At 38.0% G+C, this 69,443-nt stretch overlaps 3 protein-coding genes, 2 long non-coding RNA genes and 16 other non-coding genes across 25 annotated transcripts in view; 20 read left to right on the plus strand and 1 right to left on the minus strand.

Moving 5' to 3' along the window:
- The first annotated feature begins 618 nt into the window (after positions 1–618).
- LOC131326224 (F-box protein PP2-B15) lies at positions 619–2,646 on the plus strand. The gene is made up of 3 exons (XM_058358915.1): positions 619–937; positions 1,520–1,638; positions 2,009–2,646. Exons 1-3 carry the CDS (start codon positions 680–682, stop codon positions 2,457–2,459), a joined length of 828 nt encoding a protein of 275 aa, XP_058214898.1. The 5' UTR covers positions 619–679; the 3' UTR covers positions 2,460–2,646.
- A 6,680-nt stretch (positions 2,647–9,326) lies between these two features.
- Positions 9,327–9,429, plus strand: LOC131328101 (small nucleolar RNA snoR69Y). The gene has a single exon (XR_009200383.1). It is a non-coding gene; the product is annotated as a small nucleolar RNA snoR69Y (small nucleolar RNA).
- An 84-nt stretch (positions 9,430–9,513) lies between these two features.
- Positions 9,514–9,594, plus strand: LOC131328179 (small nucleolar RNA snoR53Y). The gene has a single exon (XR_009200452.1). It is a non-coding gene; the product is annotated as a small nucleolar RNA snoR53Y (small nucleolar RNA).
- Positions 9,595–10,596: 1,002 nt separating this feature from the next.
- LOC131328106 (small nucleolar RNA snoR69Y) lies at positions 10,597–10,700 on the plus strand. The gene has a single exon (XR_009200388.1). It is a non-coding gene; the product is annotated as a small nucleolar RNA snoR69Y (small nucleolar RNA).
- An 88-nt stretch (positions 10,701–10,788) lies between these two features.
- On the plus strand, positions 10,789–10,869 carry LOC131328176 (small nucleolar RNA snoR53Y). Its single transcript, XR_009200450.1, has one exon. It is a non-coding gene; the product is annotated as a small nucleolar RNA snoR53Y (small nucleolar RNA).
- A 1,011-nt stretch (positions 10,870–11,880) lies between these two features.
- Positions 11,881–11,985, plus strand: LOC131328107 (small nucleolar RNA snoR69Y). Its single transcript, XR_009200389.1, has one exon. It is a non-coding gene; the product is annotated as a small nucleolar RNA snoR69Y (small nucleolar RNA).
- An 85-nt stretch (positions 11,986–12,070) lies between these two features.
- On the plus strand, positions 12,071–12,151 carry LOC131328181 (small nucleolar RNA snoR53Y). The gene has a single exon (XR_009200454.1). It is a non-coding gene; the product is annotated as a small nucleolar RNA snoR53Y (small nucleolar RNA).
- Positions 12,152–12,932: 781 nt separating this feature from the next.
- On the plus strand, positions 12,933–13,038 carry LOC131328102 (small nucleolar RNA snoR69Y). The gene has a single exon (XR_009200384.1). It is a non-coding gene; the product is annotated as a small nucleolar RNA snoR69Y (small nucleolar RNA).
- A 91-nt stretch (positions 13,039–13,129) lies between these two features.
- On the plus strand, positions 13,130–13,210 carry LOC131328180 (small nucleolar RNA snoR53Y). Its single transcript, XR_009200453.1, has one exon. It is a non-coding gene; the product is annotated as a small nucleolar RNA snoR53Y (small nucleolar RNA).
- Positions 13,211–17,834: 4,624 nt separating this feature from the next.
- Positions 17,835–22,675, plus strand: LOC131326749 (uncharacterized). 3 transcript variants are annotated; one of them, XR_009200109.1, is made up of 5 exons: positions 17,835–18,099; positions 18,367–18,616; positions 18,652–19,472; positions 19,583–19,643; positions 19,717–22,675. It is a non-coding gene; the product is annotated as an uncharacterized LOC131326749 (long non-coding RNA). The 3 variants fall into 3 exon arrangements; XR_009200108.1 differs by having other exon boundaries at positions 18,367–18,397; positions 19,133–19,472; XR_009200107.1 differs by having other exon boundaries at positions 18,367–19,472.
- Positions 21,337–21,442, plus strand: LOC131328103 (small nucleolar RNA snoR69Y). The gene has a single exon (XR_009200385.1). It is a non-coding gene; the product is annotated as a small nucleolar RNA snoR69Y (small nucleolar RNA).
- On the plus strand, positions 21,531–21,611 carry LOC131328173 (small nucleolar RNA snoR53Y). Its single transcript, XR_009200447.1, has one exon. It is a non-coding gene; the product is annotated as a small nucleolar RNA snoR53Y (small nucleolar RNA).
- LOC131328108 (small nucleolar RNA snoR69Y) lies at positions 22,642–22,747 on the plus strand. Its single transcript, XR_009200390.1, has one exon. It is a non-coding gene; the product is annotated as a small nucleolar RNA snoR69Y (small nucleolar RNA).
- An 86-nt stretch (positions 22,748–22,833) lies between these two features.
- On the plus strand, positions 22,834–22,914 carry LOC131328174 (small nucleolar RNA snoR53Y). Its single transcript, XR_009200448.1, has one exon. It is a non-coding gene; the product is annotated as a small nucleolar RNA snoR53Y (small nucleolar RNA).
- Positions 22,915–23,937: 1,023 nt separating this feature from the next.
- Positions 23,938–24,041, plus strand: LOC131328105 (small nucleolar RNA snoR69Y). The gene has a single exon (XR_009200387.1). It is a non-coding gene; the product is annotated as a small nucleolar RNA snoR69Y (small nucleolar RNA).
- Positions 24,042–24,410: 369 nt separating this feature from the next.
- On the plus strand, positions 24,411–24,489 carry LOC131328182 (small nucleolar RNA snoR53Y). Its single transcript, XR_009200455.1, has one exon. It is a non-coding gene; the product is annotated as a small nucleolar RNA snoR53Y (small nucleolar RNA).
- A 1,006-nt stretch (positions 24,490–25,495) lies between these two features.
- LOC131328109 (small nucleolar RNA snoR69Y) lies at positions 25,496–25,602 on the plus strand. The gene has a single exon (XR_009200391.1). It is a non-coding gene; the product is annotated as a small nucleolar RNA snoR69Y (small nucleolar RNA).
- Positions 25,603–25,687: 85 nt separating this feature from the next.
- Positions 25,688–25,768, plus strand: LOC131328177 (small nucleolar RNA snoR53Y). Its single transcript, XR_009200451.1, has one exon. It is a non-coding gene; the product is annotated as a small nucleolar RNA snoR53Y (small nucleolar RNA).
- A 17,963-nt stretch (positions 25,769–43,731) lies between these two features.
- On the minus strand, positions 43,732–45,844 carry LOC131326575 (uncharacterized). The gene is made up of 2 exons (XR_009200051.1): positions 44,989–45,844; positions 43,732–44,638 (listed from the first exon to the last, which is right to left on the minus strand). It is a non-coding gene; the product is annotated as an uncharacterized LOC131326575 (long non-coding RNA).
- A 5,149-nt stretch (positions 45,845–50,993) lies between these two features.
- Positions 50,994–65,693, plus strand: LOC131325588 (F-box/LRR-repeat protein 3). Of its 3 annotated transcripts, XM_058357914.1 has the most exons (8): positions 50,994–51,959; positions 52,993–53,118; positions 60,099–60,203; positions 60,321–60,720; positions 62,099–62,228; positions 62,335–62,629; positions 63,492–63,727; positions 65,552–65,693. In XM_058357914.1, the coding sequence occupies exons 1-8, from the start codon at positions 51,327–51,329 to the stop codon at positions 65,604–65,606; spliced, it is 1,980 nt and encodes a 659-aa protein (XP_058213897.1). In that variant the 5' UTR covers positions 50,994–51,326; the 3' UTR covers positions 65,607–65,693. The 3 variants fall into 3 exon arrangements, with proteins under 3 accessions (XP_058213897.1, XP_058213899.1, XP_058213898.1); XM_058357916.1 differs by lacking the exon at positions 60,099–60,203; XM_058357915.1 differs by lacking the exon at positions 65,552–65,693 and having other exon boundaries at positions 63,492–64,006.
- A 1,223-nt stretch (positions 65,694–66,916) lies between these two features.
- Positions 66,917–69,443, plus strand: part of LOC131325589 (probable pectinesterase/pectinesterase inhibitor 21) — a 2,787-nt gene continuing 260 nt past the window's right edge. Inside the window, exons 1-3 of the mRNA XM_058357917.1 lie at positions 66,917–67,461; positions 67,625–68,107; positions 68,321–69,443. The exon at positions 68,321–69,443 is cut by the window's right edge and continues 260 nt beyond it. Of these exons, the coding sequence (XP_058213900.1) occupies positions 66,936–67,461; positions 67,625–68,107; positions 68,321–69,360 (2,049 nt within the window). The 5' untranslated portion in view covers positions 66,917–66,935 and the 3' untranslated portion in view covers positions 69,361–69,443. The remainder of the gene's footprint in view (positions 67,462–67,624; positions 68,108–68,320) is intronic.

A 69,443-nucleotide genomic window follows, 5' to 3' on the forward strand; every position in this document is an offset into this window, starting at 1 on the left:
ATTTGCTAGTTTTGTGTTAAATTTTTATGGATTATTAGTTTGTCTCAACGAGAGGAGTCAAAAGAATATAAAATTATTACTTTTACCCAAAATATTGAATTTCTCAAAATATTTGGTAAAAGTCTAAATTTTTTACTTTTTTTCAATTTCTCTTATCGAGACGAACCAATAATTCACAAGAGTTTGACAGAAAATTAACAAATATAAATCCTTTTAAATAATGAAAAAATCTCAAAGTAAACGAGCACAAAATGTAGAGATGTTTGTATTTTATATTTTATAAATGATTGGGGTAAAAAGTTTGGTGAGGATAGTATAAGTATTATAAAAAGTATAGTATAATGACATCACCTTCTCCATCCATTTTCTAATGGGCAGGTAACGACAGGGGGGTCCCTTGGTATTGTCAGGTAAATGAGGGGAAGGCAGTGTCATTTCAGAAACCTCAAGAGAGGTTTCTGTTCGTGTCGGAAACCTCAGTGGAGGTCAGTGAAATTTGCCCTTGAATAAGGGACCACATGATGTCCTCATGTGCCTGATGTCCTCATGTGCCTAACTCATGTCGACATCCTTACCGAGTTTTCTCATGCCAATTACATGGGAAGCCAAATTTGTTCCATGGGAAGCCATGTATATAGTAGCTTTCATTTCCAGTTCTCGTGATCCCTCCTGTTAAACCATGGATGATCTTCTGCCACAAGATTGTGTTGCTCGCATTCTATCTTTTACCTCTCCTCGCGATGCGTGTCGGGTGTCCCTTGTATGCACGGTCGTAGGTGCTGCGGCAAAAACCGACGAGGTGTGGGGAAAATTCTTGCCATCCGATTATTTAGAGGTTCTCTCCAGACTGGTGGAATATTCCTCACTCGTATTCAAGTCGAAAAAAGAATTATACCTTTGGCTCTGTAATCCGAATCTTATCGATAATGGTAACAAGGTAAATTCACTATCTCCTTAATTTGGTCGTCCCAAGTGCACATAATTGATTCAAACTTACAAGATTTGTTAGAAGAAAAAAAAGTTTTGCAACGGCATCGCCATCGTCATCTATACATATAGTGAGGTTAATTCACTAGCTCATTTGGCCGCGTCAAAGTTGATACACACGAACTCCAACTTGTAGGGTGGAGTTAAGATCTTAATTTAAAGGGAGCGGCGAACTAGGACTTTATCCATTATGTTAGTTTGAGTTTCTTCTGTGCTCAGAAACTAAAAAGTTTTGATCGAAGAGATTAAGGGTCCTAACCTGGCATCTTCATAAGCTAATAATACGCAATCAAATTATGAATAAGTTAGAAGACACCTAAATGTATAGAGTATAACTGTATGTGTTTGGTATTCACCTTGAATTAATGACGATGGCTAGCTAGAAGTTAGTACGATCTATCTTTGCTGCGTATACTCATAAGGATATAAGGGGGGTTTTTTTTTTTTATCGCGGCGTATTTAAGTTATCTTACAGTTATATATACTTTGTTCTTGATAAATAGATTGACTCTCCTTGTCATGACTCGATCAGATGTTTTGGTTAGATAAATCAACAAGCAAGAGATGCTGCATGTTGAGTGCTAGAGAGCTTTCGATTACATGGGGAAACGATCATCTCTATTGGTCGTGGAAACCCTTCATTCAATCAAGGTTTGTGAATAATATTTAACCAGTTAAATTTAATTTCTGTACTTTATTTGTTTTGTTACATTCAAGGGTGTATCTAGGATTTTTATCACGTGAGAACAATACTTTATGTCCATATAAACTTTTTTCGAGAAAGAAGTATAAGAGTTTAAATTCTTGCCGGCTGCAGTGAAAACGGTGAGGTTTGCCTTCGTCTTAGAGGGCCATATAGGATGAACGTACGGTTTAGATTATTAAAATAAATGCACGATATGTAGCATGGTGGCCACAATGGAGGCAGCAGAAAACCCAGGTTTACCCCGCCAATGAAAAGACTTTAAACTCTTTTTATTTTTTGGGATTGCAATAATGTCTTTTTCATCTCCCCAAGCAGGTTTGCAGAAGTTGCAGAACTCATAACCACCTGGTGGCTAGAAATTACAGCCAGAATCTCCACTCGAATGCTATCACCCAAAACTACTTACAGTGCCCATCTCATTCTAAATTTGGCTAATCGAGCTTACGGGCTCGACGCGCTCCCATCGGAGGTCTCTATCGAAGTTGGCAACCACCAAGTGATGAGAGGGACGATTTTGCTACGTCGCCCTGAGGATGGCAGGAAACAACCGTTGGAGCGAATTTTTATGGGCGAAGAAGAACGGGTTCCGAGGGAGAGGGGGGATGGGTGGTTGGAGATTGAATTGGGCGAGTTCTTCAATGATGGAATTAATGATCGCGAAGACGTGAGAATGAGTGTGAAGGAGGTTAAGGGTGTTCAGTTGAAAGGTGGTCTTATTGTTGAGGGAATTGAGCTTAGACCTAGGAAGGAATTAAAGGAGGAGTAGTGCGGTTGGAAGGGTAAAAGGGTGAAGGACATGCTTTGGGTTTGTTTTTATGTATTGTTATACTTAATTTTGCATTAAAAGCAAGAAATGAGTATTATGAAAACAGTATAAGAACGAAGGAAGAAAATAAAAATATCGACACCCAAATTCATTTGGGGTGTTGCTAAGAACTTTTTTTTTTTTCCAATTGGCAAAAGTGACAATTTATTAAGAGGGAAAGAGAAGGAAAATTCAACCAAAAGTTCGAAAAAACAGTCAGATGAGAATCAAGCCCAAATACATCTAAAAGGGCAAAGCCCATAACAACTAAACAGCCTAACCCTGCAAAGTGGGCTAAGCCCAGCCCAAAAAAACCCAAAACATAACCCTAAAACTTTTGAAAAACTTCAATCATAACCACCCAACCTCTGTTGCTCACCATTTCAGACAGATAGCAACCATCACCACCAATCAGTGGCCTCTGAAAACCATCAAGCTGCCAATGGCCAACCCATCGGAGAGACCAAGGCCGGCCCAACCCCAAGATGCCTGGGCCTTGGGCATCTCAAAACTGGTAAATTTTAGAGGCACTCTGCTAATTTTCCTATTTGAGTTTAAGTAGAAGTTTTTTTTTAGCTTAATAGAAGGAAAAAATGGCCCATTCCAAGATAAAATAAAGGCCTACATGGATCCAATGAAAGAAAGACCCCAAAAAAACTCAGTGGGACTTTTGTAAATAGGAGATCTAGATGGTCCATTTAATTTTTGAAACAAACAAAACCATCTCTGACTCTCTCACATTTTTGCCCAAACCGAGCCTTATGTCCCAATCACTTGAGGTCAGCTACATGAATCATTTTCCTCCATTGAACTCTGTCAGGGCCACTTGTTCATACAAACCCATTATGCTCATATCTTTGCGCACCAAAGTATCTAATATCAATTGAACGAAGAAGGGTTTTCTAAGAAGGGCCCCGAAAATGGAACGAAACTTAGAAGGGTTTTCTTCTTTTTTCCTAAATCGGCTCACCATCAACGCACCCGGCACCACGGGCCACTGGCCACGCCACGAGTGCACCACCAGCCGTCCAGTCCATGTTCACCATTGGAAGAACAAGGGTTTACTTTGTTGTCTTGGTTTTTTGAGAGATGAGGTCATTGGTCCTAGGAAGAACCACCGGCCAGATTGTATAACTGACTATGTAAGTCTCTCTTCATTTTTAATTTTTTAAGCTTCTAAGGGTTTTTTTTTATTATTATTTAAGCTTCCAAATTTTTTTGTTCTAAGGGCACACTTTTTTTTATTAAACCTTGAACACCAAAACCTTTGGACCAATCTTAGAAGAGACAACACGGTGCTCAACACAAACAAACCTGCCATTACACCCCAAGGTGTCCCATCCCCAACCCATCACGAAGAGACTAGCTGCCTAGTTTAAGTGAAAAATTCCAGGCCTGGCCTCCTGAATTTCAAGAGCGGAGGTAGCGATAGCCGTGTTACAAAAACATAACCCAGGTAGATTTGGCCTTAAACGCATTATCTGAAGAGATGATTCATATTCTCGGTACCATAATTACATCTACGAAAGAGAGCCGCAGGGGTGATTCGTGGGGAGTCTATCGTGACGGGCCAGCCATAGGAAATTTTTCTCAAGCAAAAATTGAGAACTTAGCCAGCATTGTGTACCAAAATGTTCTCTCACTACCGGGTGATACTTTTATGCTCTGTGTTTGAAACCTACCAAAAGTTAAGGAAAAGAAAGAAAAAGTTACAAAGAAAATTCTTTACCTTTGTTTTTTTGATTATAAGAGAGAGAAGAGAAAACAACAAATTCTAGAATTGCGAGTAGTGAAATTTTCCACCCGTTTCCTCTAATTTCCTCCCATTTACTTTTTCTTTATTTTTCTTTTTTCCTAAGTTCCAAACAGAGCATTAAGGCACAAAATCTTGTTTATTCAAGTTAGAAAACATGTTTCCGATGTAACCAAAATAAAAGAGTATGGCTTATTCATGGAGCCGCTGTAAAAGAGGTAATTTGCGGAGTCGCTTGATCTCAGCCGTCCGTTTCGGTATTAAACGGTTCAGATTTTAATGAAACTTTTCCCTGAAAACTTTTTCATTAAAATTCGGACCATCCAATGTACTTTGGACGGACACAATTCACTTTCGTAAACCACTATTCATGAAAAGCTCTGTGAAATAGCTTTCAAAAAAAAAAAGGTTAGAAAATATGTTTCTGTAGAAAGGACGGAGCTACGAAATATGCAACCTTGGGTCAAGCCCAACCAGGCTCAGTCTAGTTCCCAGTCCACAAGGCCTCCCTTTTTGGGGCCTCCCAATACCCACATCATGGCTATATACGTAAAATCATAGAGACCACCCCTCATTAAACCCTAACCCTAGCCCATCGATCGCTTTATTTATACCCCATGCCTCTTCTTCTTCCCCTGCTTCACGAAGCCCTCTGAATCTGCTGAAATCTAACCCACGGGTCTCTCTCTCTCTTTGGATGCTCGTGTTAGTCTAGAGATGTCAAATGGGCCGGGCAGGCACGGCACGACACGTTACAAGCACGGTCTTGACCTGCCACGGCACAGTCTTAGTGGGCCCGGGGCACGACACGGGTACGGAAATGGGCGGCACGACACAGGCACAGGCACGGGCACGGCACGAAAGTTGGCTTGGCATGACACGACGCTGTCGTAGACGGGCACAACATGGGCACGGAAAGTGGACAGGAACGGCACGACACGACACGGTTCTAGCTGGGCACGGGCACGAGTACAGGCACGACACAAGCACGAAAGGGCACGACACAAGGCAAGAAAAAACAAAAAAAAAATTAAATAAGCAAAATGACTTTTTTTAATTTAAAAAAATTAACAATTTCTATTCGGTAAAAAATATTTGTTTACCTTTAAAAAATTAAAGGTAAACAACTAAGATATCTAATTTTAAAAAATTGTGTTTTTAAAAAATCATTTTTTTACCTTTACAAATTTATTAAATTTTATTTGGTAAAAAATATTTGTTTTTATTTTTGTTAGTGAATAGGCTTTGGACCTTTGGTTTGTAAATTTAACATTACAAGATAACAAGTAAAAAATTTTTAAAAAAAACTTATCAAATATTTATGGTGCAGGAGTAATTTAATGCGAAAAGAAATGTGCAATAGTCGTATATTATTTACCCCATATCTAACGAGAAACAAGAAAAAAAAAGTCTGAAACAAAAAATAAGAAAAAAAATACATAGTAGAAATAAGGAAAAAGAAAAAAGAAAAAGAGGTTGTTGGCTAGAATAAGATTTGAACCCAGGTCCCTAGATTTTTTCATACACGAACAACCCACTATACCACCAATTAACTTGTGTTACAAAGTTGAAAAATTAGTATATAATATATAGCTTTATTATATAAAAACGAGGCCATCAAGCAGTAGCCACACAATCACAACGCAATCACAACGATCGATACCATTCAATGCGTTTATTTTGTAGTGCTTAGTGTTTTAATCATGGGATCTAGTTTTTTCGTGCGTCAGATTTTGAAAGGTCTTTCATTGGCATGCTGATTCATTGTTTGATTGAATTTTTTTTACGTTTGATCAAGTATGTAGTGATAAACATTTTACTTGATTATTAACATGAATAATCTAATCCCTTCCACATAAAAGTTAGATGGTTCCGATTTTTAAAAAATAGCTTAGGCAGCCCTCAAGTAGTGCATTATAGGACTTTAATGCTTTTGGAAGCACCGAATGTGTTCCGATGATGTGGTTTCCGATATTTGATTATCACCTATTCATATGAGAATAATTAATTTGACAAGACGTTAAATTATAACGGTTTAGATCGAACGTTCAGAAAAAATAGTCTGTAGCTACCTTTCAAATATATACATTGAACTCAGTTGGTTATGAATCAAAATATTCTGCTATTGTCTAATGTATGTTAAACACATGATCACAAAAATAGTTATGATGATCCATACTGTTCACTTTGTTATTCTTTGTGTTTTAATGACTTTCACCAATTTTTGGGTCTGTCAGGTTTTAAAAGCTCCTTCATCGGGACGTAAATTAATTATTATGAAAAATATTGTTATGTACGATCAAGTACATAACGATAAGAAATTTAATTTATTATTGGCATGAATGATATAATCCCTTCAACGTAAAATCTAGACGGTTCCGATTTTTCAAAAATAGCTCAAGCGCCCCTCAAGTGATGCATCATAGGACTTTACGAGATTTTTTCATTATTGGTGCATATGGATTATTGGTGTCCCGTATGCACATGATCACACGGTTACTATAAAAAGAAATGAGATGTTGCCCTAGCAGACATCTCTCTCCGGGACTCTGTTTCTCACAGTCTTACTCTCGTTATCTCTCTCTGCGACTATGTCTCTCACAATCTCACATCTCTCGCTCTCACCGTCTAAATCTCACTCTTGTCTCTCTCACTCTCTCCACTCTCAACGTCTCTCTCTCTCTCTCTCTCTCTCTCTCTCTCTCTCTTTCACTCCCTAGTCGGTGACTGGTCTGGCAGTGAGTCAAACCCTAGATCGGATAAATTTGTTCCTATATTGCTTCTACTTATGAGGTAGTCCACACGCTAAAAACAGCTTGTAAATTTGTTCCTGCTGTGATATGCTCGGAAGGTTGGCTGTGAGATGGTTAGAATGGATCCTCTGGGAAGATGGTAGGTACATACTGAGCTGATCAGGGACCATCAGATGTGGGTAGTTGAGAATAGAGGGTATGAGATTGAGAGAGAGGGTGCCTTTTGGAGGTGATGAAGGCACAAATTCGGAGGCAAACTTTATGTGAGATTGGAGTATACTTCAGAACACCAACTTATTGTTATCTCCTTTGTCGATATGAAAGGAGACTGATCTTGTTCTTGTACCAAAACTTTTAACGTTTTCCATCTATGCCTTCAGATTCCTGTTAGTTTATTGTTGTATGGAAATACAACTTACATGTTCCATTACTGATTTTTGGTGTAATTCTAGGAAAAATCCGAAGTTGGTACTGGTTCTCAGAGTATGGAATGATGGTGTACAACATGTCAAGAAATAGATACTGTGAAGGAATTGGTAGAGAACATAAAAGCAATCACGGTAAATTTCATTCCTTGTCTTCCCTTTTAAGCTATAAGCCTTCAAACAATCTTTCAATTTTTGTTTTGAAGATTTTTTACATTGAAGCATTCATGCTTTTCAGTTCCCAGTAGAAGCTTTTTCATTCTTATTTTTGCACAATTTAGTTATGTTGTCTCTCTGCTGCGAAAGTAAGAATTTGACTTGACTTGTGTGCTTAGTAACTACTCCATCTGGTACAAGGCCTTAAGTAGTTGTTAGAACCTGGCCTCTTAGTTGGACACTGCATGAGATATTAGTATGACCATTCCACTTATGACTGTCGTAATTTGTTAAGAAAGCTCATGAATCAACTTCAGACTCTTTCAGTCAAAATCAGGGAGTAGCAATGTTTCTCGTATGTGCAGTGTGCACTCTCCCGATTATGATGATATCCTTCAACCAGTAATTTTGTTCCCAGTTAATAAGTTATGGTTTCATTTTCGTTAATCTCAGTTAATAAGCTGAGCAATCAGTCGAAATACCTAAAAATGTTTATTTTTTTTTCAGATTGTTCTGTTTAGAAGAACAGTAATATATACATTGACGTTTTCTTCCTTCCTTTCTCTTTCAGTGATCTACATTGTTGAGTCGTTGACTTAAGAAAGGCTGTTTACTATTAGAAATGCCATGATCCTGATTGCAGAGGTCTGAATGAGTCTTTTCCCCGTTTCTTTAACTACCAAAGTGAATACTTTTCGCTGAGCTGATTGATTGTAACAGGTTACCGATCCCCTTCACGTCCAATCCCCAAAGATGCAATTCCCGATGATACAATTCTATTCAACTTAGGTTCGCACAACGTAGGAGGTTCCACAGATGAGAACCTTGAACATCAACTTGTTCAAAATGGGCAGGAGCACATGAAGTTTTACAGTGACGAAAGCATCACAGACAGCTGCAGGAAGGATGGATGGTGGATTGAAGCCATAAGAGCTGCAGAAAAAATTGAGAATATGCCTAGAACACTAGATCTCACTGAAACGGTTAGTCTTACTAGTTCTTGAGTTCTATGCTTTGATTAATCATAGTACATGGTATCGTCATTGTCATATTCTAAGTTTGTACTAGTCACAGACCATGAAAATGTTTCCATCCATGTTTTCAGGATTGCATGCTCTTCAGTTAATTTTACAGAAACTTACAAACAAACAGAATAGGTGTAATAGGAGTGTACTACAAATAATATTTCAATACAAATACAACCCATGCAATAATATTCTGGATGAAAATTGGTTGGTGATGTGCCGGCACCGGCACGACACGACTTAAAACGGCACGGCCCGACCAAACTAAGTCAACGGGCCGGCACGTCTTGTACAATTGAAAACAGCACAACACAACACGATTTAAGTAAATGGGCCGGCACGACACGACACGATTTAAGTAAATGGGTCGGCACGACACGACACGATTGAAAACAGTACGACACGACACGACACGATTTAAGAAAACGGGCTGGCACGACATGACACGATTGGCAAACGGCACGACACAAAACGACACGACACGATTTAAGTAAACGGGCCGGCACAGCACCACACAATTGACAAACGGCACGGCACGATACGATTTGAGTTAATACTGTAAACGGGCCGACATGACACGGCACGAAGCACAGTTAGCACGGAGTTAAACGACCCGGTTGACACCTCTAGTAAACGGGCATGGCACGAAGCACAGTTGGCATGGAAGTTGCACGGCATGGGACGGCACGACAGACCCGTTTGACACCTCTAAGGGGGTGTATTGCGATGATGATAACCGTTAATCCCAGCTCATTATGAGACCTCTTTTGTGAGATGGTCAGGGAAAATACTCTATCCTAACATGTATCTGAGCTTCGTCCTTTTTTCTTTTTCTTTGATTTTTAGATTTAATTTCTACTTGGTTCTTTATTGAAAAAAAGGAAGAAAGAAAAGGGTTTTGATGTTCTTTGTGATGTTTATGACCATGCTAATTCAGATCATTCTGTGATCGAATACTTCTTTGTCTCATCTTCTAAGGGAACATTCTTCGCCTCTTTTGATTTTCTAATTTTATTTTACTATTCGGTATGCCATCCTATTCTTTTTGTTGGTAATTCTTTTCGCTATTACTGTGAATGTTTTTTAGATCTTTGAATGTTTAAATTTACTAGAATTAGAATCTAGGGGTGCGGTTCCGCTAAATTAAATATATAATAAGCGATTGGCAATAATCAAGTCTTTTCTGCTAAATGGTATTACCATTTTAGCAGATGTATGTGAGGAGCCTAGAAATCATTGGAATATGAAATTTGGTCCATTTAGTTTAGCGAAACACACCATACATAGATTTTAGTTTTCGGAGGTGAGTTAGTTTCTGGACCGTTTTGGCATTGGACGGTTCGGATTTTATTGAAGCTTTCTCCAAAAACTTTTTCATTAAAATCTAGACCGTCCAATGTACTTTGGACAGGCACGATTCACCTCCGTAAACCATTATTCATAAAAAGCTTTGTGAAATGGTTTTTCTTAAAAAAAGATGAAGTTAGAAAACATGTTTCCTTAGAAAGGACCGGGCCGCAAAATATGCAACCTTGGGTCAAGCCCAACCATGCCCAGTCTTGTTCCCAGTCCAAGAGGCCTCCCTTTTTCAGGCCCCCCAGTAACCACATCATGGGTATATATGTAAAATCATAGAGACCCCCTTCAATAAACCCTAACCCTAGCCCATCAATTGCTTTATTTATACCCCATGCCTCTTCTTCTTCCTCTGCTTCACAAAGTCCTCTGAATCTGCCAAAATCTAACCCACAGGTCTCTCTCTGGATGCTCGTGTTAGTATCTGTATGTACAAGTCTGAGAGACGCTTTTCGCTGTAATTTCCAAACAAAGCCTGAAAAGCCTCAATCTTGTTTGGTTGGAAAAATTATTCATTGCCCCCGAGCAAGGGGGCACTGAATGATTTCTCGTTTGGTTGTCAGTTTTGATATTTTTTGAGATAAGTATTTCGTACTTAATTCTTTATATTTTTTTGTAATAAAGGGGGTGTATTGTGATGATGATAATTGTTAATCCCAGCTCATTATGAGACCTCCTCTTTTGTGAGAAGGTCAGGGAAAATACTCTATCCTAACATGTATCTGAACATCGTCCTGTTTTTCTTTTTCTTTGATTTTTAGATTTAATTTCTACTTGGTTCTTTATTGAAAGAAAGAAAGAAAGAAAGAAAAGGGTTTTGATGTTCTCTGTGATGTTTATGACCATGCTAATTCAGATCATTCTCTGATTGAATACTTCTTCGTCTTATCTTCTGAGGGAACATTCTTCGCCTCTTTTGATTTTCTCATTTTATTTTACTATTCGGTCCTCCATCCCTGTTCTTTTTGTTGGTAATTTTTTTCGCTATTACTATGAATGTTTTTGAGACTTTTGAATGTTTAAATTTGCGAGAATTATAATCTAGGGGTGCGGTTCAGCAAAATTAAATATATAATAAGCGATTGGCAATAATCAAGTCTTTTCTCCTAAATGGTATTACTATTTTAGCAGATGTATGTGAGGAGCCTAGAAATCATTAGAATATGAAATTTGGTCCATTTAGTTTAGCGAAACACAACATACATAGATTTTAGTTTTCGGAGGTGAGTTAGTTTTTGGACTATTTCGGCATTGGATGGTCTGAATTTTAATGAAACTTTTTCCGAAAACTTTTTCATTAAAATCCGGATCATCCAATGTACTTTGGACGAGCACGATTCACCTCCGTAAACCACTATTCACGAAAAGCTCTGTGAAATATTTTTTCTTAAAAAAAGATGAAGTTAGAAAACCTGTTTCCGTAGAAAGGACTGGGCCACAAAATATGCAACCTTGGGTCGTCCCTAACCATGCCCTGTCTTGTTCCCAGTCCATAAGGCCTCCCTTTTTCAGGCCCCCCAACAACCACATCATGGGTATATACGTAAAATCATAGAGACCCCCCCCCCCCCCCCTCAATAAACCCTAACCCATGCCCATCAATTGCTTTATTTATACCCCATCTCTCTTCTTCCTCCTTTGCTTCACGAAGCCCTCTGAATCTACTGAAATCTTACACACAGGTCTCTCTCTGGATGCTCGTGTTAGTATCTGTATGTACGAGTCTGAAAGACGCTTTTCGTTGTAATTTCAAAACAAAGCTTGAAACGCCTCCATCTTGTTTGGTTGGAAAACTTATTCATTGCCCCCGAGCAAGGGGCACTGAATGATCTCTCGTTTGGTTGTCAGTTTTGAGATTTTTTGAGATAATTTTTTTGTACTCGATTCTTTGTTTTTTGTTTTGGAATAAAGGAGGTGTATTGCGATGAAGATAACTGTTAATCCCAGCTCATTATGAGACATCCTCTTTTGTGAGAAGGTCAGGGAAAATACTCTATCCTACATGTATCTGAGCTTCGTCCTTTTTTTCTCTTTCTTTCATTTTTAGATTTAATTTCTACTTGGTTCTTTATTGAAAAAAAGAAAGAAATAAAAGGGTTTTGATGTTCTTTGTGATGTTTATGACCATGCTAATTTAGATCATTTGTTGATCGAATACTTCTTCGTCTTATCTTCTGAGGGAACATTCTTCGCCTTTTTTGATTTTCTCATTTTATTTTACTATTCGGTACTCCATCCCTGTTCATTTTGTTGGTAATTCTTTTCGCTATTACTATGAATGTTTTTGAGATCATTGAATGTTTAAATTTACGAGAATTAGAATCTAGGGGTGCGATTCATCTTATCTTCCGAGGGAACATTTTTCGGACCGTCCAATGTACTTTGGACGGGCACGATTCACCTCCATAAAACATTATTCATGAAAAGCTCCATGAAATATTTAAAAAAAAAAAAAGAAGTTTGAAAACTTGTTTCCGTAGAAAGGATCGGGCCACAAAATATGCAACCTTGGGTCAAGCCCGACCATGCCCAGTCTTGTTCCCTGTCCACGAGGCCTCCCTTTTTCAGGCCCCCCAATAACCACATCATGGGTATATACGTAAAATCATAGAGACCCCCTCAATAAACCCTAACCCAAGCCCATCAATCGCTTTATTTATACCCCATGTCTCTTCTTCTTCTTCCTCTGCTTCACGAAGCCCTCTGAATCTGCCGAAATCTGACCCACAGGTCTCTCTCTCTCTGGATGCTCGTGTTAGTATATGTATGGACGAGTCTAAGAGATGGTTTTCGCTGTAAATTCCAAACAAAGCCTGAAAGGCCTCTATCTTGTTTGGTTGGAAATGTTTTTCATTGCCCCCGAGCAAGGGGGCACTGAATGATCTCTCGTTTGGTTGTCAGTTTTGATATTTTTTGAGATAAGTTTTTCGTATTCAATTCTTGATTTTTTTTTTGGAATAAAGGGGGTGTATTACGATGATGATAACTGTTAATCCCAGCTCATTATGAGACCTCCTCTTTTGTGAGAAGGTCAGGGAAAATACTCTATCCTAACATGTATCTGAGCTTCGTCCTTTTTTTTTCTTTTTCTTTGATTTTTAGATTTAATTTCTACTTGGTTTTTTATTGAAAAAAAGAAAGAAAGAAAGAAAAGGGTTTTGATGTTCTCTGTGATGTTTATGACCATGCTAATTCAGATTATTCTGTGATCGAATACTTCTTCATCTTATCTTCTGAGGCAACATTCTTCGCCTCTTTTGATTTTCTCATTTTATTTTTAGTATTCAGTACTCCATCCCTGTTCTTTTTGTTGGTATTTTTTTTGCTATTACTATGAATGTTTTTGAGATCTTTGAATGCTTAAATTTACGAGAATTGGAATCTAGGTATGCAGTTCTTCTAAATTAAATATATAATAAGCGATTGACAATAATCAAGTCTTTTTTGCTAAATGGTATTACCATTTTAGCAGATGTATGTGAGGAGCCTAGAAATCATTGGAATATGTAATTTGGTCCATTTAGTTTAGCGAAACACACCATACATAGATTTTAGTTTTCGGAGGTGAGTTAGTTTCCGAACCGTTTCGGCATTGGACGGTTCGGATTTTAATGAAACTTATCTCCGGAAAACTTTTTCATTAAAATCCAGACCGTCCAATGTGCTTTGGACGGGCACGATTCACCTCCGTAAACTATTATTCATAAAAAGCTCCGTGAAATAGTTTTTCTTAGAAAAAGAAGTTAGAAAACATATTTCGGTAGAAAGGACCGGGCCACAAAATATTCAACCTTGAGTTAAGCCCAACCATGCCTAGTCTTGTTTCCAGTCCACGAGGCCTCCCATTTTCACGTGGCCTCCCATTTTCAAGCCCTCCATTAACCACATCATGGTTATATAAGTAAAATCATAGAGACCCCCCTCAATAAACCCTAACCCTAGCCCATGAATCGCTATATTTATACCCCATGCCTGTTCTTCTTCCTCGGCTTCACAAAGCCCTTTGAATCTGTCGAAATCTAACCCACAGGTCTCTCTTCCTCTCTCTCTCTCTCTGTGGATGCTCGTGTTAGTATTTGTATGTACGAGTCTGAGAGACGGTTTTCGCTGTAATTTCTAGAGGTGTCAAACGTGCTGGGTCGGCACAGGCACGGGCACGGGCACGAGCACGTTTGAAGGTGGCACGTCACGACACAGGCACAGTTTAATCCTAGCACGGCACGCTACGGTATTAGTGGGCACGCTGCACGACATTTAACGCCCCGAAAATTCGGAGACATGAAAAAAATATTGAATTGGGATTTCTAAATAAATTTCCATTTTGAAGCATTAAAATCTCAAAAGTTCTGTCAATTTCAATCAAATCACAATGTACCAACCTTAAAGTAATTTGTCAGATTCTCTTACTGTACAATATAAAAGTAATTAATAGGAATTACAGAGCAACTAAGGGTGTAACCAGAGTTCGATAATATCTTCTTTGGTCGACGACAAATCATTCTTTGCCCACAGCCCTTCTGCTATCGGTCAACATCACTTCACTTTTTCATACGACCCTTCTGCTTTGTCTTCAGTACGTGGCATTCGAGTTACCAGGGCAACATAGAACCGTGAGCGATGACGCTCAATAGCCAAAACCCACCCGAACCCATAACTTACACACAAGAAGATAAAGAGTGCAATGCAAAATACGGCGCTTGGTTTCATTATTATCCTTCAACTTATATGAAAGTCTAGGATCTCCACCTTGAGATCCGTCCTACCCTCAACCTCCAGCGTAAGGCACCCCAGTGTGATTCAGATTGCTCCTTGCTGTGTCCCGCTGATAGCTACCAAATTATTTACTCGGATCTACAGTCGAGGCAACCACGCAAGGAAGGAACCAAACCTGTTCTCGCAGCCAATCACCACTGTACCCTACCTAGAGTTACGTTTCTCAAACAACCTGGGCCCCTGTTAGCACCCATCTTAGCACAAGACTAGCCCTTGTTAGCACCCATCTTAAATTCATAACTCAATCACTTTCCGATTTATCCTTTACTTATCAGCGTCTACGTGATCCGCTAATCGTATACCACCCCGGCTTCTAATGTCCATTCTATGTTTTCGAAATCGTGTATGTCCACAGTTAACATGAATTAAGCACGAGACAAAATAAATTATGCTTCACGTGGACTAATAACCATGTTCACCTTTCATTAACAACTATCACTTAAACAGAGTAATCGACCTAACACCAATTGTCTCGTAAACTAATACTTTCATTTAACAAATTTAGATATCCTCATCATTAAGACATTTCAACAAAACATGCTAACATTTATTCATGCCATAGAAACTAATCATGCGATTGAATATTATATTAAGAAAATGAAGTGATTCCTCTTGTTTTTTCCTTTTCTTTTTCAAAACAAAAATTTTCATTTAATCTACATCACCTCGGAGTGTTGACAATATTAGAATAGTTCGTATTTGCAACAAAATTTGGATCGAATCGAAACTAATTAACTTCGGAACTTAATATTAACTTTACTACTCAAGAGTTAGATTTATAAGCTCTTAAATCACGAGAGGCTAAACTGTAACACTCCAAACCAATTTTAAAAGAAAACAACAGTTATGGCCAACGGAAACAATGTCCGGATCAACCGGCGACGTTGGGACCGAATTTACATTCCTAAACACGAAACAATCAATACGAAACATAATATATATTTAGGGAGGTGAGTTCGGACTACCTCTCGTCTGACGAAACGGGGTTTGAAGAGATTTCGGTGGCGGGTCAAAGCGGCAGCGAAGCTCGGCTGTTCATGGCAATGGTGGTGAGGAGCTGATTGGTGGTGGCGGTTCCAGCTGTGGTGACGCGGTGGCGATGGTGACTCCAATTGTGGTGATGGCCGGCTGGGTGGGTTACTCGGTGGGGGGAGGTTTCGGTGGTGAAGGAGTTCGAAGACGGTGGCGATGGTGGCACGAGGTGTTCGGTTACCGCGGAGAGGAGGAGATGGTGGTACACGACTGTGAGGTGGAGGAGCTCGGTGGTGCTTGGAGAAGATGGAGGAGCTACGGTGGTGAGTGGAGAATGGAGGAGGTGGTGATGGCGAGAGGTGGCGGCGGCTGATCTCTCTCTCTCTATCTACCGAGTGTGTGTGTGTGTGTGTTTGTTGGGAACAAAAGAAGGAAGAGAAGGAAATAAGAAGGAAGTTTACCTGGAGGGGAATTGAAGAAGTGGAGTAACCAATGGGTAAGAGATTATGTGCCATCGAATTTTGATGGAGGAAGATGATGAAATATTTTGTTTCTATTCTTCTATTTTTTTTTCTCTTCAGCCGAAAGTACGAAATGGGAAAGGGTAAAATGATTTTGTGTACACATGTGCACACAATAAGGAATTTACTTGTTAGACACGCATGCGCGCCCAATCGATTACGAAAATAAAATTGGTGTGACGACATAAATAATTTTTCGCATTAAATAAACTAAAGAGCAAAATAATATTTTTGTTTTGGAAATTATTATTATTTATTAAAAATACCGGGTCTTTACACGACACAGGCACGGAAGTGAGTGGGAACGACACGGACATGGCATGGAAGTTGGCACGGCACAGCACGACATGACACGGTCTTAGACGGGCACATCACGGGCACGAGACGGAAGTGGGATGGGGCACGATTCACGATACGGCACGAGCACAGGCACGAACACGAGCACGGAAGTATGACGGGCATGGCACGACAGAACACGGTTCTAGTCGGGCACGGCATGACATGGCACAGGCTCAACACAACACGGTTCTTGTCGGGCACGTCAAGGCACGGCACGAGACTTGAAAAAACCAAAAAAAAATGTTATTAAATAAACAAGGGATTTCAAATTATACTTTACTTTATTTCTATGTATTTTTTGATAATTCAATAATTTATTAATCTTTTCCTTTTATTTAATTAAAATAAGCTTTTAAAATATTTTATATGATTAAGAAAATTTGAATAAAAAACATAATGATATACCAATTACCACACATATACTGATATACATTGCGTTTTATCTAATAAAGATTTAAAAAAAAAAATACATAGAAAATAAATAAGAAAAAAACTAATTTAAAAAAAAAAAACCTCCATGTGATTCAAATCCAAGTCCTAATGTCCTATGGAACTTGTCACACATCACAAACCACCAAGGCCATTAATCATGTTATGTTATTACTTGGAACAACTAATAATAAATAAGAAAAAAAAATGGTTTTAAAGAATAATTCCTATGGGAATCGAACACAAGTCCTTAAGGACTTGACACACATCTCAAACCACCAAAGCCAACAATCTTTTTGTGCTTATAATTGGAACAAGTAATATATATTATATAATTCTATTTTATAAAAATGGGCCTCTTGTATGGTAGCCACACAATTGCGACACAACTATGACGATCCATACCGTTTATTTTGTTGTTCTTGGTGTTTTAATGACTCGCGCAATTTTCAGGTATATCGGGTTTTGGAGCCCTTTCATCGGGACATAGATTCATTAATATGAAATTTTTTGTTATGTGCAATCAAGTATATAACGATAACCAATGTACTTCATTTTTTGCACGAATGATATAATCACTCCCACGTAAAAGGTAGACGGTTCTGATTTTCAAAAAACAGCTCGGGTGGCGCTCGAGTGATAGATTATAGGACTTTACGAGAATTTTCGATAAGTTGGTGCATATGGATTATGGTGTCTCGTATGCACATGATCACACAGATCATATAAAAGCAATGAGGTGCTGCCCTAGCAGTCATCTGATCTCACTCTCTCAACGTCTCTCCCTCTCCCTCTCTCTCTCTCCGACTTTGTTTACTTTTCTCAACGTCTCTCTCTCTCTCTCTCTGTCTCTCCAACTCTCCGTTCTCAACGTCTCTCTTTCTCTCTGTCTATCTGACTCTGAGACCGAGCTAGTTGAGCAGTAGGAGGAGAATCGTTCGAATCTCAGGTAAAGCACAGTCGCAGTCTCTCAACGTCTTTCTCTCTCTGTGTCTCTCCGACTCTCTCATCACCTCAGCTCACCGACTCACTCACCAGTCACCTTCGCCTGCGAAAGAGGCAGCGTTTGGGCTGGGACGTTGCGCCTCAGGTCCCTAAGGTATCGAATCTGTTCTCGAAATCTTTAATTCTTCGGTTTACATTCTTTTTTTTTTCTTTCTTTCTATGTTGCTGTTTTGCTAGATCTGGTCGAAATTAGATGCATCCTAGATCAGGTATGGTGAAAGGTTTATCTTTTCATGCTAGGTGGCTTGTCTGTGATCAGATCTTTAAAATTCATGCCTATTATAATTTGCTTATTCTATTCGTTCTTTGATGATTTTGAAATGTGCTAATGCGATTTTATCATCCTTCCGGTCTTTTGCAGGCTACCTTCACTGACATTCTGAAACAACTTGGTATGCTCTCTTACATTTTTCTTATTTGTGTTAGGGTTAAATCTCTCTCTTCTTTTTTTTTTTTGATAATGTAAAATTGTTAGGGTTAAATCTCATGCTTTCAGAACAAGAGTAACTGTTTTAATAATGTATACGAGCTTGGTTCTATACTTCTATGCTATTAGACTACGAAGTCTCTGGTTAAAACTTTTGATAGTGTTATTCAGTAGCTTGGGCACTGTGTTGCATTTTTGTAGTGGGTGTTAAAATACCAGCTGTTGCTTTGTTATTCCTATAGTCCTTATGGATGAGCTTCTATAGAAGACAAGGTCTGCTCTTTATCGGTCTGGGCATTGTTACTCTCGCTAACTTCTTGGTTACAACTACAACCAGCTATCAGTATTTGTTTTCTTGGTGTATGTGCAAAGGGTGTCCAAGAAAAGGTGATATGACGAAATTAAAGTCAAAATTTAGAGACCTCTCTTATGTGCACGAGTGAGAAACCCCGCGTGCATTTGCATGCTTGTGGTCAGAACTTTACTTAGGTGCAAAGAAGACTAACTCCATCGAGAACCAAAAAGGATTGGATGTGAGCTTTGACTATCTGAACTCAAGCTCATTATCCATCCTTGATGCTCACATACGAGAATGATGAAACCCAACAGAAAAACCTACTTACCCCTTCGTTGTGCTTTATTTGTAGTCTTTGTGTCCAAATACTGTAAGAAATCCTTCTCCTTGTTCCTCTTTCTGCAGCCGGGCGGTTCAAAATGGATCTTAGTTCCAGAAAGTCTTCAATAAAGCTGATGATCCAGGACGAACTTACCAAACTAGCTGATGAGGCAGATGATGGCGATGCTGAGAAAGATGAGACCCAACCCTCCAGTAAAGGTGTGAAGGCGTGACTGCCAAAAGTGAAACAAGACTAGATGAAAATGTAATGGCCTTCAATAGTCTTCCGGGATCTTGTGATCTATTTTTGTATACAGCATGCTGTAATTTATGTTTAGGAGTTCTTTCACGTCACGTTGAACTTGTATGTTTTATGCTTTGTAGGTATGGGTAACGTTGGGACTACGCAAGTTAAGTCGCAAAGGTTGATTTTGTACTTGGTTTCAATCACTTGTCATATTTAGAATCCAAAGTTTTCATGTAGCTGTAGACCGAAATGGCTATCTTATGCTTTTTGTATACCAATCTTGACAGGTTATTCATGACAGATTTGGCATTGTTGAAGCTCTCATGACCACAGTACATGCAATTACTGGTGTGTGCCTATTTCTCGTCCTTGTTACTTTGGAGAATGTGAAATTGTTGTCTTATTATTGCATGTGTTTCAGCCACACAAAAGACTGTTGATGGTCCATCACAGAAGGACTGGAGAGGTGGAAGAGCTGCCTGTTTCAACATTATCCCCAGCAGTACCGGAGCTGCCAAGGTATTTATGCAATGATCTTCTGTTTTATTGTAATTAGTTGCTAGACGAATTATGGGTGTGCATATATCTGTTATTCAAATGTAAACCAATATGTTTGGTGTTATGGTTAAGTGGATGAAATATAAATGTTGGTCAGTTTTGTTTTCTTCCTTTCCCCATCCCTGCAAGGCCCCTTGGAGTTCCAAATGCTTTTCACTCCAGTTGATTGAATTCGTGCTCCTGTTTGTGCATCTTGTCCACAAATCATGGTATGGATTGATTTTTGCTTACTCAGATCATGCTATTTGTTGGTAGTATTGATTGGAGTCTGGGGATATCTGTTATTATCACTTTAAGATCTCTATATAAGTGAATTTTGTGGCCAAGATGTCTGAAATTTTTTGATTTTCCATAGCATTACGCATTGCAGTGAATTTTGTGGCCAAGATTTCTGAAATTTTTGAGTTTTCCCCAGCATTACGTACTGTTACTTCATGTACATTTGATAGTTTACATATTGTTGAGTTTGAGTTTCTGATTGTTGTCCCTTCAGTGAAAGGATATTGTTGCTTTGGATTATTATTCCTATAGTATTTCAGCTTATGGTTTTCGATTCTACAGAGGGGACTGTTTGTTTCCATGACTATTCCGTTTACTCCTTTTTGGACACAGATTGATTTCCGTTATCTTCATTACGGTTTTCGAAACTTGCGTTTTGGGAATAACTTGAAAATAACTGAGCTTTTAGAAAATATGTAGGCAATGTTTCCAAGTTTGAAATTATTTTCATGGAAAAATGATTTGGCCTTGAAAACTATGATTATTTTCGTTTTAATATCTGAAAAATGTGCTATGGAACTGATTTTTAAGACAAGCCTTAGATTTGTTAATCGGCACGGGCACGAGCACGACACGTTTGAAGGCGGCACACCACGCCACACGCACGGTCTAATCTTGGCACGGCACGGCACACGATTAAGTAAACGGGCCAACACGGCACGATTCAAAAAAGGCATGGCACGACATGACGCGATAAAAAAAAGCATGGCACGACATGACACGATAAAAAAAGGCATGGCACGACACGACACGACACGATAAAAAAAGGCATGGCACGACACGACACGACAAAAAGGAACGACACGATACAACAAAAAAATGCACGACAAGATACGTCACGATTAATTAATCAGGCACGTCATGACACGACACGAATTAAAAAAGGCACAGCCCGACAAAGTAAAATGGCCCACAACGGAATGCTTAAAGCACGGCACGATGAAGTAAACGGGCACAGCATGCCACGGCACGATGAAGTAAATGGGCATGGCATGGAAGTCGAATGGCACGGCACGTTAGGCATGTTGGACACCTCTACTAATTTCAAAACGAAGTCTGAACGCCTCCATCTTTTTTGGTTGGAAAAATTATTCATTGCCCCCGAGAAAGGGGGCACTGAATGATCTCTTGTTTGGTTAGTTTTGTTATTTTTGAGATAAGTTTTTCGTACTCAATTTTTTATTTTTTATTTGGAATAAATGGGGTGTATTGCGATGATGATAACTGTTAATCCCAGCTCATTATGAGACCTCCTCTTTTGTGAGAAGGTTAGGGAAAATACTCTATCCTAACATGTATCTGAGCTTCGTACTTTTTTCTTTTTCTTTGATTTTTAGATTTAATTTCTACTTGGTTCTTTATTGAAAAAAAGAAAGAAAGAAAGAAAAGGGTTTTGATGTTCCCTGTGATGTTTATGACCATGCTAATTCAGATCATTATATGATCGAATACTTCTTCATCTTATCTTCTGAGGGAACATTCTTCTCCTTCTTTGATTTCCTCATTTTATTTTACTATATTCGTTACTCCATCCCTGTTCTTTTTGTTGGTAATTCTTTTCGCTATTACTATGAATGTTTTTGAGATCATTGAATGTTTAAATTTACGAGAATTAGAATCTAGGGGTATGGTTCCGCTAACTTAAATATATAATAAGTGATTGGCAATAATCAAGTCTTTTCTACTAAATGGTATTACCATTTTAGCAGATGTACGTGAGGAGCCTAGAAATCATTTGAATATGAAATTTGGTCCATTTAGTTTAGCGAAACACACCATACATAGATTTTAGTTTTCGGAGGTGAGTTAGTTTCCGGACTGTGTTGGCATTGGACGGTCCGGATTTTAATGAAACTTTTCTCCCAAAACTTTTTCATTAAAATTCGGACCGTCCAATGTACTTTGGACGGGTACAATTTACCTTTGATAACCATTATTTAGCTCTGTGAAATAATTTTTCTTAAAAAAAGAGGTTTTTTTTTTTGATCCGCCTTAAAAAAAGAAGTTAGAAAACATGTTTCCGTAGAAAGTACTGGGCCACAAAATATGCAACCTTGGGTCATGCCCAACCATACCCAGTCTTGTTCCCAGTCCACGAGGCCTCCCTTTTTCAGGCCTCCCAATAACCATATCATGGGTATATACGTAAAATCATGTAGACAGCCCTCAATAAACCCTAACTCTAGCCCATCAATCGCTTTATTTATACCCCATGCCTCTTCTTCCTGTGCTTCACGAAGCCTTCTAAATTTGCCCAAATCTAACCTGCAGGTCTCTCTCTCTCTCTGTGGATGCTCATGTTAGTATCTGTATGTACAAGTCTGAGAGACGCTTTTCGTTGTAATTTTCAAACAAAGCCTGAAATGCTTCCATCTTTTTTGGTTGGAAAAATTATTCATTGCCCCCGAGCAAGGGGGCACTGAATGATCTCTTGTTTGGTTGTCAGTTTTGATATTTTTTTATATAAGTTTTTCGTACTCAATTTTTGTTTTTTTTTGGAATAAAGGGGGTGTATTGCGATGATGATATCTGTTAATCCCAGCTCATTATGAGACCTCCTCTTTTGTGAGAAGGTCAGGGAAAATACTCTATCCTAACATGTATCTGAGATTCGCCCTTTTTTTTTTTTTCTTTGTTTTTTAGATTTAATTTCTACTTGGTTCTTTATTGAAAAAAAGAAAGAAAGAAAAAGGGTTTTGTTGTTCTCTGTGATGTTTATGACCATGCTAATTCAGATCATACTGTGATCGAATACTTCTTCGTCTTGTCTTCTGAGGGAACATTCTACGCCTCCTTTGATTTTCTCATTTTATTTTACTATTCAGTACTCCATCCCTGTTCTTTTTGTCGGTAATTCTTTTCGCTATTACTATGAATGTTTTTGAGATCTTTGAATGTTTAAATTTACGAGAATTAGAATCTAGGGGTGCAGTTTTGCTAAATTAAATATATAATAAGCGATTGACAATAATCAAGTCTTTTCTGCTAAATGGTATTACCATTTTAGCAGATGTATGTGAGGAGTCTAGAAATCATTGGAATATGAAATTTGGTCCATTTAGTTTAGCGAAAAACACCATACATAGATTTTAGTTTTTGGAGGTGAATTAGTTTCCGGATTGTTTCGGCATTGGACGGTCTGGATTTTAATATAACTTTTTTTCGAAAAGTTATTCATTAAAATCCGAACCGTACAATGTACTTTGGACATGCACGATTCACCTCTGTAAACCATTATTCATGAAAAGCTCTCTGAAACAGTTTTTTTAAGAAAAAGAAGTTAGAAATCATGTTTCCGTAGAAAGGACCGGGCCACAAAATATGCAACCTTGGGTCAAGCCCAACCATACCTAGTCTTGTTCCCAGTCCACGAGGCCTCCCTTTTTCAGGTACCCCAATAGCCACATCATGGGTTTATAGAAAAACTCATAGAGACCCCCCTCAATAAACCTTGACACTGGCCATCAATCGCTTTATTTATATACCCCGTGCATCTTCTTCTTCATCTGCTTCACGAAGCCCTCGGAATCTGTCTAAATCCAAGCCACAGGTCTCTCACTCTCTTTGTCTCCCTCTGGATGCTCGTGTTAGTATCTGTATGTACGAGTCTAAGTGATGTTTTTTGCCGTAATTTCTAAACAAAGCTTGAAACGCCTCCATCTTGAATGGTTGGAAAAATTATTCATTGCCCCCGAGCAAGGGGGCACTGAATGATATCTTGTTCGGTTGTCAGTTTTGATATTTTTTGAGATGAGTTTGTCGTACTCAAATTCTTCTTTTTTCTTTTTTTTTTTGGAATAAAGGGTTGTATTGCAATGATGATAATTGTTAATCCTAGCTCATTATGAGACCTCTTTTGTGAGAAGGTCAGGGAAAATACTCTATCCTAACAGATAATCTGAGCTTCGCCCTTTTTTTCTCTTCCTTTCACTTTTAGATTTAATTTCTACTTGGTTCTTTATTGAAAAAAAGAAAGAAATACTCCTTCCATCCCTTTTTAAGTGTCCCGCTTCGTAATTTCAATTTGTTAAAAAAACTTTATCACTACACCTTTCACATTAATTTTTACCTCCATTTTTTTTACTTACTCTCTATGGAAACATTATCATTATACTTTTACTTACTAACTTTTCCAAATGGATTCTACTTTTAGGGGTAAAATGGAAAATGTACCCATTTTTATCCACTAACTTTACAAAATGGACATTTATTAAGGAACAACTCAAAATGGAATACTGGACATTAAAAAGGGGACGGAGGGAGTAAAAGGGTTTTGATGTTCTTTGTGATGTTTATGACCATGCTAATTCAGATCGTTGTGATCGAATACTTCTTCATCTTATCATCTGAGGGAACATTCTTCGCCTCTTTTGATTTTCTCATTTTATTTTTCCATTCAGTACTTCGTCGTTGTTCTTTTTGTTGAAAATTCTTTTTGCTATTACTATGAATGTTTTTGAGATCTTTTGAATGTTTAAATTTACGAGAATTAGAATCTAGGGTTGCGGTTCCGCTAAATTAAATATATGATAAGCGATTGGCAATAATCAAGTCTTTTCTACTAAATGGTATTACCATTTTAGCAGAAGTATGTGAGGAGCCTAGAAATCATTGGAATATGAAATTTGGTCCATTTAGTTTAGCGAAACACACCATACATAGATTTTAGTTTTCGAAGGTGAATTAGTTTCCAGACCGTTTTGGCATTGGATGGTCCGGATTTTAATGAAACTTTTCTTCAAAAACTTTTTCATTAAAATCCGAACCGTCCAATGTACTTTGGACGGACACGATTTACCTCCGTAAAACATTATTCATGAAAAGCTTTGTAAAGTAGTATTTCTTAAAAAAAAAGAAAACATTTTTCCTTAGAAAGGACCGGGCCACAAAATATGCAACCTTGGGTCAAGTCCAACCATACCCAGTCTTGTTCCTAGTCCAGGAGGCTTCCCTTTTTCAGGCCCCCCAATATCCACATCATGGGTATCTACGTAAAATCATAGAGACCTCCCTCAATAAACCCTAACCCTAGCCCATCAATCGCTTTATTTATACCCCATGCCTCTTCTACTTCCTCTTCTTCATGAAGTCCTCTGAATCTGTCGAAATCTAACCCACAGGTCTCTCTCTCTCTCTCTCTTTGGATGCTCATGTTAGTATCTGTATGTACGAGTTTGAGTGATGACTTTCGCTGTAATTTCCAAACAAAGCTTGAAATGCCTCCCATCCTGTTTGGTTGGAAAAATTATTCATTGCCCCCAAGCAAGGGGGCACTGAATGATCTGTCGTTTGGTTGTCAATTTTGATATTTTTTGAGATAAGTTTTTCGTACTCAATTCTTTGATTTTTTGGGAATAAAGGGGGTGTATTGCGATGATGATATATGTTAATCCCAGCTCATTATGAGACCTCCTCTTTTGTGAGAAGGTCAGGGGAAAATACTCTATCATTACATGTATTTGAGCTTCGTCCTTTTTTTATTTTTCTTTGATTTTTAGATTTAATTTCTACTTGGTTCTTTATTGAAAAAAAGAAAGAAAGAAAAGGGTTTTAATGTTCTCTGTGACGTTTATGACCATGCTAATTCAGATTATTCTGTGATCGAAGATTTCTTCGTCTTATCTTTTGAGGGAACATTCTTCGCCTCTTTTGATTTTCTCATTTTATTTTACTATTCGGTACTCCATCCCTGTTCTTTTTTGTTGGTAATTCTTTTCGCTATTACTATGAATGTGTTTGAGATCTTTAGATGTTTAAATTTACCAGAATTAGAATCTAGGGGTGCGGTTCCACTAAATTAAATATATAATAAGCAATTGACAATAATCAAGTCTTTTCTGCTAAATGGTATTTACCATTTTAGCATATTTATGTGAAGAGCCTAGAAATCATTGGAATATGAAATTTGGTCAATTTAGTTTAGCGAAAAACACCATACATAGATTTTAGTTTTCGGAGGTGAGTTTGTTATGGAAAGAATAGTTAGTTGAAATTCCCAAATGGGGTTCATTTCATTCCATTTTTCTTCTAAGTAGATTTGGTCCCCCTCCCCAAAAGTAATATTTTATTTATTTATTTTCTAAATTATTTTATCTTTCATGTTTAATTTATTGTTTTATGTTTTATTTATATCTTTTTTCTCATTTATTTATTTAGTATACTTTATATCTTTTTTCTTATTTATTTATTTAATAATATTTATTTAACTAAATCCTCTTTTATTTAATTCTTAAATCTTTTATCTTATTTATTTAATATTTTGTTTAAATTTTCTTCTTACCTTCTTATCTTTAATTATAACTACTCATTCAGATTTTCTTCTTATCTTCCTATCTTCAATTAAAACCACTTCTTCAGATTTTCATTTTATCTTCAATTATAACCACTCATTCAGATTTTATTCTTACCTTCTTATCTTGAATTGTAACTACTTATACAAGAATATCATTTTTCTTCTTACCACTCATTCTGAATTCCTTCATATATAGAAGCTTAATATTTCCTCAACATATATTTTCGTAATTCAAAGAAGAACATTATGGATGACTACAACTTTTCTTTTTCAGATAGTTGGTCAGTTGAGAATGATGTTCGTAGTGGGGAGAACATCTCCCACAGTAGTCGTGATTATATATCCGAATTTACCACTAATCAAGTTAGTTATTACTGTTGTTGTTTTGCATATTCGTTATTTATTTTAAAAATAGAGAAAATATGTTAATACTGGTTAATGTTGTACTTATACATATTCATTTTTTTATATAGATTTTGAAAGTAGAGAAGATAGGTTAGTTTGGGCGCGGAGCGTTTGTCTAAAATATGGTATTGTGGTGGTTATTAAAAATTCTGCTAATTTAAAAGGCGGCAAGCTGTTGAAGTGCATTCTTGGTTGTGAAAGAGGAGGAAAGTACGAACCGCCACTATATTTGGTTGAAGGGCAATCCTTGCAAAGAAATACTGGAACGAAAAAATGCAATTGTCCATTTGAACTGTGAGGTATACCAAAACCTCCATACGGTGTCATGTTGGGTTTAATGGTTTGTTGTGGTTTCCATAATCATAAAATAGCAAAATATATTGAGGGCCACAAGTACCCGTCAAGGCTAAAACCAATAGAGAAATAATTTGTGGTCGACATGGCCAATAGCTCTGAGCCTCGTGAAATTCTTAATATTTTGAAGGAAAAAGACCCCGTCAAACACTACGGGAATCAAGAGCGTTTACAATGCCATTTTTACAAACAAAGAAGCCAAACTGGATGGTTTAACTCCTATTCAGTATGTCATATGTCAATTATTTAAGAAAGAATATCTCTATAAATTTCTTACAAATTTAGATACCAATGAAATCACAGATATTGTTTGCGTTCATCCTATAAGTCTAGAGCTATCTGTCAACTTTCTGTCCATATTGATCATTGATGCCACATACAAGACCAATGAGTATCGGATACCACTATTGGAGGTTGTGGGTATTACATTCACATGGCGAACTTACTCGCTTATGTTCACATATCTTAGTAATGAGAGAGAAAAGCAATTGACATCGGCATTGGATACCTTAAAAAACTGGAAGCTACATTCAGCGATTACCTTAGGCTTATTAACGTTATATTTTCCACACTGTTGACGTCAAAGGTGACGGTTATTGTGGATTTAGGGTGATAGCTGCACAAATTGGGTATAGTGAAAATGATTGGAATCGAGTACGAGAGGAGCTTATTGAAGAGATTCGACAAAATTATGATCTATACAGTGATTTATCCAGCACATGATTGGGCAAACCATTTACTACACTTACTGAATTGCTTCGAGCCTAGGGCACCAATGGCACATTGGATGGATTCTCTGACTTTAGGAGTTGTCATCGCAACAAGGTACAACCTTGTACTACATATATTTTAGTTGAATGCTTTCGGTTGTTTTACTCACTTGCCATTGAGGTCCCCTCCAGTTCTGGTTGAAGACTGTCGGAAAATTGCTATTGCTCGTGTTTACAATCAATTCGTGCAAGTTTTCTTAGAACCTCGTTACCACGTACCACCCATCCCAACATTGTGGTGGGAGCATGCATCAAACGAAGCTACAGAATGGGCTGCTAGTTATGGAACAAGTATATGCAATTGTGGTACGAAGTAATGGGTACAAGAGAGACGGGAGCAGAATTTGAAGGAAATATTGATTAGAATTTGTATTTTCATGTATTGACAATATGTACTCAATTATAATAAAATGAAATTTTGTTTAATTTTATTATTGTTGATTAGAAGTTATTTTTATTATTCATTGTTAATACAAATTAATTAACTAATTAAAATAATATACATTTCTTAATTATAAATTCAATTTTAATTAAAAATATAATTTTAGTTAACCAAATTAAAATTAAAGAGTGGTGCTTAAATAAATAAAGATATGAAATTAAGTAAATAAGTAAAAAAAGAACAAAGAATTAGAAAATTAAAATAGAATTTGGGTTGGGGGGGGGGGGGGGGGGCGGCGGACCTCTCTTCTTCTAATCACCCAACTTAACCCTAGTGAATTGTATTGTTCCAAGTCAAAGTTGCGAGCCTTGATTTGTTCGGAGAAAAGTTTTGCTATTAAGTAATTTTTTCGATAGAGTAATTTTGTACTACATTAATCTTGGGGTGGTGAATTTTTTCAATTTTTTGTTAAAACTTTTGAGATTAATTGTTTGAAAAGGTATAAGATTATGGAGCACAGACTAATAAAATCCACAAAATTATGTTTATGGGGGTTTTTTTCGTTTTTAATAAATTTTTTTGTTTGATCACTTTTGGTCCTTTCAACTTTCTGAACTTTGCTGGTCAAGAATAATCAATCAAGAGAACGTTAAGGCGAATTTACAAACAATTTGAATGACGTGCTTCGTAGTGTTGACCCAAGAGCTAGAGACAAGTCAATACTACGTTTTATAGCTGCAGCACCCCTCTCGGGCAAGGGATGGCTTGGCAATGGGGTGGGTTGGAGTTGGATTTAGCATCTCCCAAACTCATGGACGGAGCCAGAAATTTCATCACGTAGGGGCGACCGTGCATGCAAAAAATATATATAAATACACATGTATAATCACATAAATACATTAAAACTCAAAATAACATAAATACATAAATCGGTTTAACTAATGGGATCGATCTTAATGTATATGTCTTGTTTTTCTTTATTGTTCATTTTCTTTTTTTCATTCATCACAACTAAACGAATTCGATAAATGGGCTTTCATGTTACTTGATTTTTCCAGTCAAAAAACAAAGAATTATGAGAAGTCTAGAATAACAATTGGGGAAAGACATACCTACAACTTAAATTCATCAAAATTACTTAGGATTTCCAAAATCTCTTTTCCTTTGTCTCTATTTTCTCGAAATTGCCTTTGAAGTCGTAACAATTGAGGATGTTTGTGTGTATATATATATATGTATATATATATATATAGAGAGAGAGAGAGAGAGAGAGAGAGAGAGAGAGAGGGGGGGGGGGGGGGGGGGGGGGGAAATTGGTGTGGAGTGTTGTTAATCGCACCCCCTGTGTCAGGCCCCCCCTGACACGAGCCCTCTTCAATTCCCCGTTTTACCCCGGCTCTCTTTTTCTCTCTCTCCCCACTGTCTCTCTCTCTTATTTTATTTTTTGTTATAAAATTTTAAATGCTAATAACTTTTTTTTCACGTATTTTTTTTAAAATAAATTTTATATTTTTAAAATCTACTCAATGAAATCTATCAAACGAGCCTAATATTGATGGTGAAATAATGTAAAACAGAAAAATTATATTTTTTGGTAGTTTAAACTGTCTAAAGAGGTTGAAAAATTGAGTGTCCTAAATTTCAATCCGTTTGAATCAAATATCTCTTAGGGTTAATCAACGAGAGTCCTAGAGTCAAAATTTAATTATGATCATTTAGGATAAAATGATCAGAAAATTAAAATCTTTCCACCGGTTCAAACGGATTGAAATTTGAAATACTTAATTTTTTAACTATATTTTTTAATATATAAATTGTCTAAAGAGGTTGAAATCACGTATTTTTTAAAAATAAATTTTATATTTTTGAAATCTACTCAACGAAACCTATCAAACAAGTCAAATATTGAATATGAAATAATGTGTTTAAATTAAATGATTTTTTTGGGCCCAGTATAATATCTCTTTATTTTTATTTTTTGTCCTTTTTTTATTTTCGTCCCGACGGTTCTATCTGCATTACTTCATACCACAAATTGGAGGCGTGCTTCATAAGGATGAGCCTATCCGTGTGCTTCATTTGATGCATTTCGCCTCCACCATATGATAATGGGTGGTACAGGATAATGAGGATATAAAAAAACTTGCACGAAGTGATTTCCATTAACATGACCAATAGCTATATGTTTGCGCGCTGCGAATGGAACTGGATGGGAGCTCAACGACAAGTGAGTGAGACAACTCGAAGCAATCATATTGAATGTATGTAGTACAACGTTGTACCTTGATGCGGACAAGTCCCAATGTTATAAAATCCATCCAATGATCCTCTGGTGCCGATGGTTGGATGCAAATTTTTTATTTTATTTTAATGTCCTTATTCAATTTTTTTTCCCATTTGTTAGTTTTTGGTCAATTTTTTGGGGATTATTGCTTCTTCATAACAAGAGGAATCTAAAAAGTAAAAAACTACGATCGAAATCCTTTTTTTTTTTAAATAAAGACGAAAAAATTGGCTTATTGGCTTATTTTTGTCTTTATTCAAAAAAATTAGGTTTGGATCATAATTTTTTATTTTTTAGATTCCTCTCATCACGACGAAGCAATAATTCTCAAAAAATTAACTAAAAACTAACAAATGCCATTTTTTTTTGAATAAATACAAAAAAATAAGCCAAGTGGCTTATTTAGCCGAACGCCCCCTTAATATTAAACTACCACAAAAATATAATTTTTCCGTTTTACATTATTACATCATCAATATTAGGCTCATTTGATAGGTTTCATTGAGTATATTTCCAATATATATAATTTATTAAAAAAATAGGTGAAAAAAAATTATTAGTATTTAAAATTTTACAAAAAAAGAGAGAAAGCGAGAAGGGGGGGGGGGGGGGGGGGGGGGGGGGGGGGGGGGTAGGGGTAAAAGGGGAAAAGGGGATCCGTGTCAGGAGGGGGGCCTGACACGGAGGGGGGCAATTAGCAATCCACTTTGGTGTGCCATTGAGATTTTAGGGCAAAATAAAACGAAATGTGCAAGTTTATTACTTGAATATTCACAATATTAACTCTATAGTTTTATTTTTTGTTACATTTTTGCCCTTAGTTTTTAGTAATTAATGTTGGTATCCTCGTAGTTCAAATATTACAATTATATATATTTTTTCAAAATTCTTCGCAGGGACGAGCCTATATATTTTCATAGGAATTTTTTTTTTATACATATAATAGTGTTTATTTTTCTTCTTGCAAGGGCGACCGTCCCTAATAGCCTCTCCCTGGCTCCATCCCTGCCCAAACCCACCTCCATTTTATATCGGATCAGAGTTGGATACCATCTCCGTCCCATTTGCTTATCGGATTGGATAAAACCTGCTAGGATCGGGGTGGGTACACATAGATTGGAGCAGCTAGGGGTTGAGGCAGGTACACGTACGTAGGTTGGAGCGGCTAGCGAGTGTCACTCGCTGTTTTTGAGTTGACATACGTTTGGAGGGGCTTTGTTCAGTGTCGTTCGTGTTTTTGGATTGAGGTTTTATTTCGGCTTTCTTTTAGTATGTTCTAGCTTTTAAGGGTCTTAGATCCAAAAAAAATAACAAAGGGTCTGTCTGTTGGGTTGGATCGATGAGGTTGAGTATTGTTCAAGAGAAATTTTTCAGTGCCGAGTGGGTACCACATGGTGTCTGCTCGGTACATCCGAGCCGTCGATGCAATTTTGGGCGGCTTGGATTTGGAGAGAGAAATAGGAGAGAGAAAGAGAAGGGGTGAGAGGAGAGAGAAGGTTTCAATCTGAGCCGTCCAAAAGTGCACCGGACGGCTCAGTAGTGCCGAGCGGGCGCCATATGGATATATACCCGCTCGGCACTGAAAAATTTCTCATTGTTCAGATTGAGCCTGACGGAACTATACTCCTACATTGATGTACCTGGGCACATGATGTTGGTTTGCTCGTGGGTGTATGTTTTTGGGTTGTAAACAAATTCTTACAGAAACTCAGAGAATTCGTTTGGTCTTTCCCTTGTATACCTCTTTGCTTTCCTTTTCATTTCTTCCTTCCCAAGGAGAGGGTTAGATTTCCATTGAAATGAATTAATTCTAAGTAATGATCACACAATCGCTTTGGGGAGGGCTTCTAAGTATTGGAGAACAAATTATTCAGTTGTACTAGGATATTCGATCGACCTCTCTGAACACCATGCAAAGTAAAAGAGATCTGGCACTTGCACCTGGCCCGATCTGCTAGCTCTTAGTGGCTCTACGTACGGTTGTGTGTGGTATGTTTGTGATTCATACAGATGGAACGCTAAAGGGATATTTCAATGTTTTTTTTTAACCATAATTAGAGAAACGAAGTACATTGCAGAATAATTTGTAGCACTAAAAGTTACAAGATCTGGCACCTGCGCCCGGCCTGATCTACCAGCTCTTAGTGACTCCATGTCCAATCGTGCGTGTTGTGTTTGCGATTCATACAAATGGAACGCTATAAGCAAATTTACAAGGGGTTTTTTTTTAATAGAAATTAGAGAAACGAAGTACACTGCTGAATAATTTGTAAAGTTACAAAAATAAGACAAGAAAAATCTTAAAGATAGTTTACCTCTTCCTTTTTTGATCAGCAATTTTTATTGAGGTTTTTCCAATTTTGTTGCCTGATGAAGGAGACAACATTAGACGCCAAAGCTCATGCTCTTCAAAGGAGTAGTGGATGTTATTGTTGGGATTACTGGAGTGACTAAAATTAGCAGCAATAGAAAATAGGGACACAATCACATATTAACTATACTAGCATTTGGGGTATACGGGTTGTGCGCGCAAGTGTGAGTAATCACAACAAATCAATATTCATAGCACGTTGAAGTGGGTACAAAGAATTAGTGGTAGTTCCTTCTGTTTTAATGGGTGAGAGGATAATCTTTTTTTTAAGGAAATGGAAGGGGCTGCAGTGCACCCGCCACACTCAATGCACCGTATAGTGCGGCTGATCCGGTTGTCCATCTCGACACGAACGACTCGGATTTAATCCGAGCTCCTACAAATCCTAGCCGTCCATTGTTCGGATGAAAATCTGAGCCGTTCATTATCGAGACGGACGACTGAATTGACCGCACTATACGTGTGATGCAGGGGTGCACTACAACACCCCCGGTCCTGTAGTGCAGTTTTGAGGGGTATCTATCAACTTGCTGGGGAAAAAAAAAACAAGGGTACCAACTTCCCATAAGAGCTGAACCCACAAATATGACCATTGAAACATAGGCATTACAAATATAGTTGCAAAAATATGACCGTTAAAAATGTAGTGGTTACAAATGTGGCCATTAAGAAAAGATCTGGTAAGAAATTATAACCATAAAAGTTAAAAATAATATTTAAATTAAAAAGTATGAGTATACAGAAAGAGTATTTCAAATAAAATGAAGTTAGAATAGAAGTATGATGCACAGTACTTTGAAAAAAGTGACTAGTTATAGTAGAAAAGTTACTTTTTAAGTTTAATTTTATCCAAAATTTGTTGAGGCTGATACATATGCTGGAACTGATTGGTGTGGTGGGACTTGTGAGAGTGATTTTACATTTTGCCCCCGATAGTTAGTTAATATCCCAGTAAAAAAAAGTTGTAAAAAGGACACTCTCCGTCCCTACTTGTTGATCTCTTGTTATATACTAAGCGAATCTTTAATTAGTTACTCCCTTTGTCTTAAAAGTGGTAATACTTTTTATATGCAATATGGATCTTACAAGATATTTTCAAATAATTCTTTTAAACAATATTTTCAAAATCAGTTAAAAGGTTTATAGATTACAAGATAAGTGACATAAACCCTAGAAAGGACAAATAAATTAGGATAGTGGGGACTGTATCTTTCAATTGGTAATATATTTTATATTCAATACTATTTTTTTTTTATATATCTTGATTAATTATATTATACAAAGTTTTTAAAATCACATAAAATATTACTCCATCCATCCCAATTTAATTGTCCTTTTTGAAAGTTTGTGCCACTTTTCAATTGATTATATCTTGTAATTTATAATTTTTTATGTGATTTTAAAAATATTATATTATAGAACTAATCAAGATCCATCAAACAAAATTCATAACTGATATAAAATTCATTACGGATTTAAAGATATAACTCATTTTTTAGCCGGTTAGAATAGAACGAGTTACAATTAAATTGAGACGGAGGGAGTAGTAATTAAAAAATATAATCAATAAAGAGTTACAAGGACTACTAAAAAGACTAATAAATGGGCACGGAGGGAGAAGTTTTGTTTTATACTCTTTAGAGCATCCACATTGTGATAAGCAAATGAGTAACCAAAAAATACCCCACATTGTAATAAGCAAAATTACAAGTCTTTTAGCAAGTAACCAAATTGAACCAATTTCATAAGTACTTATTTTTTAAGAAGGCAATTTCAAGCTTAATAATAATGTGTTTATGTAAATAATTTTTCCACCAATATGGATCTAGTTTGATAGATCTCATCGAGATCTTTTATACGGTGCAAAAAAATCGAAAAATTATTTTTCATTTATATTATTTTTAAATTTGAAAATATGAAATAAGTACTTATTTTTTAAAAAGGTGTTCTGGAACGGGGCCTTAACAATTTTTACCAATAACCAAAATTCAATAACCAAATTCGGATTTTTCGTAAATGAGTTCCAATTACACACCCGACCACACCAAAATATTCGTCTCGACAAGACAATTCCAAAACTGAAAGACCGGTTGCTGTAAACCTTTTCACGCGCCCTCACACGCCGCCTAAAGAGGTTGCACATGAGATCCACTTGCATCATGCGTTGAGCACGCCAAATTGAGTAAAGGCACATGATATTTGGCCATCCACAGTGGTATAATCAAAAAAAGATAATTAAAAGTTAACACATCAACTTTTGATTATTCACTTAAGAGGTTGTTAAGTTTAACAATATTGAGTTTCACAATTGTCACTTCTAATCCATAACCAAAATAAGGGGTCCACTACAATTTCACTCACACTCTCTCTATTTTCCGTCATCTACTTCCCTCCATTTACATTTTAATTTTGAGAAAAAATCGGTGACTTTCTTCTCTCCCACTATAAATTATTATTATTAATTAATTAATTTATTTTTATTTTTTTGTGGGGGGGGGGGAGGGAATAGAAACGGGAATGAATAGTGAAATACTTTAATCCGGCGATGATGGGTTGAATTGTAGATGATCGAAAAATATGAGTTTCACTTTTGGAGGGAAAGAAAGAGAAATAGTTTGCGGGTGAAGTGAAGAAGATATAGAATAGGCGAAGAAGAAAATTCCAGTTGAAGCATGCGTGTATTCAAATTTTGAAACTAGTTAACTTATATGGTGTGGGGTCCAAAAATTTTGATTATTGAAAAAGGTTGCTAGTTTTGGTTATCCAAAGTCCAAAATTTAATTATTTCTAAGGATGTTGTTAAGTTTGATTATACCACTGTGAGCTACTTTTTGCACCAACATTGTTAACTTTAAAAACAATTGATTTTTGATTATACCAATGTGAATGGCCTAACCTCTTTAGGCGGAGTGTGATGGTGCTCGAAAATGTTTACGGCAACCGGCTTTTCAGTTTTGGAATCGTCTCATTGAGATGAATAATTTGGTGTGGTCGGGTGCGTAATTGAAACTCGTTTGCGATTGGACAGATATGCATTGTGTATTGTGGGGGTTTTTTTTTGTTAGGGATGCAAAAATAACTAATGTGGAGGTAGAAGCCGTTAAGTTTGATTATGGACTAAATAGATAATCAAATGCTGACGTGGCATATTTTGATTATTAATTATTGATTATTATCATTGCAGATGCTCTTAGAATAGATGTTTACATACCAAAAACAAAGTAGTATGGTGCAAGTTGGCATTAACCAATTTTGGTGTGCTATAACTTACAAGTAGTATTAATGGGATTCGGATCCTTTATGAGGATTTACCTGTGAAGATCTTGTGCAGTGCCGGCCCAACCCCTAGGCCCAAGAGATCTAGGTATTGAGCATCCCAAAAATCTCAAATTTAAGGGACACTCCAATACTTTTACTACTTGGGTTTGAGTAAAACTTTTTTTAAGTTCAATAGAATAAAAAAAAGAGTACTGCTATTGGTACCGATGGTACCGTAGAGAAAATGCACCGACGGCCACCGGACGGCCGTCTCCGGACACTGTACGACCGATCCGAGCTGTCCAAAAATTTTAAAAAACAAAACCGAGTGGGCTTGCGAGAGAATCAACGGCATCTGAGGTGTGTAGGGTACTTGATCTGAGAACCCCTTTTTCGTGTATATACACGTATATACATATATAGACGAAAAAGGGATGCTCGGATCAAGTACCCTACACACCTCGGATGCCGTTGATTCTCGCGTAGGCCCACTCGGTTTTATTTTTTAAAATTTTTGGACAGCTCGGATCGGCCGTACGGTGGTCGGAGATGGCTGTCCGGTGGCCGTCGGTGCATTTTTCCTACGGCACCATCGGTACCAATAGGATTTTCGTAAAAAAAATGTCCAATTGGAGATAATGAGTTAGCTCAACCCATCATCCCTTAAACCCAAGTGCCCAACCTACCATCCCATAAGCCCAAATGCCCAATTTAACTGATACTTTTGCTTCTAGAAATGCAAAATGAGTAATTCAAGTGATACTCATGTGTTTTTGAGATAATATGTATTTGTCTATTTGGAGACTGTGTGTTTTGTGTTCCTATATAATGATTAGTAGAATTTTATATTAGTTTGACTTTATCATATTGTGATTGTTACTGTAAAAATTATTAAGTATTAACTTCTTTAAGGACACATGTTTTTTATTAGGCCTTGGGCTAAAAACCCTTGGGCCGACTTTAATCTTGTGAGGGTTGGTTCTGGATCTTTTATGAGGATTTACCAGTGAGGATTATGTGAGGGTTTTGCTGAGAGGCTGACAATACATTAACGAGGAGTCCCCTTTGTTTTGTTTGGAATCTGTTTACACCATATTTCACCGCCTATCGATGATCGACCGAAAGGTGGCAATTATAAAAATGCTTCTTATTTTATTATTTTGTATTAATAATATAACTAGTTTTTGTTCTTTTATTTGTTTGTATTTTAATGAAGTGCAGGACACTTGACATGCTCCTACACATTTAGAAGTTAAAGGACACTTATCATCGTCTTACACACTTTGAAGTTGAAGAGAAGTTATTTGGACACTTGGAAGATAATTAGAAGAATTAAGAATAGTGAGAAGTTATGAAGTTATTTCCTGCACATTTTTGTCTTCCTATAAATAGCATTTTTAGGCCTCATTGTAAACTCCTCCAACAAATCAAAGTCTTTACTTTGTTCTTAAATTTTTGTCTTACTAACTCACTTCTGGGTTATAATTAGTAGTAGGATTCAAATTCTAAGACTAACTTAGAATATTCGATGTATCGCTCGTGTCGATAGATCGATCGTTGAAGATTGATGGAAGAATCTCTTCCATTCTTCTTCTTTCTTATCATCAATTCCACATTTGACTCGACTACTATTTCTCTTCCGGTGAAATTTTGAAATACAGCGTGAAACCATGGATCCTTCTTGTGGAAACATAGTTGCATTCACCCTTATTTTTGTTGTTGACATTGTTTCCCGAAATTTCTGTCGATTTCGATCGAAGGAAAAATTGGTAAACAGAATCCCAGTCTTAGGGTTCTATTTTTGTTGCTACAGCAACCTCCAAATCAAGATATCTCTTTCCTTTCCATTCTCAGTTTTCAAAATCGTCCGTTGAGTTCAAAATCAAACCCTAAAAAGTTCAATTGGTTTCTTCGAAATCGCCGACTCCTATTTTTGATGATCGCATTGTTGAGCGTTTCTGTGACATTGTCTAGCTCTGATAAGGGTTTTGGCCGCTTGTTCATCTCATCAATGTCGACAGCCGTGGAATTCGAACTGCGGAACGGAGGAAGTAGTAATGTGGGCCTTGGAAGAAGACCAGAGAGGAAGGTTCTCATCAGATTATAAGGAGGAGGACAACGTTGTTGCGTAATGGAGGAGAAGAAGAAAACGACCCTGTTAGAATTTTATTCCATAAAACGGTGACGTGTTTGTTTAAAGAAATGAAGGATTGTTGTAGACCATTGAATCTCCTCATTAATGTGTTGTTAGTCTCTGAGCAAAACCCTCACAGGTAAATCTTAATAGAGGATCTGGATCCATATTAATGTGACATTAGAAAATTTTTGGTGTGTTTAGAACAATGTTATGGACACATTAAAATTTACATCCATTTTTACATCCCTCTCACCAATGATGATATAACTCACAAATACTATTAGAGGGTCCCATCATCATTTGTGAGAGAAGATATATACGAATGAGTTGAGTTCTGCTCACCCTCTACTTAAAATGATGAATATTACCCCCCTTCTTATTGATTGAAATTATGTGGATCATATCATAAAGTGATGTCATGCTTACCAAAAAATATATTGCTGTGGTGAGACCTACACCATTTTAACCAATTAATAAGAAGGAGGGTATTGTTCACCCCTTTTAAGAAGGGTGAACAAATTTGCACTATGTACGAATAGATGTACACTTGGATAGTTGGATGTGTTCAAGCATTTTGTAAAAAAATTTAGTGTGACATTAATGATTTTAGTATGACAATACTGCAAGTTGGTGTACTTGTCAAAAAAAAAAATGGTGATTCTCGGATGAACAATGGCCGCGACCATCCAGATGGGCTCGACCGCCATACGAATGAGAAATACAAGTTGGCTAGCCTCTCTAATTTCGTGCAATCGATCCGCAAGAAATGCAAACATCAATAATCCATCAATCCTCACCAAGTAATAACTCGTTTGGATGCGATATAAGAATTGTGGGTATTATTTATGAATGGAGGATAAAATAATGAGGTATTGATTATTAATGAATGACCCACATTGATGTAATGTTGATGGAGGGGGATTAAATAATAGTTGATTTAAATGATGTATTAAAAACGAAGGGGATAAAATAATACTTGGTCTGGATGAGGGATAAAATAGAAAGATAAAATTTTTTGTAGTTGAAATTGAGGAAGAGGGGTATTATTTCGGGGGTATTAACTAATAACACCTCAAATCCTAGGATAAAATTATCTCCCCTCAGGGCATATTAGGGGTATTATAGGAGAGGGGATAAAGGAAGACCCCCTGTGTTTTTTTCCTAAACAATGGATTAAGGAGGGCCCCACAATATTATAATGGCCTGTTTGGATGGAGTATTGTAAATGAGTATTGTGTTATCCCCTTTTAACACTTGGGACCAACCCTTATACCCCGTTTGGGATCCCAAAAGGGAGGGGGTATTTTCTAAGGGCTCATTTGGATGAGGTATTAGGTTTGGAGGTATTATGTAAGAAGGGGGATTGGATAGTAGGGGATATTATGTAAGAAAGGTGGGTCCACATTAATGTGACGGGGGATTAAATAATACATGGTTTGGATGAGGTATAAAATGGGGAGATAATGTTGTTTTGTAGTTGAATGAAAGAGAGAGGGTGTATTATAAGGGGGGGATTCCACATAGCTGGCTCCCACCCTGGCCATGTGTAAGTCCCCTTAAGGGGTATTAGGGGGGATTATGGAGCAAGGGTATCAAGATATCCATCCTAGTTTTGGACTTCCCACACCACACCATATGTACGGGCCCACGTATTAGGAGGGGATATCATAATCCCCCTTCACATCGCTGCATTCAAACAGGCCCTAATTGGGGTCTTCTACTACACCAGCTAACACTGGGCGAGGGGTGTTAGCGATGGGCTACTCTTGACCAGTTATTGTGGAATCCCCCCAAATTCTCATCTTTTTCGAACGAATCTATCCCTCCTAATCCCTCTTTTCCACCCCGAGCTACCCATTTCCTCCACTGCTACTGCTCGTCGCCGCCGTGACTCGCTTCTGCGGCTGTCAAAAAACCTGAGGGAGTAGGAACCCTACAAATCACAGAAAAGAGGGGAGAGAATTGGTGGAGAAGAGAGTGAGGAGAGAACCCGTGTGCGAGAAAGAGAGAATAGGTGGTCGGAGATTATGAGAGAGAGGGGTTCTCCGATGAGAATTGCAGAGAGAGACGAAAACGAAGACGACAAGAACGATGCACTGTTGTTATATGGGGGAACAATTATCTGATGTGGGTAGATGCTCAGGGAGCACATGATGTGCTATGGAATGAACGGCTAGGAATGAAAAATACATAGTTAAGTAATTTATTTAGTAATTATATATAAAATTGGAAAAAATAATCTGAAACTGAACTGAACATAAAAATTACTATATTTTTATTAAAAAATATTAGTAATTAAAGGTATAAAAATTATATAAAACCGAAACTGAACATTTTAATACTTTTGACAAGTCATATTTAAAAAAAGAAGAAGCATGGATAAAGAAACCATAATAAAAAACAAATTTTTAATTTTTTAATATTATTTAAAAATTTAATTTATTAGTGAAACTAATTACTACTATGGATTAATTGTGAAAAATTAATTATATTTGCATTTATATACATAATTAAGTTTGGGACTGAATATGGGCAAATTCATCATTCAACAAGTTTTTACATCATCCACCATTCTTTATCCTTCTATTTTATCTACCATCTAAATCAAGTATTATTTAATCCCCATTCTCTAATATCTCATCTAAATAACTTACTATTTAATTAGAGGTGTCAAATGTGCGTGTCGTGCCGTGCCGTGCCATTCAACTTCCGTGTCAACCGTGCTTTGTGTTGTGCCGTGCCGTGCCCGTTTACTTAAATCGTGTCGTGCCATGCCGTGCTATTTTCAATCGTGTCGTATCGCGTCGTGCCCATTTACTTAAATCGTGTCGTGCTGTGCTGTGCTGTTTTTCAACCGTGTCGTACCGGGCTGGGCCCATTTACTTAAATCGTGTCGTGCTGTGCCGACCCGTTTTTTAATCGTATCTTGTCGTGCCGTTTTTTAATTATGTCGTGCCGGGCTGGGCCCATTTACTTAAATCGTGTCGTGCTGTGCTGACCCGTTTTTTAATCTTGTAGTGTCATTTTCAATCGTGCCGGCTGGGCCCATTTACTTAAATCGTGTCGTGCCATGTTGGCCCATTTTTTAATCGTGTCGTGCTTCGTGACGTGCCCGTTTTACTTGATTGCCGTTTTTAATCGTGTCGTGCCCATTTAGAAGTGTCAAACGGGTCGTGCTTCAAACCCAAGTCCTATGCAAACCCAAGTCCTATGGAACTTGGGTTTGAATCACATGGAGGTTTTTTTTCTTTAAAATTAGTTTTTTCCTTATTTATTTTTAGTTGTTCTAATTTAAAAGCATATTTTTTATAAATTATGAAACTAAAATGCCTTGTTTTGTAATTAAAATTATTATCATTTAATCACATTATATTCATGAGTCACAAGTCAAATTAATAATTTTTTTCCCGTGCCTTGTGTTGTGCCCGGCTAGAACCGTGTCGTGTCGTGCCCAGCCAAAACCATGTCGTGCCGTGCCCATTCAACTACCGTGTCGTGTCGTGCCGTGCCAGGCCAACTTCCGTGCCGTGCCATGCCGTGTCTGCCCACTTCCATGTCCCGTGCCAGTCCGCGTGGCCACTAAAATCGTGCCCGGTCGTGCCGTGCCAGGGCACGACCGTGCCGTGCCACATTAATCGTGTCGTGTCGTGTCGGCCCGACCCGTTTGACACCCCTATATTTAATACTCCTTCCATAAACATCACATCAATGTATGTCATCCATTATTAACCAACACCCCTATCATCCAATCTCCTCTTCTTACATATCACATCCAAAACCTAATACCGCATCCAAACGAGCCCTAAGGTGGATAACCCAACACCCCTTCACAAGACCTCATCCAAACGAGCCCTAAATAGACGAACAAGTATAAGTTAGGGAGCTTAAATGGTTGCATTTACCTATCAGAATTGTTAGTTATTCCGTACCATTTATTTATTTACCTAGTTTTTAGATTGAGACATAATAATAATAATAATAATAATAATAATAATAATAATAATAATAACAATAATAATAATAATGTGATACTTCCCCGTCCCACTTTGTTTGTCCTTGTTGTCCCAAATTGTTTGTCCAATTTGAAGTGACTCGTATAAGTTCCATTTATGTCCCTCTTTTTTTTAAAAAAAAAAATTTGCATTAGATAATGTGCACCCTCATTTTATACTAAAATAAGTGATGGGTATTCTTGAGAATCTTTGATTTTCAAGAGTAATCATTGTGTCTTCCAAAAAAGTTAAAATCCCGAAAATGAATAAACAAATTGGGACGAAGAGAATAAATGAATACGCTAAGTAGTTCTATCTTTTTTTTAAATCATTACTCCTATCTTTCATCATTTTATTTTCCTTCCACAATGTCAAACATGTTGTTAAAGGGAAGATTATTACATGCAGGGGCAGTTTCAAGATTTAATTTGGTGACAAAAATGGATTAAAAAAAATTTGGCATACAAAGCTCTATGTAAAATGAACATGTAATTTTCGTTGGAAATTTACTGGGTCTAGTTTATTTTGTTTTTATTAAGCTTCATCTACATATTCCCAATTTTAAGTAGATTTCCAATTGTTTTGGCTACATGGGAATAATTCAGTGCAATCAATATTAAACAAAAATTATATATATATATATATATAAAAGTAGTACTCCCTCCGTCCCTTTTTAAGTGTCTTGCTTCGTAACTCCAACTTATTAAAAAGACATCATCATTACACTTTTCACATCAACTTTTTTCTCCACTTTCCCTACTTACCCATCATCATTACACTTTTACTCACTAACTTTTCAAAATAAAATCTACTTTTAGGGACAAAATAGACAATACACCAATTTTTACCCCCATAACTTTACAAAATAGACACTTATTAAGGGACAACCCAAAATGAAATACTGAACACAAAAAAAGGAACGGAGGAAGTACAATATATTAGTGCATTTTTTGTAACCAGAAGGCTCGCTAAAACCCTCGAGGTATGATGGAGCCGCCTTTGATTCATGCTTCAGAAGTAATGCTTCTTCCTCGCTTTGGCTTATTTTTTTTGTTCTTATTCAATTTTTTTTTCATATTTGTTAGTTTTTTTGGGGATTATTGCATCGTCATGACAAAAGAAATCCAAAAAGTAAAAAATTACGGTCAAAACTTAATTTTTTTAAATAAAAATAAAAATAAGCTAATAAGCCAATTTTTTCGATTTTATTAAAAAAAATTGGATTTCGATAATAATTTTTTACTTCTTAGATTCTTTTTGTCATGAAGATGCAATAATCCCTCAAAAATTGACGAGAAACTAACTACAAAAAAATTGAATAAGGACAAAAAAATAAGCAGCAGAACGGGGCTTACAAAAGTGCGTATGGTTCACATTTTGTAAAGTCGGTCCCACACACTTTTGTGAGAGGGAGAAGCATTGCATTTGGAGCACAAAATAATTCTGTTTGTTAAAAAAAAATCATACAAAGTTGTCAAAAATATTCAAAAAAAATAGAAAAAGATATTCCTAATTTCCTTGGCAATACAAAGACAAAATATTCTTTCAACTCTCTCTCTCTCTCTAGAAAAAGTCGCGTACACAGAAAGCCAAACTTTGTTTAGGTTTTTTTGGGGAGGGGGCTGCCGCTCTCTCCCCAGCCGCACTCCGTCGCCGCCCGCCCCTCCCCTCCATGAATAAGCATCCTTCTATAGTCCGCCTCCGGTGATCGGTTCCCCTTTGGCGTCGGGTAACAGCCCTTTCCACCGTAGCATCCTCAGCTCAGCTCGCCACAGGCCCTCCTTTGCAGCTCCACTCGACACCCTCCACCGGGCAGGCTCCACCTGTTATCTGCTCTTTCTTCTATAAGCTCGGACTCATTCACAGTTCAGACTCTCCTCCCCGGTTGCTCGCCTCCCCGATTCCTACTTTCCCTCCCCGTCGTGTAACCGGGTTCCTCCTTTCGGTTGTCTTCCTGTTCCGATTGTTGGGTCAAGACCCCAACCCCGATTCACACCTCCAAGCACAAGCACGAAAATAAACCAAGCACAAAAAAGAGATATCCTAGGAAAAGTCCACTGTGTATAAATCACATATACAAGTATGAAAAACCTCACCGGGACAGCCACAAGCTGGCTTCCCCACTCCTCTCTCTCTCCCTCACTCCGGTGGCTCTCCGACGGAATATCCAAGCATCTCCGAGGAGCACCGCTCTCCCGGACGGGGGAGCCACAAACCGGCTCACTCTCCCTTTGCTCTCACTCTCACGTCTCTAAGAGCATCTCCAATCTATACAAAATAGAAGATGGATGTAACACATTGAGGGGAGATTTTGTAATTTATTTCACTTTTTCTTCACTTTTTTTACTTTTTGGGAGAATCTTTGAGGGACCCACCGTCCTTTTTAGAGTTTGGTCCTCCAAAAGTAAATTTGGTCCTCTAAAAATGGAGGACCAAAAGTAAATTTGGAGTACAAATTTCCTCCAAACTCTAAAAAGGACGGTGGGTCCCTCAAAAATTCTCCCAAAAAAGTACAAAAAGTGAAGAAAAAGTGGAATAAATTATAAAATTTTCCCTCAATGTGTTACATCCATCCTCTATTTTGTATGGATTGGAGATGCTCTAAGCGCACACACACTGCCTAAAGGCAGTCTATCCAAAGGGGAGAAAAGCCAAGGGGTTTTATCCCCTACAATCACACCCACCCCACTTGGGTGTACCCAACACCGATCACCCCTCCCCTTGCCGATTTCCCCCTCCCTGTCCTATCGGAACCCTCTCTGTCCCTAACCTGTTTTTGTTCCAATCGATTCCGGTATTCCTCCTTCGTTTATCCCCTTCCCGGTCCGGTTCGATCGGCTTTCATGTCCGGGCTGTGAACCATGTCTGGTGTTAGGGACCTGTGTTTTGTTTGTTGTTGCAGGCGTGGCTGTTAATGCGTCCGATGATCAGGATGTTGAAAACAGAAGCTGGAAGTGGGGAGTCGCCAAAAAAGAATTGTCTGTTTTATTTGTTTTTTTGCAGGTCCGGCTGGGATCGAGGATGCACATTCTGGGTTAATGGCTTAATGATCTGTGTCGGCTGCCGTTAAAAATGGGCGCGATCCAACCAACGGTTTGGTCGCCTGAGGATGTAAGTTCTGGGTTAATGACTAACTGATCAGTATTGGCCACCGTTAAACATGGGCGCGATGCGGTTTAATCGCCTTTATTACGGGTTCACTCGTTGCCAGTGGTTTGCTTGTTGTCGGCGATATTGGTTCTATTGAGTTGCACTAATTTTAGTTTTGTTGTTTTGTTGGTAAGTTTTCAGCTGTAATGTTCTTCTGGGTTTTGGGGCGGGTAGAATAGTCTTTGCGGTGACGGTTCCTTTGTTTTTAGTTGTTTACCGTAAAATAACCACAGTTGCGGTGTGATTCTGCATTTTTTCTATCGGTTTTGCGTTGTAGTTGGCTTCTCGGTCATCTAATTGCATACGGCTCTGCATTTTTTCTATCGGTTTTGCGTTGTAGTTGGCTTCTCGGTCATCTAATTGCATACGGCTCTACAATGCATATAGTGCTCTCTACCGACAGTTTAAAAAAAGTCATTAGTTTGGCATTAGTTGCACTAGTTAGCATCGGTCGGTCCATGTGGGAAGCATCGTTCATTGTAGAATTACCGTGACATTTGGATATCGACAAGTAACATGTGTGGCCCTGACACCTGGCCATCTGATCAATTTATCGCTGGTCACAAATCTTTCATTTGATTTAGATGTATTATTTGTCTCCAAGCATGCAATAGGTTCTTGTAACAGTTGTATTAGATATAAACACGGTAGTATGTAATCACCATTCCATTATCAATGAATTTCTAACTGTTTCCTAAAATAAAAAAACTAAAAATATGAGTAATTATTCAGTGTCGCGAGTGGAACACAGTTTTTTGAAAGGTCTCTTTTTATACAGCAAACGGGTAAGTTATCGAAGATTGAGAAAATGCAGAACTCAAAAAGTCCAAATATATAAACAATTAGTGTTTACCCATGCCTACGGCACTATTCACTCTGGCCCGTGCCTACGGCACTATTCATCCCGATTGGAATTGAAATTACATTTTGAATCTTGATAGTGGCTTAAAACATTATTTCAATTTTTAGGTAGCTATAAAATTTTTAGAAAAGATAAAGAAAAATAGAAAAAATGATAATCAAAACCAAAAAAGTACTATGTACTAAGAAAGAGCGAGAGAGTATGTTAGATTCCGGGTTTCGAGTGACTCACCGGCAAAGGCTTTTTTTTTTTAATCAACAAAATTTAAGCTGATTGATAGGGAACAAAAACAAATTAATGTCATTTTTGTAATATGCTTATAAGAGTGTGAGTGTTTTCTTAAGAGAGTTAGAAATCACACATGAGCCTTTGGATCAAATAAATCCTAGTTATTTCAACAACTTGTCCTTGTGCTCTTTTGTTTTATAATAAAGTTGAAAGCCCTCTCGAAAAAAGCAAACATTTGTAAAAGTCATCAATTTCAAGGACTGCAAAGCACTGGGCAATACATGGAGGTATCTCAAACTTTTATTTACCATACATATACTAGCGTTTGTACCCGTTCGATGAACGGGATAAAAAAAATCAATTTAGCCCCGTGTATCGAATGGGTACAACGCTAGTTGCTTACAAAAATTATTTAATATATATATTTTGGTCTCATATTTGATTTATGCTAGCATTTGTCTCATTCTATACATTGAAAGACGTAAGGGTGTGAAAAATAAATTTAGAGTACCACACGATAGTGTCACAGGAACATAGACTAATTTTTCCTCTATATTCAACCCTCACATCTCTCTCCCTTCATCTCCCACGCTTCCCCTTCTGTCTCACCCCACCTATGTTTCTCTCTCAATTTTTTTTTAAAACTCAAAATTCTAGGAATTTATGATTGAGAGGCTTTTGGCTTCAACTCAAAAGTCGCAATGGAATTTTTTCGGTTCTGTGTATCGGACGGGCACAACGCTATATAATGAAAAAAATAGTTTAATTTTTTTTACGGTCACATAATCGATGCACGGTAGCATTTTTTGTCACATAATCTTGTGGATAACATATAATGGTATGCACTTTTGCACGGGACAAAAAAAATCACATTGTTATTTTTTCCCCTCATGTGTATCGAACAGACACATAGCTAAACAGTCACAACGCTAATTAGTAGAATATATAATTTTAAAAAAGAAATTGATATTCGCGCTCCACTTTTTACTGATGGCGCTCCACTTTGTTCTTGAAGTTACTAATAGCTTCATGTTAAAATTGGAGCGCCATCAGTAAAAAGTTGAGCGCAAAAATCATTTTCCTCTTAAAAAATATCGATATAGATTTTGAAAAACAAAAAAAAGGTACGATTTTTATTTATCATTACTTTGTTACTACTTAAAACTCAACTCCTTTCCATCTAAAAAAAAAAAAAAAACTTTACTCATTCCTCTAAAATCTCTCTCCCACCCCTCTCCATATTCTCTCTCTCCCTCCTCTCCCACATTTTTTTCTACTCTCTCCCATCACCACGTTTCTCTCTCTCTTTAGAATTTTTAAATTTAAAGGAATTTGGAATTGGAGTTTAGAGATTTTGAAGGCTCACACATTTTTTTCTACTCTCTCCCATCCCCACATTTCTCTCTCTCTAGTATTTTTTAAAATTTTTAGGAATTTGGGATTGGAGTTTGGAGGTTTTGAAGGCTCACACACATTTTCATAGAATATTGATATTGATAGATGTATGCATGGGCTTCACATACTTGGGGTTGGGGACCACAAAAATGTATGAAGTAGTAGGAGAAAGACTGCAGGGCCGGGCCTGGAGTAAGCCCCGCAAACCATCGATCTTGGGCAACCACCCGATTGGGGCAATCCAAAAAAATAAAAAATCTAAGTTATATACGTATATAAAATTATAAAAGTTTCCCATGATGCGACAACCCTTTTCTTGGTGCAGTGGTCTCACGGGCATATTGTCATGGCATTAGAGGTGCTTGGTTCATTTCCCAGGAGCGCTCTTTCTTTTTCTTTTTTTCCATTTTTTTTGTTCGTCTTCTACGTCTTTTTGTTTGTCTCAAATCTACAATTTTTATTCTACCTCTTTTTGTTTTCCTCCCAATAATAATCTATAAGTGATATGTTCTTACATTTGATGAAAAAAAGTCATAGTTAAAATAAAACGAGTAAGCTAACACGGTTTTTATTTTTATCTTCGAACTACCATTTTGCAAAAGAAATTAGAGAGATTAGCTATGATATCAATTGAAAATGAGGCGCAATTCTACCAAGAGTATTTTTGAGCATTTGAGATTTTTTTAACTTCTTATGTTTTTCAAACTTATGCTCCATCAACTAAAAAGCCCCAAAAAACAAACAAGTAAAAGTGAGCGGAACGGACCCTGAATTTCTGGATAAATAAAATACAATGACTCAATTGAGAAATTTCCTTCAAAAAATGTTAGGAGAAGTTGCTTTCTTTAATTCGGATCGTGCTAATCATAAAGTACTATAAACGGGATTTACATTTTGATGTTGATTTTTTTTCGATGTTATTAAAGCTAAAAAATAATGTAATTTTGAATTTTGTTTTGTACTTGTATTTTTTTTTTGTATGATTTAATGGTAAGTAGGCAACAAAGTATGAGATTAGATTAGGACAACCCAAATGATGGGACCGGCAGTTGGCTTATTTTTTGTTTTTATTCAATTTTTTTTCGCATTTGTTAATTTTTTGTCAATTTTTTTGGAGATTATTACTTCGTCATAACGAAAGGAATTTAAAAAGTAAAAAATTAATATCGAAACTTAATTTTTTTGAATAAAGACAAAAATAAGTCAATAAGCCAATTTTTTAGTCTTTATTAAAAAAAATTAGATTTCGATATTAATTTTTTACTTTTTAGATTCTTCTTGTCATGAAGAAGCAATAATTCCCCAAAAATTGACAAAAAATTAACAAATATGAAAAAAATTTAAAAAAAAAAAAAAAGAAGAAGCCGAGTGGCTTAGAGGGTGTTCCGGTTTTGTAAAAAAAGAAATTTTTAAAAAAGAAGGCAATTTCAAGCTCAAAAATCATGTGTTTACACAAATAATTTTCCTACCAATATGGATCTTGTTTGACAGATCTCATTAAGATCTTTTAAACGGTGCAAAAAAAATTGAAAAAATATTTTTCATTTTCATTATATTTGAATTTGAAATTACCTCCATTTGAAAAAAAGTTAACTTTTTAAAAAGTGGAACACCTTCTTACTTGACGGAACGGCCGAGTTTCCACGTGACGGTGCACGAAATGTTTTCGTAAAATCCTCAGCCCAGTGGGTCCCAGGCCAAAGTCGCGTGATTGTGCAGGGGATTCTTCAAAAGGTCGGTGGTCCCCACGCACCCAGCTCCACTCCACGGATCCATTATCGCTGTCTGTCTGTCTGTCTGTCTCTCTCTCTCTCTCTACCTCTCATTTCAAGTCTTGCAGATAGGTACGGTCGTTGCACGTTCGTGGGGCCCGCAAATCTTACCCATAGTATTCCCCTCCCCTCCCCTCCCCTCCCCTCCCCGCTTTCCTAGAAGGTCCCTTCCCCACTATACGATCAAGTACCACGGCAATACTAGGAGTAACATCTACACCCACTTTAGCCCACGTGTCCACCGCCCTCGTATCTCGCCGTTCATTCCCATCCGGAGAATTTTATCCAACGTTCCAGATCCGTTTATTCCCCACTTCCTCTTTTGTGCGTTGTCCTTGTGTGCTGCTATGTTTCCCCAAATACCCTCCTGAAATTTCTTTAATTATATACTAGTAAATAATTAAGAATTGTAAATAACAAAATTCTTTTCCAATCCACCAGCTCCCACCTTAAATACTAGTACCAAGTTTGGATACGTGGGAAGTGATATAAATCATTGTAAATGCTATGTTAAATAATTTGTTATTTTCTGCGTCCCAAAAAGAACGTTCAAAATTACTAATACTTTATTCCAAATTCAAAACATTTGTTGAAGATTATAAATGTGGGCAAATAACACTCTCTAATAGTTTCTTATTCAAGTTGTTTCAGTTTATTTCATGCTTTGGACAAGCAATATGGAGAGTGAAATGGCTTGTTGGTTGCTTGATGAGAAAAAAGAAGCGATGGAAGATGACAATATTGGTGGCCGGTGCACCTTATAGATTGGCGTAGATAATAACTATATTTTATTTATGTTAAGAAAAATAATTTTAGCACTCTACTTTTTGATAAATGCACTGTAAAATTTATTTCTTAGTGTGCTTTGAAAAATGTATATGTGCATTTTGATTTTTAAAACACTAAAAGACAAGTTTTGAGTACATTTATCAAAAAATGGAGTGTCAATATTATTTTTCTTAGATTAAAGGTTAGGTTATTTCAGAGTCAATAGAAAGATAAAATAAAATACCAAATATTGTAAAGGGGTGCTGAGAATGTTTTGGGGTCTATGTAGAATCAACACATACCATAAAAATTCATCCCAAAAGCTAATGTCCATTTAGTAATTTGACCACACCTAATCACGTGACCAAGCACATGACCATACCTAATTTCGGCAAATAATGCCCCGCCCACTCACCCAAGATCAAAAATTCGTCACGCCACACCACCTCACTCTCTCTCTCTCTCTCTCTCTCTCTCTCTGCAGAAGCATTACTGCAGCCTCCCCCTCCTCTCTCTCTCCGGTGCAAATCCTAACCCAACCTCTCCTCCACCAGCCTTTTTCAACATCGCACACACCTCCACGGCCAGAAACAAAACAATGAACTCCTCGTTACGATTTCCGCGTCCCGACTCGCCCGCCTCCACCTCGTCCGTCGACCTCCGCCTGCTCTATTTTTTGTTCGTACCCACCTAGACAAAAATCACTCAAATCAGCCTTTGAACCCCAAAAAGAAAAACAACAAAACAGACCCTTCAAGTTCCAAACAAGCTCCAATGGAGTCCCCTCCGATCCTCTCTCTCCTCACCGACGACCTCCTCCTCCAAGTCCTCTCCCACCTCCCCGACGACTCCGACCGAAAATCCCTCCGCTCCGCCTGCCGCGCCTTCCTCCGCCTCGACTCGCTCCACCGCACCCAACTCAGGATCCTCCGCCCCGAATTCCTCCCGGGCCTCCTCCGAAAATACCCAAAACTCGAAACTCTCGACCTCTCCGTCTGCCCCCGCGTCGATGACGCCACGATGACCGCCCTACTGAGTCGCGGTCGCCGCGGTGAGTGGATGCGGGGGATCAAGAGGCTGGTCCTGAGCCGGGCGGCAGGGCTGAGGTCGGGCGGGCTGGAGGTCCTGGTCCGGGCGTGCCCCGGGTTGGAGGCGGTGGACGTGTCGTACTGCTGCGGGTTCGGGGACAGGGAGGCGGCGGCGCTGTCGGGCGCGGTGGGGTTGAGGGATGTGAGGATGGATAAGTGCTTGGATTTGAGCGATGTTGGGTTGGCCAAGGTAGCGGTGGGGTGTGGGAGGTTGGAGAGGCTGAGTTTGAAGTGGTGTTTGGAGATTAGTGATTTAGGGGTTGGGCTTTTGTGTAAGAAGTGTCCTCACCTCAAACACCTTGACATTTCATTTCTAAAGGTAACATAACCTCGTTTGTAGTGTTCGAGCTCGAATCGTTTACTAGACGTGCCTAGAACATGAGCTCGTTTACTAGCTTAAAACTCGCGCTCAGGCTTGGCTCGTGTATCTATAAATGAGTCGAGCCTATACAAATGTAAGAGCTTTTTCAAGTTGAGCTGAGTTTTGGAGTGTTGGGTTCGGCTGGTTTATTATACGAGCCACTCGAGTTTGAGTTTAGCTTGATTACTAATCGAGCCGAACCTAAAACATGAGCTTGTTTACTAAATGAGCCTAAAACTCACGCTTGGGATCGGCTCGTGTTTCGATAAACGAGTCGATACAAACGAGCTGAGCTTTTTCAAGCCGGGTCAAGTTTTGTAGTGTTGAGCTTGGCTCGTTTACCGCACAGCACAAGCCTAAGACCTGAGCTTCAATTAATCTCAATTACTGCACGAGCCAAGCCTCAGGGTACCTCGGTTCTTTTTCAGCGCTGGAAGCCCCACAAATCAATATCATTACTGATATAGTGATAGAAGTAACATTTTCTGTGCACTATATTTGGATGCAATATTTGGCACTGACCGTGCCTGAAATAGGATAAGTGATTGGGTGTCACTTTTTTCTTTGTTTTTTATGAACGGCTAAATACCTAAAACAACGTGGTCGCCGTTCCCATGGAGTCTGTATGTCCCGTTTCGTTCAGTTTTGGATTGTTTTTGGTCCTACATGGGACCAACATGATGATCGAAGTTGTTCAACAAGAAGCTGATCAAAGAAAAAAGTTGTTCAACGAGAACATGTCATCACGCGAAAAATTAACTTGATCATAGTACATATGTTTGGTTCACATATCTATCGATGTCGGATTTAGTTTATTTTTACATTATGATATTCTCAGCGGACTTAGATATGAAAGTTTCGATGAACATTTGGGGGTCTAGATGGGCCCACAACAACCCAAAATTAGACCAAGTTGAGGAAGATGGAGACTAGATGGGAACACATGTATACTTTGTATTGGGATTGATAAAACTTTTTTTGGTTATTGAAGGTGACGAGTGACTCGATTCAAGCGATTGGAACGTTGCAGAAGTTGGAGGTGTTGGCTATGGCGGGATGTGGATTGGTGGATGATAATGGATTGCGCTTTCTTGAACATGGGTGTCCTTCACTTCAGGTTTGATTTATATACTCATGAAGAACATGTTGGGGTATGCAAAATTGCAACCTGCAAATGAAACCCATTGATATGTTTTCTAAAACCTGTCTAATCCGTTTTGAGATTTTGTTTCTGGTTTGTGTTTATCATTGAGAAAATTGCTAACAATGAGCTGATTGTGAGTGAAATAGAATTGAAAGAAGCCACACTACTTGGTGTTTAATTAATAAGTGTTGGTGAAATTACAACAATTTACACAAAAAAAAAAAAATTACAATGGACAAATTAACAGGCCGAGTCACGGAAATCTCGCTTGCTTTAAGGAGATTCAGGCCCTCTACGGTAACAAACCGGTGCAGTAGAGAAACTCTGACTTGTCCCTTCCAGGATAAAACAGCCCGATAATTTATCGTCTGGTTCGGTCCTACTATGCAGTATGCACAAGTAGGAGAACCCAAAGTTCCATAAATAAAACACCCTTACATGTTGCCCACAAGTCTCCTGTACGTATATAAAACTTACAGGCTATTTTTATTAGGGGAACAAATGTTTGAGGGAAGAACAAGATATGAAAAATAGACTAAGTGTTGAATGGAGTTCACTCTCGGCTTTTTGGCTTGGATTTTTCTTGCATACAAAACCACTTATGCATAATTTATATAGGCATCAGAAAGGGCAAATTAGAAAAATGAAAGAAACCAAGCTTTAATAGTTTCATTCTGAAGGTAAATTTGGGAAAGTTGGAGATGATCCCAGTAGGAGCGGTGGAGGATATTGGTGCTCTTGCTCAGGTTTTGGGTTGCAAGGTGGTGCAATTACCGCCATCGAGTTTGCTGTTGGGCTCATCCTTCAAATCAAAGCAAGCTTAGGATTCAGTTGTGGAAAGATTTCAAAAGAGATTGGCAGGGTGGAAGCGCCAACATATTCCAAAAGGAGGTAGATTGACTTTAATCAAAAGTACGCTCTCAAGTTTACCCACCTATTTTATGTCTCTCTTCGTCATCCCAGTTTCAGTTGCTAAGAGACTTGAGAAGATACAAAGAGACTTTCTTTGGGGAGGAGTCGGGGAAGAGTTTAAGTACCATTTAGTTGATTGGGATATGGTTTGTGCTCCCATTAGAAAGGGAGGTTTGGGAGTGAGGAATCTAAAACTATTTAATCAAGCTTTGTTGGGTAAGTGACTTTGGAGATTTGTATGTGAAAGGGAGAGATGGTGGAGGAAGGTGGTGGTAGCAAAGTATGGATGTAGATAGGGAGAGTGGTCTTCTCTCACTGTGAGCTTGCCCTATGGTGTGGCACTTTGGAGGGGTATCATGAATGGGTGGGATGCCTTTGCAAAGAATATTCATATGGTGGTTGGCAATGGGAGAAAGGTGAAATTCTGGGATCATGTGTGGTGTGGGGATGTGAGCCTTCGAGATTCCTTTCCGAGTATTTATAGTTTGGCTTGTGACATGGAGGCATCTGTTTCTAATTATCTTCAAGTTAGTGATGGGGCTAGAGTTTGGGACATTCGGTTATGGAGGGACATTCTTGATTGGGAGGAGGAGGAGTTGTTATCTTTGATTGCTACAGTGTATAATACTCGTGGAATACGAGATGGGGGGGACGAGATGCGATGGAAGTTGGCTAAATCAGGATCGTTTGTGGTGAAATCCTTTTACCAATCGTTATGTGATTTAGGTAATACTTGTTTCCCTTGGAAAGCAATTTGGAAAACTAGGGCGCATTTGAAAATGAGTTTTTTTGTGTGGTGTGGGGCCTAAGGCAAGATTCTTACTCTAGACAATTTGATTCGAAGAGGAGAATCATTGTTAATTGGTGTTTTATGTGCAAAAAGGATGCGGAGACGGTTGATCATCTCCTCATTCATTGTGCGGTGGCATGAGAGCTGTGGTGCTTAGTGTTGTCATGGTTTGGGTTGCTATGGGCTATGCTGAAGAATGTAGTGGAACTCTTAATCGCGTGGAGGGGCGTTAGAGTTGGGAAGAGTAGACAGCATGTTTGGGCCATGGTTCCTCTTTGCTTGATGTGGATTATCTGGCGAGAGAGAAATTCGAGATGTTTTGAAGGAATTGAAAATTCGTTGGTTAGACTTGAAAGTTTTTTGGTGAATAGCTTGTATAGCTGGGAGAAAAGAGAGTGTAGTCCTTCTCTTGATCAGTTTTTAGATTGGTTTGTTTTTTTCAATTCACATAGTGGTGTATAGGACCTTTATGTCTTCGGCCTCTTTTTGTATATGTGCGGCATTCCCTTAATGCCTCGTTAATAATATAATCATTTACTTATAAAAAAAATAGTTCCATTAATGGTTAAATCCCCAGATAGATATGCTCCTGATTTTTCTAGATTTGCTCTTAGATATCTAACACCCAAATAAATGCAATGATCTCAAAATCAGATATGATCTTGCAAGTGGATTTTGTGATATCAAGATCAGATTTGATTCTGCAAGTGGATATTGTAACGCCCCGAATTTTGGATACGTTAAAAAGACAATTTTATTGAAAATTGAAATAGAGTCTGGTTCAATATTATATCATAACCTTACAAAAGTACTTTTATTCAAATAAGGGAGGGAACTAGGGTTCCTATGTACTGCTCCGCTTCCTCCTCCATCCTGGCTAGCTCTTTGGCTCCAAAGGCTTCCAAGGTGTAGAGTTCACTCTGTTCATCTATAAGATCTGACACATTATTTCGGCGTCGCCACCAATATAATATGTCAGGGGTCACCAAAGGTAACACCATGAGCTACAAAGGCTCAATAGATTAACCCATACTCACTAACCCTTAACTTACAAGTAATAGACCAACGATTCCCACATAAGACATGCCAATGTAATAAGACAGTTAACAATATCACATTCACATTCGCTATTCAAACTAACGTTGGTGTCCAAGATTTCGGAGTTTCTCCTACGCGACTCGTCGTAGACCGTGTCATCGTTTTCACCTTTTTTTTTTCCAAATCAACATTTTCCAAAATAGTTTTTAACACACCCATCCTCGGTTCCGCCGCTCTGGGTTCCCGAGTATCCACACAATGGTTCCGCCGCTCCGGGTTCCCATTGGCACACTTTGCATTGGCACCTCTCCGCGGTAACCAAGCCACACACCCTACCTCGGTTCTGCCGCTCTCGGTTCCCGGGTATCCGCACAATGGTTCCGCCGCTCCGGGTTCCCATTGGCACACACACACTCCCAACTCACATAATGCCACCAAAATTGGTCATTATGTAGTTTCAAAATATTTCCTTCTTTGAACACTTTTTCTTTGTTAACCACACCCTAGGTGCCATGTTTCTAACTTTCTTGATTTTTGTGTCTCGTTTTCATGCAATGACTCCGCGGTAGGACTTTCCACACAAGTAAATCATACAACATTCATTGAAATCTTGAAACTAAACTAGCAAGATCATCCAATTCTATATTATTTAGCATGTTCAAATCACAACTTAAAGCATAACGCCACATGTACGGACGCCCTTGGAGTGAAAAATCACTTATGCTTTATCATGCATCTCAAATATTATAGGTGACATCTAACCTTATATACTTAGAGTTAGAGTGCAAGAATAATCTACTTTTCAAGATACGGTTCCATACTATACGTAGAGTTAGTAGACTAGGGACTCTACCTTTCTTCTTGGCGGTAGGATGGCTATGAAAAGTACGTCAGTGATCGGGCGGAGTAACTTCCTACGGAACGCTTATGGTAGCTTCGAAAGAGAAAGATTTCTCTTGAAACTAAGTCTTGATTATTACTACTACAACTTTTGGATCGAGAGAGTGGTCGGGTGGCGGTTTAGTGGCGGCCTTGGATGAGTTTCTTGAAGAACACAAAAAGAACTTCAAGAACAAGAAGAACTAAGCAAGAACAAAGGAAGAATACAAGTTTTTCTAGAGAGAGAAGTTGCTAGGTGAAGGTGTGAGTTGAATGGCAAGAATGGAGTGTTATTTATAGCAAAAGTCTTGGCTATTACCCAATGAATAAACTTTTCCCTAGCAATTTTTATCCAATGGGTAAAGATTTTCCTAGAAAAATAATAGGCCAAAAGGTACAAGGTACTAGATTTCCAAATCAAATATCCCATTAAAGTAATCTAATTATGCACATGTTCTTATTAAACTGTTGGATCATGTACTTTAGGAAATCTAGGGTTTTATATAATATGATATATATGTACTCATGTCCACATAGTTAAATATATAGGTAGGTACTAAGTATCCAATAAAATGTAAGGCTAGGATTCTATTATTAATAAAATTCACAAGGTACTAGTACTAATTTATTTATTATAAGTAGTACTTAGCAATCTAGGATTTGGATACACCCCTTTTTTTTTATGCAAATAAGCACATGGAAAATCTAAGAAAATGATTTATTTAATGAACCCTAGTACTTGTTGAAAGATTTATCCTATTATCCAATGGATAATAAATCCCCTAGTAATTATTGACCAATGGACAAAAGTAATAAAGAAATTTTCATAATTAAATAACCAAAATGTCCTTTTAAGCATGTATAAAAATCTATATTTAACTATATAATAGTACTTAACCAAATCTAGCAATGAATATCTTTAATAGAAAATTTAGGGTTTCTATTGTCCAATGGATAAAAGTTTTCCTAACTTTTATTGACCAATGGATAAAAGGTAATATGTACTTGAATAATATTTTAAATAACCAAATGTCCTTTAGTCATGTGAATATGAGTACTTTATCAAATCTAGTACAAAATATTTTTGATGGGAAAATCTAGGTAGTAAATCCATGGTACATTTATATGCATATATAATCACATGGTGGATCTAGGAAAATATTTATTTAGTCCATCTTAGTACTTGCTAGTAAGACTACTCTATTATCCATGGGTAAAGAAAAGAACTAAAATAATAAAAGAAAATATAAAATGATTTTCTTGTCCAGGGTTGGAAAGGTTCACAAGGCTCAAAGATGGTCAAAAAGGTCCATCTAGGGTTAGGGAATTGTAACTAGGTGAATTGGTAGTTTGGTTTCTCCAACTGGTTGGTTAGAAGCTAACTAGACTTGCTAAGTAGGGTTTCTAGCCAAGAAATATGATTTTAAAGATTTTATTTCACTCACTAGGAAAATATACAAGTGCTTTTACAAGCATTCTTGTCTTTAGAAAAGGACCATATTGTCCGGGGTTAAAAGATTCAATTTTTGTAAGACTCAAATCTAATTATGACGGATTATTAGAAATTAAAAAGGAATTTTAAAAGTAATATCAAATAATTTAAAATAAAATTCAAATATTTAACAAAATTTTTATTTACCGAAAATTGGGGTTGTTACAGATACTCAATTAAATGCTATGTCATGTGTCAGTTACAAAACAAGAAGCTCAAGATAAGAGCCTCTCACATAGACATATGACTTGTAAAAGTCTAGCACCAAAAAAGTAAAGAAATTTAATATTAAAATAATAAATTTCCAACAATAAGTTTTTTTTTTTTTTTTTCCAAATTGTTATTTTGGATAAGTTGTTTAATTAATATTTGATAAGCTAACTTTACACTTGAGCTCCACCTTGCGTTTGAGCACATGCACCCACATGTTATGATATAGAGTGATAGATGTGTTGAAACATTCGTATACTTGTCTAAGCAGTTTGGAATTTGCCTTACTTCCAATTTTAGCCTCGCCAAAGTAACCGTTGAATCCGAAGTTTGTTACTTGGAATATGGGATTTCTCTTTACTTCTAATATTTGTTGTTTGAATCGGTATAGCTATGGCTGAAGAGCTTTTATTTATAAATTCATATCAGCGTCCTTTCATTTCAAGCCAAAACACCTGCTATTTATGACTCCTAATTTGAAGATTAGCATTGCACATCTCTTTAATGGGTTATGTTCTCTAATCCGAGTGGATCCCCAAGGCAAAATCTCAGTGGGAGGTTTTTTTAACTACCTGTTTACAATTTAATTCTCCCTCCAAGTTTTATGAATAAAACCTTTGGAGGATTATTTGAAATCTTTAAGAGGGCTTTGAAATTGTTGGACACTTTTTTTCCCCCAAAAAGGGGGTCTTCATAAAATAACAGGCTGGAGGTTTTCAAGTGTAGAACTAAGTCATCTGGACCTTGTGAAAAATAGGGGAGGTGCCTTTGAGAGTTTAATCATAAACCCATGTTGACTCGATTGGCCTTTTTCAAACATGTGAAGATGAACTATGCAATGGCAAGCCATTCTTTCTCCTTTTTTTATTTTTTTTAATTTTTTTTTATGGGCAGAGCGGAAACCTTCTCCAACGAACATTTTAAAATGTATAGTTGTGTTGCAATTTTAGGTTATATTTCCAAAAATTGTGGCCTGCTCAAAACTGTGGCCAAAAGCCAATGTTTTCCTCATGGTACGCATCAGCGGCCAATGGTTTGTTGTTTGAGAATTGTTTTTGTGTTACTTTCGTATTTAAACCCGCCATGACAATATGTGATAGAAAATATATCAACTTATTGAAAAACTTATCCAGTCTATTTCCGTTTTTCTATGTTTTGCCTATTCATTGTCGATAATTTCAGTCTATTACGTTGTGGGGAAGCATGTTTAGATCCAAGTTCAGCAGTAATGAAACATGGTTACTTGGTGTAAGTATATACTAACTAAAACAAAGAATAAAGGTAAATAAAAAACAAAGAATAAAGGTAAATCAGAAAACAAAAATGAAATGAATCGTTTCAAATTCTCTTTAAAATCCTTCTATGTGTTGAATGCACCTGTAGAATACTTATCAAATTGTATTGGTTAGATAAGATACGCTTTCTGATGATTAAAATTTAATTTCAAGCCTCCTGATATACTACTTTGGTAAGCACAATGACATTTTCATAGATGTTACATTTCTGGAAAGTTCTTTTCATTTACATTTATGGGTGGAAGATGCGAAAGAGCTGGAAATTATATAGATCACACCGACATTGGTATGATAATAAATTTACATTTTCGTTTATGTAATATTGTCGAAATTGCAGGTTCTGGATGTATCAAGGTGTGACAAAGTCAGTTCATTTGGCTTAGTCTCTGTCATTAGGGGACATATTGGTCTGAGGCAGCTAGATGCGGGTTACTGTTTTTTAGTGAGTGAATTTGCATTCGGGAGAATCCAGATGTATATTCATACTTCTTTCCTCAACTTGTGATTTTTTCCTTTGGTTCAAATACTAAGCTTGAAATTGGAAATTCATATGCATCAGGAACTTTCCACAACCCTTCTCCACCAGTTGAAGGAATTGAAGAATCTCAATAGGATAAGAATTGATGGGGCTCGAGTTTCAGATTCTACCTTCCAAATCATTGGCACCAATTGCAAGTTTTTGGTTGAAATTGGTTTGAGCAAATGCAAAGGAGTTACAGACAAGGGCCTTGTTGAGCTAGTATCTGCTTGTCCAAATATGAAGATTCTCAATCTGACATGTTGTGATTCAATTACTGATGCGGCAGTATCAGCAATAGCTGAGTATTGCAGAAGTCTTTTATCCCTTAAAGTAGAATCTTGTAATTTGCTCACGGAGAGGAGTCTTCATCTCCTTGGGTCATCTTCTTTGCTACTCAAGGACCTTGATCTCACAGATTGCTCTGGAGTTAATGATGCAGGTAAACTCAAATGTGGTGCTTTTTTTTTCTTGTGATTTTCGGCTATTCAAAGAACTTAAAGTAAAATACGTTCAATCTCATAGTATTCGGATTGCATGTTTGGGTCATACTTTGGTTGTCTTTTTGAACTGACATGCTTTCTATTTCTTAGTGTGCAATAATCGTATCTACTTCGTTTGCTTCTTTTGTCATTTTGAGTACAGTGCTAAGTCCAAGAAATATTCCATTTTGCTTATATGATCAAAGGAGATCAAAAGATATCATTATCCTTGACAAATGTTTTTGTTTTGGACAAATTACTTGAATGTAGGGGTAGCAAATTGAACCCAAACCCATTAATCAACCCAGACCCACTCACTAGAAAATAGACCCAACCCAGCCCATTTATTAATTGGGTTAGAATGGGTCCAACCCATTTATTAATTGGGTCTTAATTGGCTCAACTTAAATAACCCAATAAGTCATGAACATGACCCAACTAAATGAACCCTTCTCAGTTGATCTCCTGATCGAGTATTAATGTGCGAACGTTCATACCCTCCCAGTCATTTGCTCCACTCTCTCTCTCTCTCTACTAACCAATTCTCTCTCTCATAGTACAGAACAAATCCAACTACTAAAGCATCTGATTCGTACATTCTCTCTATTCCCATAATACAGAACAAACCAACTACTTTCCAATTCTTACGATCTCTCTCTATCCCTTGGAACTGGAAAAAATTTCAGTGCTAGGTGGGTACAACGTGTGCCCGCATGGCGCATCCGAGCCATCCATTGCATTTTTGGACGGCTCTGATTTGGAGAGAGAAAAAGGAGGGATAAAGTGTAGGGGTAAGAGGAGAGAGAGGATTTCAATCTGAGCCATCCAAAATTGTATTAGACGGCTCCGATGTGTCGAACGGGTACCACGTGGGATATACCCACCCGGCACCGAAAATTTTCTCAAAGAAACTAAAATCAATCTTCTCCTCAACAACAATTATAGCATAAAGAAGAAAAGAGGAGAATGCAAATGTTAACTTCTTTTTACCATTTCTCTCTCTTCTCTCATTCTATGTTTTGTATGGTGTTGCTAGATACTTGGGTATTTTAGTTATTTAGATGTATAGGGGTAATATGGTCATTTTAGTGTACATGGGTATTTTATTCATTTTAAAATTTAAATATATATGTAATTGGGTCAATGGGCAGGTCGGGTTTAATTTTAAATAAATGGGTCAGGTTGGTATGGGTAATTGAGGTTATAACTAATGGGTTCTAAATGGGTTAGTGACCATTAAAGACCCAACCCACTTATAACATACCTAATTTGGCCCAAACCCGCCCATTTGCCATCCCTACTTGAATGTGATGTCATTTTTTCCTTCCTCTTTTGCAGGACTTGAATATTTGTCCAAATGTTCGGAGCTTTTGTGCTTGAAATTAGGACTTTGTACCAACATATCAGCCAAGGGATTGTCTCATATTGCTTCAAACTGCTCCAAGATTCGTGAACTCGACCTGTACCGGTAATAATCCACCAATAATCTATTACTATCATTTATATTGAAGTGATTGTTGATATTTTATTTTTGTTTTTATTTCTTCATTAGGCCCTTTTTTTTTTTTTTCCAGCTGTACTGGAATTGGGGACGATGGACTAGCTGCTTTATCAAGTGGTTGCAAGAAGTTGAAGCATCTAAATTTGTCTTACTGTAATGAGGTTACCGACAGAGGGCTGCAGTACTTAAGCCAGGTGGAGGAACTCTCAGATTTGGAGTTGCGTGGTCTTGTGAACATCGCGGACAAAGGTCTCACAGCACTTGCAGCTGGGTGCAAGAGACTTTCAGCATTAGATCTCAAACATTGTGAGAACATCAATGATTCAGGATTCTGGTCTCTTGCCTACTACTCGAGGAGTTTACTGCAGGTTTGCTTTCTATCTTTTTCAGCTGGATTTCTTGGTTATTCATCTGGAATGTATGCTCAGTCCTATGGGTACGCAAATGCCAAGATATACAGCGGTTTAGCTGCTGCATATAGGTAAGGTTCCCATTTCATTCTTCTCATCATGTTGCAGTGGTGAGGTTTTCAATTTATTTGAAAAGCAAATTTGAAGAGAGACCCTATGTTAATTTTCCTGGGGTACTGGTATCGGATTTCAGGGTCTGTGTTACTCTAATGGTCAGATTTATCTGATTTTGATGTCAGGCATGGTTGTTCTATGATATGGGATACGTATTCTACGATTCGTATTGTCTCCTAAGAAAAACTATGTGTATCCTACCTCGTATACTTTTTGTATAAAAATCCTAGGATACTATGACGTATCCTACAATTTAATTGCATATCCCAATACAGTATGTACCATACGATTACTTATTGACTAAAAATTAGACCTTATTTTGGGAAGCGGAACCCCAAACACGATCTAAATCGTTTGATCTAATTATGGCCTTGTTCAAACCATTTGAAGAAAACCCAACCTCAATCCTTTAGCGCTCAAATCTGAAATGCATGGAGAATGGAAAAGCGGGACCACAGCACAGGCTTGAGACCGAGGGATCCTCAACTCAATCTTTCTTTGGAGCTACAGCTGCTAGCTCAGAACTACTAGCTTCCTAGCCCTCTAGCTCCCATTCATAGGTTTAAGTTCTTATCAATCCTAAAGGTTCTTTTTATGCAGTGCAGTCTCAAATATTCGGCATGTTTTGTTTTATACCCAATTGCTTTTGCCACTTGAAATAATTAAGGTTCTTGCAGCAAGTACTGAGCTAAATGTGTTGGTGCAGATAAACCTAAGCCATTGCGGAATCTCAGATGTTGGGCTGTGCATGCTGGTGGGAAACCTGTCCCAGCTGCAGGATGCAAAGCTGGTGAACCTCACAAATGTGTCAGTACAAGGGTTTGAGCTCGCACTTAGGGCTTGCTGTGTCCGACTCAAAAAGGTCAAGTTGCTTGCTTCTCTGGGATTCCTACTTTCTCCTGAGATACTTAACACCCTGAGGGCAAGGGGTTGCAGAATAAGGTGGGACTAAGTAATGCTGTGCTATTATATTCCTATTTGTCTCAACTTCTGGGAAATAACCATGCGTTTCTTTCTTTCTAAAGCTAAAGTAATTCATGTTTGGATAATATGTTGTAACAAACACTTTGGCATAAGTTGTCAAAATTGAAAAAATTATGAGCACCTTCCGCATAAGCTGCAAATTTCGGGATTGTAGTCTTTATGTCACTAACGGGATCTGGGAAGCTAATGTGAGTTTGATTTTTTTCTTTCCCCCCAAAAATGCATATGGGGGAGTTCTGTTCAATATTTGTTGGCACAAATGCATGAGGATTGGTTTCCTGGTGGGACTACAGGCTAGTATAATTTTGGTGGGTTGAGAAGTGAGAATTTGTGCTAGGGTTGAAGATTACTGTTCGGTAATACATGAGTTTTCCGACGAGAAAGCCAGTTAGGGTTTTGCCCTGTACCTAGAGCGGTTGGTTTTTGATTTGCTCCAAGACTTGGAAATTACTATTACTCTATATTGCAAAATTAGTATTTTAATTAGGGTGTCTTTGGTTGGGGTTGAAGTTTCCTCATCTAGTAAAAGTTCCCTTTCTTTTAGACGGATTTAGGTTAAAAAAATCTCAAGGGTCCGAGCCACGTTTACCCAGATCTGGGAGCCCTTGTTGAGGGAAAAACTGCTCGGATACCGCCATGTAGTGCCCTGTGTGTCCCAAGCTTTTTAACTAGGGTTTGTTTGGCAGCCAAAAAAGGTTTTGGGTGGACGATGAATGTAAGGGGATATGACATGGATAAGGGGATTAGTTTAGAAGGGGATTAGTGAAGGAGTTTGTTTGGTAGTTGATATTGGTGGACAAAGAAATAATGTGACGAATTACTAAGTTGCCCTTATATGATTCTTGTAATGAGAATACAAAAAAGATTTGGAGGGCCTCAATGTCAATTCTCCACATTGGGATAAGCTAACGATAGAGAGGGGTGGGACAAACTAAGACCCCTGCAGGGGTGTTAATACTCTTACTTATCTTGCCCGGATAAGCAACCCGAGCTTGATGGCTCTAACAAACCGCGAAAATAGAAGAGTCCGGATATGCTAGTCCAGGTTACCCTAGTCCCCCTTTCTTATATTCCCAATAATCCTAACAAACAACGGCCCTTGGCAGACATTGATAATCTTTCCGTTTAGAGATGTTAGGTGATTCTGATCCAATTTGATTAGTCAAAAGGATGATGATATCTGAGGGCTCTTATCAAATTCATGGATCTTATAATTGTGCAATATTACATGCTGGGGCAGTTGTGGCCCAGGAAACAGTTCTATAAACGTTGAAAAGTAAGAGGAGGGAGGGGATATGTTGATTTTTTTTTTTCCCGGAAAAGTTCAAAACAAAATAAATTAGTCCCAGTAAATTTTCAACTGAAATAAATATTTGTATATTATATAGCGTTGCGTATACAAAATTGTGTAAGACGTTTTTGTCATTGCTGAGCTAAAATTTTGGTGCCACTCCTGACTCATCGCAAATGAAAATGCACATGGTCATCTTCATTGCCTCATCGCAACAAATCCTTATGGCACTGCCTTATTTTCTTCCTAAATGGCACTGCCCTATTTTCTTCTTGTTCTCATTCTGTTTAATCTGTTGGCCTTCCTCTTAATACCGAATTCATCATCTCCAACTCCATATAAGGAGTAAGGAGACAACAGGTTGCCTGCAAATTCATATATGTGTTTTTATCATGTTGCAAAGTGTAATAGCTGCAGTGCTGCACCCTCCTGGTGGTAGACAAGTTGGCAAAGCAACTGTACTTAGTGTATGCTTTTCCATGTGATTGTAGGAACAAACTTGGAGAGACTTCGTTCTTCTCGTGCTTAAGTGGATCAGCAATATAGAATTAAGCGTATGGGTCACTGATTCCTTTTGGGATTCGTCATGGGGCTGGAGTCCATTTGGTCATGGCCTGGGGGTAGTTACACCAGTCGCCCTGTGTAATAGCTGCAAAAAATAAAAAGAACTAAACCAACTCATCACTTTGCATTATTTGGATCCACAAAACCAGTCAAGATAGAATATGTTGATCATATGATCATTGTAGCAACTGAAATCTGTTTTGTATAAATAAAAGAAGGAAAATTCTAAAATCAGCTCAATGGACGGACAATAGTAAGTGTGTGAATGTGTATTAAAGAGTGTATAAAGTACATAGGAATATATGTTTTACTTTTCTTCTAGTGTATTTATCATCAGCCCAGTGGGCTGACAATAGCAAGACCGATAAACGAAAAACCAATTGGATTATAAGTTGTGAAGCAAAATACAGATTTTTGTCCCTTTTTATATCTCCCGAATAATAAGTGTATGAGACTAGACAAGTACCCATCAAAGAGTGATACATACGAACAACTTACAACTTACAACAAATAACTAATAATAACATTACCCATGCAATCCCCGACCAACACGAACAACGTAGATAAATTGAAAATCGCTCAATGGATCAAAGGTACGCCAGGGATAACAGGCCGATGACTCCCAAGAGCTCTTATCAACAGAGTTGTTTGGCACCTCGATGTCGACTCATCTCATCCCGGGGTTGAAGAAGGTCCCAAGGGTTCGGTTGTTCGCCGGTTCAAGTTGTATGTGAGTTGGGTTTAGAACATCGTGAGACAATTTGGTTCTTAGTTCTTATCCACCGTCGGTGTTAACGGGAGAGCTGCGAGGAGCCAACCCTAGTACGAGAGGACTGGGTTGGGCCAACCTATGGCGTACCGGTTGTTATGCCATCAAACCATATTAAACTGGTTCAAAGACCAAATTGCCATAATTTTAGGGTCAATTCTTGTCCACAGGTCTATATTGAGAAAGCCCAACTAAATTTTGGTTGGCTCGTATATTTAGAAAAGACAACAGCTACCCTCCATCTCCTCTTTTCCCTCCAAGCCTCAAGTTTCCAACAGAAATAACTAACTTCTCAACATATCTCCTCCATTTTTATGAATCCTTGCATCCTCTCTTCCTCGGATATCTGCAGCCCATACTGAAGGGGCTTTCAAATATTAGAGGGGACGGTTTTACGTCTTCCCGGACCCTCCTCTTAAGCATCAAACTGTTGTTTTTTTTTCTTTTTCCGGTCACCAAAAACAAAATCTTTTCGAAATAGTTTTTGCTCCGGGCAACATTAGAAACAACCTTTTTGATCGAAACAACCTTTTTGATCGAAAATGGGAGACGGCAAAAGGAGACTGACCGTTATTAGCATCTCCTCTTTAATATTGGTGGCGATGGTGGTCGCTGTGACCATTGGAGTCAGCCAAAACACCAGTGACCAAAGCACCGCAAATCGCCAAGAGGTGGTCACCTCTGTCAAAGCCATCCAGAACATTTGCGAGCCCACCGATTACAAGGAGGTCTGCGTTGACAGCCTAACCGCGTCTTCGGCTGGAAACACGACCGATCCGAGAGAACTCATCAGGGCTGCGTTCCAAGTGGCGAAGGAGAAGATTCAGGAGGCTGCGCAGAACTCGAGTTTGTTGCAAGAGCTTTCCAACGATCCGAGGACCAAGGAAGCGCTTGCAAATTGCCGGGATTTGGCTGAATCCGCAGTAGTTGATCTCGGGAGGTCTTTCGATGACATCAAACAGATCGATGGTAGCAGTTTTGATGAAGTGCTTGCCGATTTGAAGATTTGGCTAAGTGGTGCCATGACATACCAAGAAACTTGCTTGGATGGATTTGAGAACACAACGGGTACTGATGAATCCAATTCCAAACCAAACTGAGCCTTATGCCTCAACTATTTCCATTCGGCTACATGAATCTTTTTTCTTCACTATTCTGCCCGATCAAGGGCTATATGGCAAGTTAACTTCAAAAAATTTCATATTCTTTTCTTCTTTTTTTTTCGCAACAGGTGATGCTGGAGAGAAAATGAAGGGGTACTTGCAAACAGCCATGCAATTGACAAGCAATGGCCTTGCCATGGTGGCAGAGATCTCTAACGCGCTCTCGCAATTGAACATCCAAGGATTCAACAGCCGCCGCCTCCTCTCCAATGAGTTGCACGTTGTGAGGCATGGCGGGTTCCCCCGTTGGATCAGTGCAGGAACGAGGAAACTCCTTGCAAAAAAATCGAAGAAGATCAAACCCGACCTCATTGTCGCCAAGGATGGGACCGGGAAGTACAAGACCATTAATGAAGCCTTGAAGGATATCCCCGAAAATAGCGACAAGACATTTGTGCTGTATATCAAGGCAGGTGTTTATGAAGAGAAAGTGCAGTTTAATCGAACAATGACACATCTGATGGTTGTAGGTGATGGTCCAACCAAGACGAGGATCACCGGCAAGTTGAACTTCATCGACGGAACATCCACCTTCCATACTGCAACCGTCGGTATGTGCTTACCGTTTCATTGGATTTGTCTGCTGGTGTTTTCGAGTTTCTATTTTTCTGTGAACGATTGTTTCCATTTCCACAAATTATTATGGTTTTTGTTAAGAAACATAAAGAAGCGTTTTCGCTTGTTTTCATGAAAAGTTTTCATTCTTTCTTGTGATGGCATATATTATCTGCACAAAATAAACTTGTTTCTGTACATTAATGCAGCTGTTCTTGGAGACTATTTCATTGCCAAGGACATTGGGTTTGAGAACTCTGCCGGTCCAGACAAGCACCAAGCCGTTGCACTGCGCGTTGGAGCCGACATGTCAGTCTTCTACAACTGCCACATGGATGCCTACCAAGACACGCTCTATGCGCACACCTATCGTCAATTCTACCGTGACTGTGTCATTTCCGGAACTATTGATTTCGTTTTTGGTGACAGCGCTTCTGTGTTCCAAGGTTGTACCTTTATCGTCCGAAAACCCCTGGACAACCAGGCAAACATTGTCACGGCACAAGGAAGGAAGGAAAGCCGACAGCCGACAGGCATTGTCCTCCAAAACTGCACCATCACAGCAGATCCAGAGTACTACCCTGTTAGGAACACACTAAAATCGTACCTTGGGCGGCCGTGGAAAGAACATTCAAGAACAATCATCATGGAGTCGTACATCGATGATTTGATCCAGCCAGATGGATGGTTGCCCTGGAACGGAACCTTCGCCCTTGACACTTGCTTCTATACCGAGTACAACAACAGAGGCCCAGCTGCTTCTACGTTGAACCGTACTCAATGGAAAGGTGTGAAGGAACTCACAAAAGCCCGGGTAGAGCACTTCACAGCCGACCACTTCATACTGGGGAGTACATGGGTTCCTGCGACAGGGGTGCCCTACACTCCTGGCCTTATTTTCCCACCACCACCAGACACTCCTAAGGCTATAGAGTCGGAGAAAGAAGCTGACAGCTCGGAGAAGAAAACATATCGTAACAAGTCAGATTATGAAGCCAAAAAAGAAGATGATGACAAGAAAACGCATCATAATCATCATCATCATTCAGATCACATAGCCTTACCACCCGTAAGCACAGCTTCTCCTAGCCCAGCCCCAGTCGTACCACCGGTGCCACAAACAGTCGCGGCTCTTCCAACCCCAGTACTCCTATCGCCGGTGTCACAAACAGCTGCCCCGGCTCCTAGCCCGATCGTGCCACTCAAAAAGAAAAGCAAAAAGAAAAGCATATTTGCGTTGTTTTCTTAGGCCGATCTGATTTTTTTTTTTTTGTCTTGGGGGAATAATTTTGTCTACCTATTTCTAAATATTATGGGTGGTTCTGTTGTTGA

The sequence above is a fragment of the Rhododendron vialii genome, chromosome 5a (genome assembly GCF_030253575.1).
Source record: "Rhododendron vialii isolate Sample 1 chromosome 5a, ASM3025357v1".
Lineage (NCBI taxonomy): Eukaryota > Viridiplantae > Streptophyta > Magnoliopsida > Ericales > Ericaceae > Rhododendron > Rhododendron vialii.

Excerpts from the sequence above, each read along its gene's own strand:
- LOC131326224 (XM_058358915.1), top strand. The coding sequence starts at position 680 with ATGGATGATCTTCTGCCACAAGATTGTGTTGCTCGCATTCTATCTTTT. Across the intron at positions 938-1,519 it reads TTATCGATAATGGTAACAAG|ATGTTTTGGTTAGATAAATC; the intron begins GTAAATTCACTA and ends TGACTCGATCAG. Across the intron at positions 1,639-2,008 it reads AAACCCTTCATTCAATCAAG|GTTTGCAGAAGTTGCAGAAC; the intron begins GTTTGTGAATAA and ends CTCCCCAAGCAG.
- LOC131325588 (XM_058357914.1), top strand. The coding sequence starts at position 51,327 with ATGGAGTCCCCTCCGATCCTCTCTCTCCTCACCGACGACCTCCTCCTC. Across the intron at positions 60,204-60,320 it reads ATGCGGGTTACTGTTTTTTA|GAACTTTCCACAACCCTTCT; the intron begins GTGAGTGAATTT and ends CATATGCATCAG. Across the intron at positions 60,721-62,098 it reads CTCTGGAGTTAATGATGCAG|GACTTGAATATTTGTCCAAA; the intron begins GTAAACTCAAAT and ends CCTCTTTTGCAG.